Source organism: Phalangium opilio, unplaced genomic scaffold, assembly GCF_054372755.1.
Source record: "Phalangium opilio isolate 3A_F unplaced genomic scaffold, DU_Popi_V2 ptg001170l_1, whole genome shotgun sequence".
NCBI classification, from domain to species: domain Eukaryota; kingdom Metazoa; phylum Arthropoda; class Arachnida; order Opiliones; family Phalangiidae; genus Phalangium; species Phalangium opilio.
In genome coordinates this window covers 6,585,694-6,657,782 of record NW_028324255.1, presented here as the reverse complement: position 1 = coordinate 6,657,782, position 72,089 = coordinate 6,585,694, and the positions used below count along the sequence as shown (strand labels likewise).

Here is a 72,089-nt window from a genome sequence, read left to right as displayed (position 1 = left end):
GAACGCGCTAACCATTGCGCCACGGAAGCCCAAAAATTAAATGGTCGTCAGGTGTTTTGGAAAAAACCTTGACTTTTTACGTCACGTCTGAGACGTCACAACACCGCTCCCGGATGGGCTCGAACCACCAACCTATTGGTTAACAGCCGAACGCGCTAACCATAGAGCCACGGAAGCCCAAAAGTTAAATGCTCGTCAGGTATTGTGTAAAAACCTTGACTTTTTACGTCACATCTGAGACCTCACAACACCGCTCCCGGATGGGCTCGAACCACCAACCTATTGGTTAACAGCCGAACGCGCTAACCATTGAGCCAAGGAATTTCAGAAATTAAATGGTTGTCACGTATTGTGGAAAAGTTTTGACTTTTTACGCTACATCTGAGACCCCACAACACCTCTCCCGGGTGGGCTCGAACCTTCAACCTTTCGATTAACTGCTGAACGCGCTAATCATTGCGCCACGGAAGCTCAAAAATTAAATGTTCGTCAGGTATTGTGGAAAAACTCTGACATTTTACGTTACATCTGAGACCTCACAACACCGCTCCCGGATGGGCTCGAACCACCAACCTATTGGTTAACAGCCTAACGTGCTAACCATTGCGCCACGGAAGCCCAAAAATTAAATGGTCGTCAGGTGTTGTGGAAAAAACCTTGACTTTTTACGTCACATCTGAGACGTCACAACACCGCTCCCGGATGGGCTCGAACCACCAACCTATTGGTTAACAGCCGAACGCGCTAACCATTGAGCCACGGAAGCTCACAAATTAAATGGTTGTCACGTATTGTGGAAAAGTTTTGACTTTTTACGCTACATCTGAGACCCCACAACACCTCTCCCGGGTGGGCTCGAACCTTCAACCTTTCGATTAACTGCTGAACGCGCTAATCATTGCGCCACGGAAGCTCAAAAATTAAATGTTCGTCAGGTATTGTGGAAAAACTCTGACATTTTACGTTACATCTGAGACCTCACAACACCGCTCCCGGATGGGCTCGAACCACCAACCTATTGGTTAACAGCCTAACGCGCTAACCATTGCGCCACGGAAGCCCAAAAATTAAATGGTCGTCAGGTGTTGTGGAAAAAACCTTGACTTTTTACGTCACATCTGAGACGTCACAACACCGCTCCCGGATGGGCTCGAACCACCAACCTATTGGTTAACAGCCGAACGCGCTAACCATTGAGCCACGGAAGCTCAGAAATTAAATGGTTGTCACGTATTGTGGAAAAGTTTTGACTTTTTACGCTACATCTGAGACCCCACAACACCTCTCCCGGGTGGGCTCGAACCTTCAACCTTTCGATTAACTGCTGAACGCGCTAATCATTGCGCCACGGAAGCTCAAAAATTAAATGTTCGTCAGGTATTGTGGAAAAACTCTGACATTTTACGTTACATCTGAGACCTCACAACACCGCTCCCGGATGGGCTCGAACCACCAACCTATTGGTTAACAGCCTAACGCGCTAACCATTGCGCCACGGAAGCCCAAAAATTAAATGGTCGTCAGGTGTTGTGGAAAAAACCTTGACTTTTTACGTCACATCTGAGACGTCACAACACCGCTCCCGGATGGGCTCGAACCACCAACCTATTGGTTAACAGCCGAACGCGCTAACCATTGAGCCACGGAAGCCCAAAAGTTAAATGCTCGTCAGGTATTGTGTAAAAACCTTGACTTTTTACGTCACATCTGAGACCTCACAACACCGCTCCCGGATGGGCTCGAACCACCAACCTATTGGTTAACAGCCTAACGCGCTAACCATTGAGCCACGGAAGCTCAGAAATTAAATGGTTGTCACGTATTGTGGAAAAGTTTTGACTTTTTACGCTACATCTGAGACCCCACAACACCTCTCCCGGGTGGGCTCGAACCTTCAACCTTTCGATTAACAGCTGAACGCGCTAATCATTGCGCCACGGAAGCCCGAAAATTAAATGTTCGTCAGGTATTGTGGAAAAACTCTGACATTTTACGTTACATCTGAGACCCCACAACACCTCTTCCGGGTGGGCTCGAACCACCAGCCTTTCGATTAACAGTTGAACGCGCTAATAATTGCGCCACGGAAGCCCGAAAATTAAATGTTCGTCAGGTATTGTGGAAAAACTCTGACATTTTACGTTACATCTGAGACGTCACAACACCGCTCCCGGATGGGCTCGAACCACCAACCTTTCGGTTAACAGCTGAACGCGCTGACCATTGCGCCACGGAAGCCCAAAAGCTAAATGCTCGTCAGGTATTGTGGAAAAACCTTGACTTTTTACGTTACATCTGAGACCTCACAACACCGCTCCCGGATGAGCTCGAACCACCAACCTATTGGTTAACAGCCGAACGCTCTAACCATTGAGCCACGGAAGCTCAGAAATTAAATGGTTGTCACGTATTGTGGAAAAGTTTTGACTTTTGACGCTACATCTGAGACCCCACAACACCTCTCCCGGGTGGGCTCGAACCTTCAACCTTTCGATTAACAGCTGAACGCGCTAATCATTGCCCCACGGAAGCCCAAAAATTAAATGCTCGTCAGGTATTGTGTAAAAACCTTGACTTTTTACGTCACATCTGAGACCTCACAACACCGCTCCCGGATGGGCTCGAACCACCAACCTATTGGTTAACAGCCGAACGCGCTAACCATTGAGCCACGGAAGCTCAGAAATTAAATGGTTGTCACGTATTGTGGAAAAGTTTTGACTTTTTACGCTACATCTGTGACCCCACAACACCTCTCCCGGGTGTGCTCGAACCTTCAACCTTTCGATTAACAGCTGAACCCGCTAATCATTGCGCCTCGGAAGCCCAAAAATTAAATGTTCGTCAGGTATTGTGGAAAAAATCTGACATTTTACGTTACATCTGAGACCTCACAACACCGCTCCCGGATGGGCTTGAACCACCAACCTATTGGTTAACAGCCGAACGCGCTAACCATTAAGCCATGGAAGCTCAGAAATTAAATGGTTGTCAGGTATTGTGGATAAGTTATGACTTATTACGTTACATCTGAGACCCTACAACACCTCTCCCGGTTGGGCTCGAACCACCAACCTTTCGGTTAACAGCCGAACGCGCTAACCATTGCGCCAAGGAAGCCAGAAAAATAAATGGTCGTCAGGTATTGTGGAAAAACTTTGGCTTTCTACGTTACATTTGAAATCCCACATCACCGCTCCCGGGTGGGCTCGAACCACCAACCTATTGGTTTGCAGCCGAACGCGCTATCCATTGCGCCACGGAAGCCCAAAAGCTAAATGGTCGTCAGGTACTGTGGAAAAACTTTGGCTTTCTACGTTACATTTGAGATCCCACAACACCGCTCCCGGGTGGGATCGAACCACCAACCTATTGGTTAACAGCTAAACGCGCTAACCATTGCGCCACGGAAGCCCAAAACTTAAATGCTCGTCAGGTATTGTGTAAAAACCTTGACTTTTTACGTCACATCTGAGACCTCACAACACCGCTCCCGGATGGGCTCGAACCACCAACCTATTGGTTAACAGCCGAACGCGCTAACCATTGAGCCACGGAAGCCCAAAAATTAAATGTTCGTCAGGTATTGTGGAAAAACTCTGACATTTTACGTTACATCTGAGACGTCACAACACTTCTCCCGGATGGGCTCTTACCACCAACCTATTGGTTAACAGCCGAACGCTCTAACCATTGAGCCACGGAAGCCCAAAAATTAAATGTTCGTCAGGTATTGTGGAAAAACTCTGACATTTTACGTAACATCTGAGACGTCACAACACCGCTCCCGGATGGGCTCGAACCACCAAAATTTCGGTTAACAGCCGAACGCGCTAACCATTCGCAACGGACGCCCAAAAATTAAATGGTCGTCAGGTATTGTGGAAGAACTTTGGCTATTTACGTTACATTTGAGATCCAAAAACACCGCTCCCGGGTGGGCTCGAACCACCAACTTTTCGGTTAACAGCTGAACGCGCTGACCATTGCGCCACTGAAGCCCAAAAATTTAATTTTCGTCAGGTATTGAGGTAAAACTTTGAGTTTTTACTTCACATCTGAGACCTCTCAACACCGCTCCCGGATGGGCTCGAACCACCAACCTTTCGATTAACAGCTGAACGCGCTAACCATTGCGCCACGGAAGCCCAAAAATTAAATGCTCGTCAAGTATTGTGGAAAACTCTGACATTTTACGTTACATCTGAGACGTCACAACACCGCTCCCGGGAGGGCTCGAACTACCAACCTATTGGTTAACAGCCGAACGCTCTAACCATTGAGCCACGGAAGCCCAAAAATTAAATGTTCGGCAGGTATTGTGGAAAAACTCTGACATTTTACGTTACATCTGAGACGTCACAACACTTCTCCCGGATGGGCTCGAACCACCAACCTATTGGTTAACAGCCGAACGCGCTAACAATTGAGCCACGGAAGCTCAGAAATTAAATGGTTATCACGTATTATGGAAAAAGTTTGACTTTTCACGCTACATCTGAGACCTCACAACACCGCTCCCGGATCGGCTCGAACCACCAACCTTTCGATTAACAGCCGAACGCGCTAACCATTGAGCCACGGAAGCCCAGAAATTAAATGTTCGTCTGGTATTGTGGAAAAACTCTGACATTTTACGTTACATCTGAGACGTCACAACACTTCTCCCGGATGGGCTCGAACCACCAACCTATTGGTTAACAGCCGAACGCGCTAACCATTGAGCCACGAAACTCAGAAAATAAATGGTTATCACGTATTATGGAAAAACTTTGGCTATTTACGTTACATTTGAGATCCCAAAACACCGCTCCCGGGTGGGCTCGAACCACCAACCTTTCGATTAACAGCTGGACGCGCTAATTATTGCGCCACGGAAGCCCAAAAATGAAATGGTCGTCAAGTATTGTGGGAAAACTTTGGGTTTTTACGTTACATTAGAAATCCCACAACATCGCTCCCGGTTGGGCTCGAACCACCAACCTTTCGGTTAACAGCCGAACGCGCTAACCATAGCGCAACGGAAGCCCAAATATTAAATGGTCGTCAGGTATTGAGGTAAAACGTTTTCCACAATAACTGACGAACCGAAAGTTTGGTGGTTCGAGCCCATCCGGGAGGGTTTTGTGGTGTCTCAGATGTAACGTGAAAAGTCAGAGTTTTTCCACAATACCTGACGAACATTTAATTTTTGGGCTTCCGTGGCGCAATGGTTAGTGCGCTCAGCTGTTATTCAAAAGGTTGGTGGTTCGAGCCCCTCCGGGAGCGTTTTGTGGGGTCTCAGATGTAACGTAAAAAGTCAGAGTTTCTCCACAATACCAAACATCCATTTAATTACTGAGCTTCCGTGGCTCAATTGTTAGCGCGTTCGGCTGTTAACCAATAGGTTGGTGGTTCGAGCCCATCCGGGAGCGGTGTTGTGAGGTCTCAGATGTAACATAAATGTCATAGTTTTTCCACAGCACCTGACGACCATTTAAATTTTGGGCTTCCGTGGCGCAATGGTTATTGCGTTCAGCTGTTATTCAAAAGACTGGTGGTTTGAGCCCTCCCGGGAGCGGTGCTGTGAGGTCTCAGATGTAACGTAAAATGTCAGAGTTTTTCCACAATAACTGACGAACATTTAATTTCTGGGCTTCCGTGGCGCAATGGTTAGCGCGTTCGGTTGTTAACCGAAAGGTTGGTGGTTCGAGCCCATCCGGGAGCGGTGTTGTGACGTCTCAGATGTTACGTAAAATGTCAGAGTTTTTCTACAATACCTGACGAACATTTCATTTTTGGGCTTCCGTGGCGCAATAATTAGCGCGTCCAGCTGTTAATCGAAAGGTTGGTGGTTCGAGCCCACCCGTGAGCGGTGTTTTGGGATCTCAAATGTAACGTAAATAGCCAAAGTTTTTCCATAATACGTGATAACCATTTATTTTCTGAGCTTCCGTGGCTCAATGGTTAGCGCGTTCGGCTGTTAACCAATAGGTTGGTGGTTCGAGCCCATCCGGGAGAAGTGTTGTGACGTCTCAGATGTAACGTAAAATGTCAGAGTTTTTCCACAATACCTGACGAACATTTAATTTTTGGGCTTCCGTGGCTCAATGGTTAGCGCGTTCGGCTGTTAACCAATAGGTTGGTGGTTCGAGCCCTCCCGGGCTCATTTTCAAAATCGACGTAACTCGGCCTAAGAAAAACATTTTGAGTATTTGTTCACTATTTACAAATATATTCACTGAAACCATTATTTTTATACTTTTTGCTATAATTCAAGCAAATGTAACGATATTCATTCAAAAAACTGTTAAAATTCAATTTTTCAATAAGAAATCGTTGTCACGGATTTTGTATCTTGAAGAAGAAAAACAAGCGATTTTTTCGGTACTTTTTTGAATGCATTTTTTTCTGGAGAAATTTTTGACCGAATTCAGCTTAATTCCCTATAAAACACTCATTGAAAGTGATTTCATCTCGATTGAACAATAAATAAAAATGTACCTCGATTTTTAATAACATTTTCAAAATCGACGTAACTCGGCCTAAGAAAAACATTTTGAGTATTTGTTCACTGTTTTCAAATATAACCACTGAAACCATTATTTTTGTATTTTTTGCGTTAATTCAAGCAAATGTAACGATATTCATTCAACAAACTGTTAAAATTCAATTTTAAATAAGAAATCGTTGTCACGGATTTTGTATCTTGAAGAAAAAAAACATGCGATTTTTTCGGTACACTTTTAAATGCATTTTTTTCTGGAGAAATGTTTGACCGAATTCAGCTTAATTCCCTATAAAACACTCATTAAAAGTGATTTCATCTCGATTGAACAATAACTAAAAATGTACCTCGATTTTTAATAACATTTTAAAAATCGACGTTTCACCGCCAACGAAGCATATTTTGAGTATTTCTTCACTATTTACAAAAATATTCACTGAAACCATTATTTTTATACTTTTTGCTTTAATTCAAGCAAATGTAACGATATTCATTCAAAAAACTGTTAAAATTCAATTTTTCAATAAGAAATCGTTGTCACGGATTTTGTATCTTGAAGAAGAAAAACATGCGATTTTTTCGGTACTTTTTTGAATGCATTTTTTTCTGGAGAAATTTTTGACCGAATTCAGCTTAATTCCCTATAAAACACTCATTGAAAGTGATTTCATCTCGATTGAACAATAAATAAAAATGTACCTCGATTTTTAATAACATTTTCAAAATCGACGTAACTCGGCCTAAGAAAAACATTTTGAGTATTTCTTCACTATTTTCAAAAATAACCACTGAAACCATTATTTTTATACTTTTTGCTTTAATGCAAGCAAATGTAACGATATTCATTCAACAAACTGTTAAAATTCAATTTTAAATAAGAAATAGTTGTCACGGATTTTGTATCTTGAAGAAAAAAAACATGCGATTTTTTCGGTACTTTTTTGGATGCATTTTTTTCTGGAGAAATTTTTGACCGAATTCAGCTTAATTCCCTATAAAACACTCAATAAAAGTGATTTCATCTCGATTGAACAATAAATAAAAATATACCTCGATTTTTAATAACATTTTCAAAATCGACGTAACTCGGCCTAAGAAAAACATTTTGAGTATTTGTTCACTATTTACAAATATATTCACTGAAACCATTATTTTTATACTTTTTGCTATAATTCAAGCAAATGTAACGATATTCATTCAAAAAACTGTTAAAATTCAATTTTTCAATAAGAAATCGTTGTCACGGATTTTGTATCTTGATGAAGAAAAACATGCGATTTTTTCGGTACTTTTTTGAATGCATTTTTTTCTGGAGAAATTTTTGACCAAATTCAGCTTAATTCCCTATAAAACACTCATTGAAAGTGATTTCATCTCGATTGAACAATAAATAAAAATGTACCTCGATTTTTAATAACATTTTCAAAATCGACGTAACTCGGCCTAAGAAAAACATTTTGAGTATTTGTTCACTGTTTTCAAATATAACCACTGAAACCATTATTTTTGTATTTTTTGCGTTAATTCAAGCAAATGTAACGATATTCATTCAACAAACTGTTAAAATTCAATTTTAAAAAAGAAATCGTTGTCACGGATTTTGTATCTTGAAGAAAAAAAACATGCGATTTTTTCGGTACACTTTTAAATGCATTTTTTTCTGGAGAAATGTTTGACCGAATTCAGCTTAATTCCCTATAAAACACTCATTAAAAGTGATTTCATCTCGATTGAACAATAACTAAAAATGTACCTCGATTTTTAATAACATTTTAAAAATCGACGTTTCACCGCCAACGAAGCATATTTTGAGTATTTCTTCACTATTTACAAAAATATTCACTGAAACCATTATTTTTATACTTTTTGCTTTAATTCAAGCAAATGTAACGATATTCATTCAAAAAACTGTTAAAATTCAATTTTTCAATAAGAAATCGTTGTCACGGATTTTGTATCTTGAAGAAGAAAAACATGCGATTTTTTCGGTACTTTTTTGAATGCATTTTTTTCTGGAGAAATTTTTGACCGAATTCAGCTTAATTCCCTATAAAACACTCATTGAAAGTGATTTCATCTCGATTGAACAATAAATAAAAATGTACCTCGATTTTTAATAACATTTTCAAAATCGACGTAACTCGGCCTAAGAAAAACATTTTGAGTATTTGTTCACTGTTTTCAAATATAACCACTGAAACCATTATTTTTGAAATTTTTGCGTTAATTCAAGCAAATGTAACGATATTCATTCAACAAACTGTTAAAATTCAATTTTAAATAAGAAATCGTTGTCACGGATTTTGTATCTTGAAGAAAAAAAACATGCGATTTTTTCGGTACTTTTTTGAATGCATTTTTTTCTGGAGAAATTTTTGACCGAATTCAGCTTAATTCCCTATAAAACACTCAATTTAAGTGATTTCATCTCGATTGAACAATAAATAAAAATATACCTCGATTTTTAATAACATTTTCAAAATCGACGTAACTCGGCCTAAGAAAAACATTTTGAGTATTTGTTCACTATTTACAAATATATTCACTGAAACCATTATTTTTATACTTTTTGCTTTAATTCAAGCAAATGTAACGATATTCATTCAAAAAACTGTTTAAATTCAATTTTTCAATAAGAAATCGTTGTCACGGATTTTGTATCTTGAAGAAGAAAAACATGCAATTTTTTCGGTACTTTTTTGAATGCATTTTTTTCTGGAGAAATTTTTGACCGAATTCAGCTTAATTCCCTATAAAACACTCATTGAAAGTGATTTCATCTCGATTGAACAATAAATAAAAATGTACCTCGATTTTTAATAACATTTTCAAAATCGACGTAACTCGGCCTAAGAAAAACATTTTGAGTATTTGTTCACTGTTTTCAAATATAACCACTGAAACCATTATTTTTGAAATTTTTGCGTTAATTCAAGCAAATGTAACGATATTCATTCAACAAACTGTTAAAATTCAATTTTAAATAAGAAATCGTTGTCACGGATTTTGTATCTTGAAGAAAAAAAACATGCGATTTTTTCGGTACACTTTTGAATGCATTTTTTTCAGGAGAAATTTTTGACCGAATTCAGCTTAATTGCCTATAAAACACTCATTAAAAGTGATTTCATCTCGATTGAACAATAAATAAAAATGTACCTCGATTTTTAATAACATTTTCAAAATCGACGTTTCACGGCCAAAGAAGCATATTTTGAGTATTTCTTCACTATTTTCAAATATAACCACTGAAACCATTATTTTTATACTTTTTGCTTTAATTCAAGCAATGTAACGATATTCATTCAAAAAACTGTTAAAATTCAATTTTCAATAAGAAATCGTTGTCACGGATATTGTATCTTGAAGAAAAAAACATGCGATTTTTTCGGTACACTTTTGAATGCATTTTTTTTGGAGAAATGTTTGACCGAATTCAGCTTAATTCCCTATAAAACACTCTTTGAAAGTGATTTCATCTTGATTGAACAATAATTAAAATTTACCTCGATTTTTAATAACATTTTCAAAATCGACGTTTCACGGCCAAAGAAGCATACTTTGAGTATTTCTTCACTATTTTCAAATATGTTCACTGAAACCATTATTTTTATACATTTTGCTTTAATTCAAGCAATGTAACGATATTCATTCAATAAACTGTTAAAATTCAATTTTAAATAAGAAATCGTTGTCACGGATTTTGTATCTTGAAGAAAAAAAACATGCGATTTTTCGGTACACTTTTGAATGCATTTTTTTCTGGAGAAATTTTTGACCGAATTCAGCTTAATTCCCTATAAAACACTCAATAAAAGTGATTTCATCTCGATTGAACAATAAATTAAAATGTACCTCGATTTTAAATAACATTTTCAAAATCGACGTAACTCGGCCTAAGAAAAACATTTTGAGTATTTGTTCACTGTTTTCAAATATAACCACTGAAACCATTATTTTTGTAATTTTTGCGTTAATTCAAGCAAATGTAACGATATTCATTCAACAAACTGTTAAATTTCAATTTTAAATAAGAAATCGTTGTCACGGATTTTGTATCTTGAAGAAGAAAAACATGCGATTTTTTCGGTACTTTTTTGAATGCTTTTTTTTCTGGAGAAATGTTTGACCGAATTCAGCTTAATTCCCTATAAAACACTCATTGAAAGTGATTTCATCTCGATTGAACAATAATTAAAAATTTACCTCGATTTTTAATAACATTTTCAAAATCGACGTTTCACGGCCAAAGAAGCTTACTTTGAGTATTTCTTCACTATTTTCAAATATGTTCACTGAAACCATTATTTTTATACTTTTTGCTTTAATTCAAGCAAATGTAACGATATTCAATCAAAAAACTGTTAAAATTAAATTTTTCAATAAGAAATCGTTGTCACGGATTTTGTATCTTGAAGAAGAAAAACATGCGATTTTTTCGGTACTTTTTTGAATGCATTTTTTTCAGGAGAAATTTTTGACCGAATTCAGCTTAATTCCCTATAAAACACTCATTAAAAGTGATTTCATCTCGATTGAACAATAAATAAAAATGTACCTCGATTTTTAATAACATTTTCAAAATCGACGTTTCACGGCCAAAGAAGCATATTTTGAGTATTTCTTCACTATTTTCAAAAATAACCACTGAAACCATTATTTTTATACTTTTTGCTTTAATGCAAGCAAATGTAACGATATTCATTCAACAAACTGTTAAAATTCAATATTAAATAAGAAATCGTTGTCACGGATTTTGTATCTTGAAGAAAAAAAACATGCGATTTTTTCGGTACTTTTTTGAATGCATTTTTTTCTGGAGAAATTTTTGACCGAATTCAGCTTAATTCCCTATAAAACACTCATTGAAAGTGATTTCATCTCGATTGAACAATAAATAAAAATGTACCTCGATTTTTAATAACATTTTCAAAATCGACGTAACTCGGCCTAAGAAAAACATTTTGAGTATTTGTTCACTGTTTTCAAATATAACCACTGAAACCATTATTTTTGAAATTTTTGCGTTAATTCAAGCAAATGTAACGATATTCATTCAACAAACTGTTAAAATTCAATTTTAAATAAGAAATCGTTGTCACGGATTTTGTATCTTGAAGAAAAAAAACATGCGATTTTTTCGGTACACTTTTGAATGCATTTTTTTCAGGAGAAATTTTTGACCGAATTCAGCTTAATTGCCTATAAAACACTCATTAAAAGTGATTTCATCTCGATTAAACAATAAATAAAAATGTACCTCGATTTTTAATAACATTTTCAAAATCGACGTTTCACGGCCAAAGAAGCATATTTTGAGTATTTCTTCACTATTTTCAAATATAACCACTGAAACCATTATTTTTATACTTTTTGCTTTAATTCAAGCAATGTAACGATATTCATTCAAAAAACTGTTAAAATTCAATTTTCAATAAGAAATCGTTGTCACGGATATTGTATCTTGAAGAAAAAAACATGCGATTTTTTCGGTACACTTTTGAATGCATTTTTTTGGAGAAATGTTTGACCGAATTCAGCTTAATTCCCTATAAAACACTCTTTGAAAGTGATTTCATCTTGATTGAACAATAATTAAAAATTTACCTCGATTTTTAATAACATTTTCAAAATCGACGTTTCACGGCCAAAGAAGCATACTTTGAGTATTTCTTCACTATTTTCAAATATGTTCACTGAAACCATTATTTTTATACATTTTGCTTTAATTCAAGCAATGTAACGATATTCATTCAATAAACTGTTAAAATTCAATTTTAAATAAGAAATCGTTGTCACGGATTTTGTATCTTGAAGAAAAAAAACATGCGATTTTTCGGTACACTTTTGAATGCATTTTTTTCTGGAGACATTTTTGACCGAATTCAGCTTAATTCCCTATAAAACACTCAATAAAAGTGATTTCATCTCGATTGAACAATAAATTAAAATGTACCTCGATTTTAAATAACATTTTCAAAATCGACGTAACTCGGCCTAAGAAAAACATTTTGAGTATTTGTTCACTGTTTTCAAATATAACCACTGAAACCATTATTTTTGTAATTTTTGCGTTAATTCAAGCAAATGTAACGATATTCATTCAACAAACTGTTAAATTTCAATTTTAAATAAGAAATCGTTGTCACGGATTTTGTATCTTGAAGAAGAAAAACATGCGATTTTTTCGGTACTTTTTTGAATGCTTTTTTTTCTGGAGAAATGTTTGACCGAATTCAGCTTAATTCCCTATAAAACACTCATTGAAAGTGATTTCATCTCGATTGAACAATAATTAAAAATTTACCTCGATTTTTAATAACATTTTCAAAATCGACGTTTCACGGCCAAAGAAGCTTACTTTGAGTATTTCTTCACTATTTTCAAATATGTTCACTGAAACCATTATTTTTATACTTTTTGCTTTAATTCAAGCAAATGTAACGATATTCAATCAAAAACCTGTTAAAATTAAATTTTTCAATAAGAAATCGTTGTCACGGATTTTGTATCTTGAAGAAGAAAAACATGCAATTTTTTCGGTACTTTTTTGAATGCATTTTTTTCAGGAGAAATTTATGACCGAATTCAGCTTAATTCCCTATAAAACACTCATTAAAAGTGATTTCATCTCGATTGAACAATAAAAAAAATGTACCTCGATTTTTAATAACATTTTCAAAATCGACGTTTCACGGCCAAAGTAGCATATTTTGAGTATTTCTTCACTATTTTCAAAAATAACCACTGAAACCATTATTTTTATACTTTTTGCTTTAATGCAAGCAAATGTAACGATATTCATTCAACAAACTGTTAAAATTCAATTTTAAATAAGAAATCGTTGTCACGGATTTTGTATCTTGAAGAAAAAAAACATGCGATTTTTTCGGTACTTTTTTGAATGCATTTTTTTCTGGAGAAATTTTTGACCGAATTCAGCTTAATTCCCTATAAAACACTCAATTTAAGTGATTTCATCTCGATTGAACAATAAATAAAAATATACCTCGATTTTTAATAACATTTTCAAAATCGACGTAACTCGGCCTAAGAAAAACATTTTGAGTATTTGTTCACTATTTACAAATATATTCACTGAAACCATTATTTTTATACTTTTTGCTTTAATTCAAGCAAATGTAACGATATTCATTCAAAAAACTGTTAAAATTCAATTTTTCAATAAGAAATCGTTGTCACGGATTTTGTATCTTGAAGAAGAAAAACATGCAATTTTTTCGGTACTTTTTTGAATGCATTTTTTTCTGGAGAAATTTTTGACCGAATTCAGCTTAATTCCCTATAAAACACTCATTGAAAGTGATTTCATCTCGATTGAACAATAAATAAAAATGTACCTCGATTTTTAATAACATTTTCAAAATCGACGTAACTCGGCCTAGGAAAAACATTTTGAGTATTTGTTCACTGTTTTCAAATATAACCACTGAAACCATTATTTTTGAAATTTTTGCGTTAATTCAAGCAAATGTAACGATATTCATTCAACAAACTGTTAAAATTCAATTTTAAATAAGAAATCGTTGTCACGGATTTTGTATCTTGAAGAAAAAAAACATGCGATTTTTTCGGTACACTTTTGAATGCATTTTTTTCAGGAGAAATTTTTGACCGAATTCAGCTTAATTGCCTATAAAACACTCATTAAAAGTGATTTCATCTCGATTGAACAATAAATAAAAATGTACCTCGATTTTTAATAACATTTTCAAAATCGACGTTTCACGGCCAAAGAAGCATATTTTGAGTATTTCTTCACTATTTTCAAATATAACCACTGAAACCATTATTTTTATACTTTTTGCTTTAATTCAAGCAATGTAACGATATTCATTCAAAAAACTGTTAAAATTCAATTTTCAATAAGAAATCGTTGTCACGGATATTGTATCTTGAAGAAAAAAACATGCGATTTTTTCGGTACACTTTTGAATGCATTTTTTTTGGAGAAATGTTTGACCGAATTCAGCTTAATTCCCTATAAAACACTCTTTGAAAGTGATTTCATCTTGATTGAACAATAATTAAAAATTTACCTCGATTTTTAATAACATTTTCAAAATCGACGTTTCACGGCCAAAGAAGCATACTTTGAGTATTTCTTCACTATTTTCAAATATGTTCACTGAAACCATTATTTTTATACATTTTGCTTTAATTCAAACAATGTAACGATATTCATTCAATAAACTGTTAAAATTCAATTTTAAATAAGAAATCGTTGTCACGGATTTTGTATCTTGAAGAAAAAAAACATGCGATTTTTTCGGTACACTTTTGAATGCATTTTTTTCTGGAGAAATTTTTGACCGAATTCTGCTTAATTCCCTATAAAACACTCATTGAAAGTGATTTCATCTCGATTGAACAATAAATAAAAATGTACCTAGATTTTTAATAACATTTTCAAAATCGACGTAACTCGGCCTAAGAAAAACATTTTGAGTATTTCTTCACTACTTTCAAAAATAACCACTGAAACCATTATTTTTATACTTTTTGCTTTAATGCAAGCAAATGTAACGATATTCATTCAACAAACTGTTAAAATTCAATTTTAAATAAGAAATCGTTGTCACGGATTTTGTATCTTGAAGAAAAAAAACATGCGATTTTTTCGGTACTTTTTTGAATGCATTTTTTTCTGTAGAAATTTTTGACCGAATTCAGCTTAATTCCCTATAAAACACTCAATAAAAGTGATTTCATCTCGATTGAACAATAAATAAAAATATACCTCGATTTTTAATTACATTTTCAAAATCGACGTAACTCGGCCTAAGAAAAACATTTTGAGTATTTGTTCACTATTTACAAATATATTCACTGAAACCATTATTTTTATACTTTTTGCTTTAATTCAAGCAATGTAACGATATTCATTCAAAAAACTGTTAAAATTCAATTTTCAATAAGAAATCGTTGTCACGGATATTGTATCTTGAAGAAAAAAACGCGATTTTTTCGGTACACTTTTGAATGCATTTTTTTTGGAGAAATGTTTGACCGAATTCAGCTTAATTCCCTATAAAACACTCTTTGAAAGTGATTTCATCTTGATTGAACAATAATTAAAAATTTACCTCGATTTTTAATAACATTTTCAAAATCGACGTTTCACGGCCAAAGAAGCATACTTTGAGTATTTCTTCACTATTTTCAAATATGTTCACTGAAACCATTATTTTTATACATTTTGCTTTAATTCAAACAATGTAACGATATTCATTCAATAAACTGTTAAAATTCAATTTTAAATAAGAAATCGTTGTCACGGATTTTGTATCTTGAAGAAAAAAAACATGCGATTTTTTCGGTACACTTTTGAATGCATTTTTTTCTGGAGAAATTTTTGACCGAATTCAGCTTAATTCCCTATAAAACACTCATTGAAAGTGATTTCATCTCGATTGAACAATAAATAAAAATGTACCTAGATTTTTAATAACATTTTCAAAATCGACGTAACTCGGCCTAAGAAAAACATTTTGAGTATTTCTTCACTACTTTCAAAAATAACCACTGAAACCATTATTTTTATACTTTTTGCTTTAATGCAAGCAAATGTAACGATATTCATTCAACAAACTGTTAAAATTCAATTTTAAATAAGAAATCGTTGTCACGGATTTTGTATCTTGAAGAAAAAAAACATGCGATTTTTTCGGTACTTTTTTGAATGCATTTTTTTCTGTAGAAATTTTTGACCGAATTCAGCTTAATTCCCTATAAAACACTCAATAAAAGTGATTTCATCTCGATTGAACAATAAATAAAAATATACCTCGATTTTTAATTACATTTTCAAAATCGACGTAACTCGGCCTAAGAAAAACATTTTGAGTATTTGTTCACTATTTACAAATATATTCACTGAAACCATTATTTTTATACTTTTTGCTTTAATTCAAGCAATGTAACGATATTCATTCAAAAAACTGTTAAAATTCAATTTTCAATAAGAAATCGTTGTCACGGATATTGTATCTTGAAGAAAAAAACGCGATTTTTTCGGTACACTTTTGAATGCATTTTTTTTGGAGAAATGTTTGACCGAATTCAGCTTAATTCCCTATAAAACACTCTTTGAAAGTGATTTCATCTTGATTGAACAATAATTAAAAATTTACCTCGATTTTTAATAACATTTTCAAAATCGACGTTTCACGGCCAAAGAAGCATACTTTGAGTATTTCTTCACTATTTTCAAATATGTTCACTGAAACCATTATTTTTATACATTTTGCTTTAATTCAAACAATGTAACGATATTCATTCAATAAACTGTTAAAATTCAATTTTAAATAAGAAATCGTTGTCACGGATTTTGTATCTTGAAGAAAAAAAACATGCGATTTTTTCGGTACACTTTTGAATGCATTTTTTTCTGGAGAAATTTTTGACCGAATTCAGCTTAATTCCCTATAAAACACTCATTGAAAGTGATTTCATCTCGATTGAACAATAAATAAAAATGTACCTAGATTTTTAATAACATTTTCAAAATCGACGTAACTCGGCCTAAGAAAAACATTTTGAGTATTTCTTCACTACTTTCAAAAATAACCACTGAAACCATTATTTTTATACTTTTTGCTTTAATGCAAGCAAATGTAACGATATTCATTCAACAAACTGTTAAAATTCAATTTTAAATAAGAAATCGTTGTCACGGATTTTGTATCTTGAAGAAAAAAAACATGCGATTTTTTCGGTACTTTTTTGAATGCATTTTTTTCTGTAGAAATTTTTGACCGAATTCAGCTTAATTCCCTATAAAACACTCAATAAAAGTGATTTCATCTCGATTGAACAATAAATAAAAATATACCTCGATTTTTAATTACATTTTCAAAATCGACGTAACTCGGCCTAAGAAAAACATTTTGAGTATTTGTTCACTATTTACAAATATATTCACTGAAACCATTATTTTTATACTTTTTGCTTTAATTCAAGCAAATGTAACGATATTCATTCAAAAAACTTTTAAAATTCAATTTTAAATAAGAAATCGTTGTCACGGATTTTGTATCTTGAAGAAAAAAAACATGCGATTTTTCGGTACACTTTTGAATGCATTTTTTTCTGGAGAAATTTTTGACCGAATTCAGCTTAATTCCCTATAAAACACTCAATAAAAGTGATTTCATCTCGATTGAACAATAAATTAAAATGTACCTCGATTTTAAATAACATTTTCAAAATCGACGTAACTCGGCCTAAGAAAAACATTTTGAGTATTTGTTCACTGTTTTCAAATATAACCACTGAAACCATTATTTTTGTAATTTTTGCGTTAATTCAAGCAAATGTAACGATATTCATTCAACAAACTGTTAAATTTCAATTTTAAATAAGAAATCGTTGTCACGGATTTTGTATCTTGAAGAAGAAAAACATGCGATTTTTTCGGTACTTTTTTGAATGCTTTTTTTTCTGGAGAAATGTTTGACCGAATTCAGCTTAATTCCCTATAAAACACTCATTGAAAGTGATTTCATCTCGATTGAACAATAATTAAAAATTTACCTCGATTTTTAATAACATTTTCAAAATCGACGTTTCACGGCCAAAGAAGCTTACTTTGAGTATTTCTTCACTATTTTCAAATATGTTCACTGAAACCATTATTTTTATACTTTTTGCTTTAATTCAAGCAAATGTAACGATATTCAATCAAAAAACTGTTAAAATTAAATTTTTCAATAAGAAATCGTTGTCACGGATTTTGTATCTTGAAGAAGAAAAACATGCGATTTTTTCGGTACTTTTTTGAATGCATTTTTTTCAGGAGAAATTTTTGACCGAATTCAGCTTAATTCCCTATAAAACACTCATTAAAAGTGATTTCATCTCGATTGAACAATAAAAAAAATGTACCTCGATTTTTAATAACATTTTCAAAATCGACGTTTCACGGCCAAAGAAGCATATTTTGAGTATTTCTTCACTATTTTCAAAAATAACCACTGAAACCATTATTTTTATACTTTTTGCTTTAATGCAAGCAAATGTAACGATATTCATTCAACAAACTGTTAAAATTCAATTTTAAATAAGAAATCGTTGTCACGGATTTTGTATCTTGAAGAAAAAAAACATGCGATTTTTTCGGTACTTTTTTGAATGCATTTTTTTCTGGAGAAATTTTTGACCGAATTCAGCTTAATTCCCTATAAAACACTCAATTTAAGTGATTTCATCTCGATTGAACAATAAATAAAAATATACCTCGATTTTTAATAACATTTTCAAAATCGACGTAACTCGGCCTAAGAAAAACATTTTGAGTATTTGTTCACTATTTACAAATATATTCACTGAAACCATTATTTTTATACTTTTTGCTTTAATTCAAGCAAATGTAACGATATTCATTCAAAAAACTGTTAAAATTCAATTTTTCAATAAGAAATCGTTGTCACGGATTTTGTATCTTGAAGAAGAAAAACATGCAATTTTTTCGGTACTTTTTTGAATGCATTTTTTTCTGGAGAAATTTTTGACCGAATTCAGCTTAATTCTCTATAAAACACTCATTGAAAGTGATTTCATCTCGATTGAACAATAAATAAAAATGTACCTCGATTTTTAATAACATTTTCAAAATCGACGTAACTCGGCCTAAGAAAAACATTTTGAGTATTTGTTCACTGTTTTCAAATATAACCACTGAAACCATTATTTTTGAAATTTTTGCGTTAATTCAAGCAAATGTAACGATATTCATTCAACAAACTGTTAAAATTCAATTTTAAATAAGAAATCGTTGTCACGGATTTTGTATCTTGAAGAAAAAAAACATGCGATTTTTTCGGTACACTTTTGAATGCATTTTTTTCAGGAGAAATTTTTGACCGAATTCAGCTTAATTGCCTATAAAACACTCATTAAAAGTGATTTCATCTCGATTGAACAATAAATAAAAATGTACCTCGATTTTTAATAACATTTTCAAAATCGACGTTTCACGGCCAAAGAAGCATATTTTGAGTATTTCTTCACTATTTTCAAATATAACCACTGAAACCATTATTTTTATACTTTTTGCTTTAATTCAAGCAATGTAACGATATTCATTCAAAAAACTGTTAAAATTCAATTTTCAATAAGAAATCGTTGTCACGGATATTGTATCTTGAAGAAAAAAACATGCGATTTTTTCGGTACACTTTTGAATGCATTTTTTTTGGAGAAATGTTTGACCGAATTCAGCTTAATTCCCTATAAAACACTCTTTGAAAGTGATTTCATCTTGATTGAACAATAATTAAAAATTTACCTCGATTTTTAATAACATTTTCAAAATCGACGTTTCACGGCCAAAGAAGCATACTTTGAGTATTTCTTCACTATTTTCAAATATGTTCACTGAAACCATTATTTTTATACATTTTGCTTTAATTCAAACAATGTAACGATATTCATTCAATAAACTGTTAAAATTCAATTTTAAATAAGAAATCGTTGTCACGGATTTTGTATCTTGAAGAAAAAAAACATGCGATTTTTTCGGTACACTTTTGAATGCATTTTTTTCTGGAGAAATTTTTGACCGAATTCAGCTTAATTCCCTATAAAACACTCATTGAAAGTGATTTCATCTCGATTGAACAATAAATAAAAATGTACCTAGATTTTTAATAACATTTTCAAAATCGACGTAACTCGGCCTAAGAAAAACATTTTGAGTATTTCTTCACTACTTTCAAAAATAACCACTGAAACCATTATTTTTATACTTTTTGCTTTAATGCAAGCAAATGTAACGATATTCATTCAACAAACTGTTAAAATTCAATTTTAAATAAGAAATCGTTGTCACGGATTTTGTATCTTGAAGAAAAAAAACATGCGATTTTTTCGGTACTTTTTTGAATGCATTTTTTTCTGTAGAAATTTTTGACCGAATTCAGCTTAATTCCCTATAAAACACTCAATAAAAGTGATTTCATCTCGATTGAACAATAAATAAAAATATACCTCGATTTTTAATTACATTTTCAAAATCGACGTAACTCGGCCTAAGAAAAACATTTTGAGTATTTGTTCACTATTTACAAATATATTCACTGAAACCATTATTTTTATACTTTTTGCTTTAATTCAAGCAAATGTAACGATATTCATTCAAAAAACTTTTAAAATTCAATTTTAAATAAGAAATCGTTGTCACGGATTTTGTATCTTGAAGAAAAAAAACATGCGATTTTTCGGTACACTTTTGAATGCATTTTTTTCTGGAGAAATTTTTGACCGAATTCAGCTTAATTCCCTATAAAACACTCAATAAAAGTGATTTCATCTCGATTGAACAATAAATTAAAATGTACCTCGATTTTAAATAACATTTTCAAAATCGACGTAACTCGGCCTAAGAAAAACATTTTGAGTATTTGTTCACTGTTTTCAAATATAACCACTGAAACCATTATTTTTGTAATTTTTGCGTTAATTCAAGCAAATGTAACGATATTCATTCAACAAACTGTTAAATTTCAATTTTAAATAAGAAATCGTTGTCACGGATTTTGTATCTTGAAGAAGAAAAACATGCGATTTTTTCGGTACTTTTTTGAATGCTTTTTTTTCTGGAGAAATGTTTGACCGAATTCAGCTTAATTCCCTATAAAACACTCATTGAAAGTGATTTCATCTCGATTGAACAATAATTAAAAATTTACCTCGATTTTTAATAACATTTTCAAAATCGACGTTTCACGGCCAAAGAAGCTTACTTTGAGTATTTCTTCACTATTTTCAAATATGTTCACTGAAACCATTATTTTTATACTTTTTGCTTTAATTCAAGCAAATGTAACGATATTCAATCAAAAAACTGTTAAAATTAAATTTTTCAATAAGAAATCGTTGTCACGGATTTTGTATCTTGAAGAAGAAAAACATGCGATTTTTTCGGTACTTTTTTGAATGCATTTTTTTCAGGAGAAATTTTTGACCGAATTCAGCTTAATTCCCTATAAAACACTCATTAAAAGTGATTTCATCTCGATTGAACAATAAAAAAAATGTACCTCGATTTTTAATAACATTTTCAAAATCGACGTTTCACGGCCAAAGAAGCATATTTTGAGTATTTCTTCACTATTTTCAAAAATAACCACTGAAACCATTATTTTTATACTTTTTGCTTTAATGCAAGCAAATGTAACGATATTCATTCAACAAACTGTTAAAATTCAATTTTAAATAAGAAATCGTTGTCACGGATTTTGTATCTTGAAGAAAAAAAACATGCGATTTTTTCGGTACTTTTTTGAATGCATTTTTTTCTGGAGAAATTTTTGACCGAATTCAGCTTAATTCCCTATAAAACACTCAATTTAAGTGATTTCATCTCGATTGAACAATAAATAAAAATATACCTCGATTTTTAATAACATTTTCAAAATCGACGTAACTCGGCCTAAGAAAAACATTTTGAGTATTTGTTCACTATTTACAAATATATTCACTGAAACCATTATTTTTATACTTTTTGCTTTAATTCAAGCAAATGTAACGATATTCATTCAAAAAACTGTTAAAATTCAATTTTTCAATAAGAAATCGTTGTCACGGATTTTGTATCTTGAAGAAGAAAAACATGCAATTTTTTCGGTACTTTTTTGAATGCATTTTTTTCTGGAGAAATTTTTGACCGAATTCAGCTTAATTCTCTATAAAACACTCATTGAAAGTGATTTCATCTCGATTGAACAATAAATAAAAATGTACCTCGATTTTTAATAACATTTTCAAAATCGACGTAACTCGGCCTAAGAAAAACATTTTGAGTATTTGTTCACTGTTTTCAAATATAACCACTGAAACCATTATTTTTGAAATTTTTGCGTTAATTCAAGCAAATGTAACGATATTCATTCAACAAACTGTTAAAATTCAATTTTAAATAAGAAATCGTTGTCACGGATTTTGTATCTTGAAGAAAAAAAACATGCGATTTTTTCGGTACACTTTTGAATGCATTTTTTTCAGGAGAAATTTTTGACCGAATTCAGCTTAATTGCCTATAAAACACTCATTAAAAGTGATTTCATCTCGATTGAACAATAAATAAAAATGTACCTCGATTTTTAATAACATTTTCAAAATCGACGTTTCACGGCCAAAGAAGCATATTTTGAGTATTTCTTCACTATTTTCAAATATAACCACTGAAACCATTATTTTTATACTTTTTGCTTTAATTCAAGCAATGTAACGATATTCATTCAAAAAACTGTTAAAATTCAATTTTCAATAAGAAATCGTTGTCACGGATATTGTATCTTGAAGAAAAAAACATGCGATTTTTTCGGTACACTTTTGAATGCATTTTTTTTGGAGAAATGTTTGACCGAATTCAGCTTAATTCCCTATAAAACACTCTTTGAAAGTGATTTCATCTTGATTGAACAATAATTAAAAATTTACCTCGATTTTTAATAACATTTTCAAAATCGACGTTTCACGGCCAAAGAAGCATACTTTGAGTATTTCTTCACTATTTTCAAATATGTTCACTGAAACCATTATTTTTATACATTTTGCTTTAATTCAAACAATGTAACGATATTCATTCAATAAACTGTTAAAATTCAATTTTAAATAAGAAATCGTTGTCACGGATTTTGTATCTTGAAGAAAAAAAACATGCGATTTTTTTCGGTACACTTTTGAATGCATTTTTTTCTGGAGAAATTTTTGACCGAATTCAGCTTAATTCCCTATAAAACACTCATTGAAAGTGATTTCATCTCGATTGAACAATAAATAAAAATGTACCTAGATTTTTAATAACATTTTCAAAATCGACGTAACTCGGCCTAAGAAAAACATTTTGAGTATTTCTTCACTACTTTCAAAAATAACCACTGAAACCATTATTTTTATACTTTTTGCTTTAATGCAAGCAAATGTAACGATATTCATTCAACAAACTGTTAAAATTCAATTTTAAATAAGAAATCGTTGTCACGGATTTTGTATCTTGAAGAAAAAAAACATGCGATTTTTTCGGTACTTTTTTGAATGCATTTTTTTCTGTAGAAATTTTTGACCGAATTCAGCTTAATTCCCTATAAAACACTCAATAAAAGTGATTTCATCTCGATTGAACAATAAATAAAAATATACCTCGATTTTTAATTACATTTTCAAAATCGACGTAACTCGGCCTAAGAAAAACATTTTGAGTATTTGTTCACTATTTACAAATATATTCACTGAAACCATTATTTTTATACTTTTTGCTTTAATTCAAGCAAATGTAACGATATTCATTCAAAAAACTTTTAAAATTCAATTTTAAATAAGAAATCGTTGTCACGGATTTTGTATCTTGAAGAAAAAAAACATGCGATTTTTCGGTACACTTTTGAATGCATTTTTTTCTGGAGAAATTTTTGACCGAATTCAGCTTAATTCCCTATAAAACACTCAATAAAAGTGATTTCATCTCGATTGAACAATAAATTAAAATGTACCTCGATTTTAAATAACATTTTCAAAATCGACGTAACTCGGCCTAAGAAAAACATTTTGAGTATTTGTTCACTGTTTTCAAATATAACCACTGAAACCATTATTTTTGTAATTTTTGCGTTAATTCAAGCAAATGTAACGATATTCATTCAACAAACTGTTAAATTTCAATTTTAAATAAGAAATCGTTGTCACGGATTTTGTATCTTGAAGAAGAAAAACATGCGATTTTTTCGGTACTTTTTTGAATGCTTTTTTTTCTGGAGAAATGTTTGACCGAATTCAGCTTAATTCCCTATAATACACTCATTGAAAGTGATTTCATCTCGATTGAACAATAATTAAAAATTTACCTCGATTTTTAATAACATTTTCAAAATCGACGTTTCACGGCCAAAGAAGCTTACTTTGAGTATTTCTTCACTATTTTCAAATATGTTCACTGAAACCATTATTTTTATACTTTTTGCTTTAATTCAAGCAAATGTAACGATATTCAATCAAAAAACTGTTAAAATTAAATTTTTCAATAAGAAATCGTTGTCACGGATTTTGTATCTTGAAGAAGAAAAACATGCGATTTTTTCGGTACTTTTTTGAATGCATTTTTTTCAGGAGAAATTTTTGACCGAATTCAGCTTAATTCCCTATAAAACACTCATTAAAAGTGATTTCATCTCGATTGAACAATAAAAAAAATGTACCTCGATTTTTAATAACATTTTCAAAATCGACGTTTCACGGCCAAAGAAGCATATTTTGAGTATTTCTTCACTATTTTCAAAAATAACCACTGAAACCATTATTTTTATACTTTTTGCTTTAATGCAAGCAAATGTAACGATATTCATTCAACAAACTGTTAAAATTCAATTTTAAATAAGAAATCGTTGTCACGGATTTTGTATCTTGAAGAAAAAAAACATGCGATTTTTTCGGTACTTTTTTGAATGCATTTTTTTCTGGAGAAATTTTTGACCGAATTCAGCTTAATTCCCTATAAAACACTCAATTTAAGTGATTTCATCTCGATTGAACAATAAATAAAAATATACCTCGATTTTTAATAACATTTTCAAAATCGACGTAACTCGGCCTAAGAAAAACATTTTGAGTATTTGTTCACTATTTACAAATATATTCACTGAAACCATTATTTTTATACTTTTTGCTTTAATTCAAGCAAATGTAACGATATTCATTCAAAAAACTGTTAAAATTCAATTTTTCAATAAGAAATCGTTGTCACGGATTTTGTATCTTGAAGAAGAAAAACATGCAATTTTTTCGGTACTTTTTTGAATGCATTTTTTTCTGGAGAAATTTTTGACCGAATTCAGCTTAATTCCCTATAAAACACTCATTGAAAGTGATTTCATCTCGATTGAACAATAAATAAAAATGTACCTCGATTTTTAATAACATTTTCAAAATCGACGTAACTCGGCCTAAGAAAAACATTTTGAGTATTTGTTCACTGTTTTCAAATATAACCACTGAAACCATTATTTTTGAAATTTTTGCGTTAATTCAAGCAAATGTAACGATATTCATTCAACAAACTGTTAAAATTCAATTTTAAATAAGAAATCGTTGTCACGGATTTTGTATCTTGAAGAAAAAAAACATGCGATTTTTTCGGTACACTTTTGAATGCATTTTTTTCAGGAGAAATTTTTGACCGAATTCAGCTTAATTGCCTATAAAACACTCATTAAAAGTGATTTCATCTCGATTGAACAATAAATAAAAATGTACCTCGATTTTTAATAACATTTTCAAAATCGACGTTTCACGGCCAAAGAAGCATATTTTGAGTATTTCTTCACTATTTTCAAATATAACCACTGAAACCATTATTTTTATACTTTTTGCTTTAATTCAAGCAATGTAACGATATTCATTCAAAAAACTGTTAAAATTCAATTTTCAATAAGAAATCGTTGTCACGGATATTGTATCTTGAAGAAAAAAACATGCGATTTTTTCGGTACACTTTTGAATGCATTTTTTTTGGAGAAATGTTTGACCGAATTCAGCTTAATTCCCTATAAAACACTCTTTGAAAGTGATTTCATCTTGATTGAACAATAATTAAAAATTTACCTCGATTTTTAATAACATTTTCAAAATCGACGTTTCACGGCCAAAGAAGCATACTTTGAGTATTTCTTCACTATTTTCAAATATGTTCACTGAAACCATTATTTTTATACATTTTGCTTTAATTCAAACAATGTAACGATATTCATTCAATAAACTGTTAAAATTCAATTTTAAATAAGAAATCGTTGTCACGGATTTTGTATCTTGAAGAAAAAAAACATGCGATTTTTTCGGTACACTTTTGAATGCATTTTTTTCTGGAGAAATTTTTGACCGAATTCAGCTTAATTCCCTATAAAACACTCATTGAAAGTGATTTCATCTCGATTGAACAATAAATAAAAATGTACCTAGATTTTTAATAACATTTTCAAAATCGACGTAACTCGGCCTAAGAAAAACATTTTGAGTATTTCTTCACTACTTTCAAAAATAACCACTGAAACCATTATTTTTATACTTTTTGCTTTAATGCAAGCAAATGTAACGATATTCATTCAACAAACTGTTAAAATTCAATTTTAAATAAGAAATCGTTGTCACGGATTTTGTATCTTGAAGAAAAAAAACATGCGATTTTTTCGGTACTTTTTTGAATGCATTTTTTTCTGTAGAAATTTTTGACCGAATTCAGCTTAATTCCCTATAAAACACTCAATAAAAGTGATTTCATCTCGATTGAACAATAAATAAAAATATACCTCGATTTTTAATTACATTTTCAAAATCGACGTAACTCGGCCTAAGAAAAACATTTTGAGTATTTGTTCACTATTTACAAATATATTCACTGAAACCATTATTTTTATACTTTTTGCTTTAATTCAAGCAATGTAACGATATTCATTCAAAAAACTGTTAAAATTCAATTTTCAATAAGAAATCGTTGTCACGGATATTGTATCTTGAAGAAAAAAACGCGATTTTTTCGGTACACTTTTGAATGCATTTTTTTTGGAGAAATGTTTGACCGAATTCAGCTTAATTCCCTATAAAACACTCTTTGAAAGTGATTTCATCTTGATTGAACAATAATTAAAAATTTACCTCGATTTTTAATAACATTTTCAAAATCGACGTTTCACGGCCAAAGAAGCATACTTTGAGTATTTCTTCACTATTTTAAAATATGTTCACTGAAACCATTATTTTTATACTTTTTGCTTTAATTCAAGCAAATGTAACGATATTCAATCAAAAAACTGTTAAAATTAAATTTTTCAATAAGAAATCGTTGTCACGGATTTTGTATCTTGAAGAAGAAAAACATGCGATTTTTTCGGTACTTTTTTGAATGCATTTTTTTCAGGAGAAATTTTTGACCGAATTCAGCTTAATTCCCTATAAAACACTCATTAAAAGTGATTTCATCTCGATTGAACAATAAAAAAAATGTACCTCGATTTTTAATAACATTTTCAAAATCGACGTTTCACGGCCAAAGAAGCATATTTTGAGTATTTCTTCACTATTTTCAAAAATAACCACTGAAACCATTATTTTTATACTTTTTGCTTTAATGCAAGCAAATGTAACGATATTCATTCAACAAACTGTTAAAATTCAATTTTAAATAAGAAATCGTTGTCACGGATTTTGTATCTTGAAGAAAAAAAACATGCGATTTTTTCGGTACTTTTTTGAATGCATTTTTTTCTGGAGAAATTTTTGACCGAATTCAGCTTAATTCCCTATAAAACACTCAATTTAAGTGATTTCATCTCGATTGAACAATAAATAAAAATATACCTCGATTTTTAATAACATTTTCAAAATCGACGTAACTCGGCCTAAGAAAAACATTTTGAGTATTTGTTCACTATTTACAAATATATTCACTGAAACCATTATTTTTATACTTTTTGCTTTAATTCAAGCAAATGTAACGATATTCATTCAAAAAACTGTTAAAATTCAATTTTTCAATAAGAAATCGTTGTCACGGATTTTGTATCTTGAAGAAGAAAAACATGCAATTTTTTCGGTACTTTTTTGAATGCATTTTTTTCTGGAGAAATTTTTGACCGAATTCAGCTTAATTCCCTATAAAACACTCATTGAAAGTGATTTCATCTCGATTGAACAATAAATAAAAATGTACCTCGATTTTTAATAACATTTTCAAAATCGACGTAACTCGGCCTAAGAAAAACATTTTGAGTATTTGTTCACTGTTTTCAAATATAACCACTGAAACCATTATTTTTGAAATTTTTGCGTTAATTCAAGCAAATGTAACGATATTCATTCAACAAACTGTTAAAATTCAATTTTAAATAAGAAATCGTTGTCACGGATTTTGTATCTTGAAGAAAAAAACATGCGATTTTTTCGGTACACTTTTGAATGCATTTTTTTTGGAGAAATGTTTGACCGAATTCAGCTTAATTCCCTATAAAACACTCTTTGAAAGTGATTTCATCTCGATTGAACAATAAATAAAAATGTACCTCGATTTTTAATAACATTTTCAAAATCGACGTTTCACGGCCAAAGAAGCATATTTTGAGTATTTCTTCACTATTTTCAAATATAACCACTGAAACCATTATTTTTATACTTTTTGCTTTAATTCAAGCAATGTAACGATATTCATTCAAAAAACTGTTAAAATTCAATTTTCAATAAGAAATCGTTGTCACGGATATTGTATCTTGAAGAAAAAAACATGCGATTTTTTCGGTACACTTTTGAATGCATTTTTTTTGGAGAAATGTTTGACCGAATTCAGCTTAATTCCCTATAAAACACTCTTTGAAAGTGATTTCATCTTGATTGAACAATAATTAAAAATTTACCTCGATTTTTAATAACATTTTCAAAATCGACGTTTCACGGCCAAAGAAGCATACTTTGAGTATTTCTTCACTATTTTCAAATATGTTCACTGAAACCATTATTTTTATACATTTTGCTTTAATTCAAACAATGTAACGATATTCACTCAATAAACTGTTAAAATTCAATTTTAAATAAGAAATCGTTGTCACGGATTTTGTATCTTGAAGAAAAAAAACATGCGATTTTTTCGGTACACTTTTGAATGCATTTTTTTCTGGAGAAATTTTTGACCGAATTCAGCTTAATTCCCTATAAAACACTCATTGAAAGTGATTTCATCTCGATTGAACAATAAATAAAAATGTACCTAGATTTTTAATAACATTTTCAAAATCGACGTAACTCGGCCTAAGAAAAACATTTTGAGTATTTCTTCACTACTTTCAAAAATAACCACTGAAACCATTATTTTTATACTTTTTGCTTTAATGCAAGCAAATGTAACGATATTCATTCAAAAAACTGTTAAAATTCAATTTTCAATAAGAAATCGTTGTCACGGATATTGTATCTTGAAGAAAAAAACGCGATTTTTTCGGTACACTTTTGAATGCATTTTTTTTGGAGAAATGTTTGACCGAATTCAGCTTAATTCCCTATAAAACACTCTTTGAAAGTGATTTCATCTTGATTGAACAATAATTAAAAATTTACCTCGATTTTTAATAACATTTTCAAAATCGACGTTTCACGGCCAAAGAAGCATACTTTGAGTATTTCTTCACTATTTTAAAATATGTTCACTGAAACCATTATTTTTATACATTTTGCTTTAATTCAAACAATGTAACGATATTCATTCAATAAACTGTTAAAATTCAATTTTAAATAAGAAATCGTTGTCACGGATTTTGTATCTTGAAGAAAAAAAACATGCGATTTTTTCGGTACACTTTTGAATGCATTTTTTTCTGGAGAAATTTTTGACCGAATTCAGCTCAATTCCCTATAAAACACTCATTGAAAGTGATTTCATCTCGATTGAACAATAAATAAAAATGTACCTAGATTTTTAATAACATTTTCAAAATCGACGTAACTCGGCCTAAGAAAAACATTTTGAGTATTTCTTCACTACTTTCAAAAATAACCACTGAAACCATTATTTTTATACTTTTTGCTTTAATGCAAGCAAATGTAACGATATTCATTCAACAAACTGTTAAAATTCAATTTTAAATAAGAAATCGTTGTCACGGATTTTGTATCTTGAAGAAAAAAAACATGCGATTTTTTCGGTACTTTTTTGAATGCATTTTTTTCTGTAGAAATTTTTGAACGAATTCAGCTTAATTCCCTATAAAACACTCAATAAAAGTGATTTCATCTCGATTGAACAATAAATAAAAATATACCTCGATTTTTAATTACATTTTCAAAATCGACGTAACTCGGCCTAAGAAAAACATTTTGAGTATTTGTTCACTATTTACAAATATATTCACTGAAACCATTATTTTTATACTTTTTGCTTTAATTCAAGCAATGTAACGATATTCATTCAAAAAACTGTTAAAATTCAATTTTCAATAAGAAATCGTTGTCACGGATATTGTATCTTGAAGAAAAAAACGCGATTTTTTCGGTACACTTTTGAATGCATTTTTTTTGGAGAAATGTTTGACCGAATTCAGCTTAATTCCCTATAAAACACTCTTTGAAAGTGATTTCATCTTGATTGAACAATAATTAAAAATTTACCTCGATTTTTAATAACATTTTCAAAATCGACGTTTCACGGCCAAAGAAGCATACTTTGAGTATTTCTTCACTATTTTAAAATATGTTCACTGAAACCATTATTTTTATACATTTTGCTTTAATTCAAACAATGTAACGATATTCATTCAATAAACTGTTAAAATTCAATTTTAAATAAGAAATCGTTGTCACGGATTTTGTATCTTGAAGAAAAAAAACATGCGATTTTTTCGGTACACTTTTGAATGCATTTTTTTCTGGAGAAATTTTTGACCGAATTCAGCTTAATTCCCTATAAAACACTCATTGAAAGTGATTTCATCTCGATTGAACAATAAATAAAAATGTACCTAGATTTTTAATAACATTTTCAAAATCGACGTAACTCGGCCTAAGAAAAACATTTTGAGTATTTCTTCACTACTTTCAAAAATAACCACTGAAACCATTATTTTTATACTTTTTGCTTTAATGCAAGCAAATGTAACGATATTCATTCAACAAACTGTTAAAATTCAATTTTAAATAAGAAATCGTTGTCACGGATTTTGTATCTTGAAGAAAAAAAACATGCGATTTTTTCGGTACACTTTTGAATGCATTTTTTTCTGTAGAAATTTTTGACCGAATTCAGCTTAATTCCCTATAAAACACTCAATAAAAGTGATTTCATCTCGATTGAACAATAAATAAAAATATACCTCGATTTTTAATTACATTTTCAAAATCGACGTAACTCGGCCTAAGAAAAACATTTTGAGTATTTGTTCACTATTTACAAATATATTCACTGAAACCATTATTTTTATACTTTTTGCTTTAATTCAAGCAATGTAACGATATTCATTCAAAAAACTGTTAAAATTCAATTTTCAATAAGAAATCGTTGTCACGGATATTGTATCTTGAAGAAAAAAACGCGATTTTTTCGGTACACTTTTGAATGCATTTTTTTTGGAGAAATGTTTGACCGAATTCAGCTTAATTCCCTATAAAACACTCTTTGAAAGTGATTTCATCTTGATTGAACAATAATTAAAAATTTACCTCGATTTTTAATAACATTTTCAAAATCGACGTTTCACGGCCAAAGAAGCATACTTTGAGTATTTCTTCACTATTTTAAAATATGTTCACTGAAACCATTATTTTTATACATTTTGCTTTAATTCAAACAATGTAACGATATTCATTCAATAAACTGTTAAAATTCAATTTTAAATAAGAAATCGTTGTCACGGATTTTGTATCTTGAGGAAAAAAAACATGCGATTTTTTCGGTACACTTTTGAATGCATTTTTTTCTGGAGAAATTTTTGACCGAATTCAGCTCAATTCCCTATAAAACACTCATTGAAAGTGATTTCATCTCGATTGAACAATAAATAAAAATGTACCTAGATTTTTAATAACATTTTCAAAATCGACGTAACTCGGCCTAAGAAAAACATTTTGAGTATTTCTTCACTACTTTCAAAAATAACCACTGAAACCATTATTTTTATACTTTTTGCTTTAATGCAAGCAAATGTAACGATATTCATTCAACAAACTGTTAAAATTCAATTTTAAATAAGAAATCGTTGTCACGGATTTTGTATCTTGAAGAAAAAAAACATGCGATTTTTTCGGTACTTTTTTGAATGCATTTTTTTCTGTAGAAATTTTTGAACGAATTCAGCTTAATTCCCTATAAAACACTCAATAAAAGTGATTTCATCTCGATTGAACAATAAATAAAAATATACCTCGATTTTTAATTACATTTTCAAAATCGACGTAACTCGGCCTAAGAAAAACATTTTGAGTATTTGTTCACTATTTACAAATATATTCACTGAAACCATTATTTTTATACTTTTTGCTTTAATTCAAGCAATGTAACGATATTCATTCAAAAAACTGTTAAAATTCAATTTTCAATAAGAAATCGTTGTCACGGATATTGTATCTTGAAGAAAAAAACGCGATTTTTTCGGTACACTTTTGAATGCATTTTTTTTGGAGAAATGTTTGACCGAATTCAGCTTAATTCCCTATAAAACACTCTTTGAAAGTGATTTCATCTTGATTGAACAATAATTAAAAATTTACCTCGATTTTTAATAACATTTTCAAAATCGACGTTTCACGGCCAAAGAAGCATACTTTGAGTATTTCTTCACTATTTTAAAATATGTTCACTGAAACCATTATTTTTATACATTTTGCTTTAATTCAAACAATGTAACGATATTCATTCAATAAACTGTTAAAATTCAATTTTAAATAAGAAATCGTTGTCACGGATTTTGTATCTTGAAGAAAAAAAACATGCGATTTTTTCGGTACACTTTTGAATGCATTTTTTTCTGGAGAAATTTTTGACCGAATTCAGCTTCATTCCCTATAAAACACTCATTGAAAGTGATTTCATCTCGATTGAACAATAAATAAAAATGTACCTAGATTTTTAATAACATTTTCAAAATCGACGTAACTCGGCCTAAGAAAAACATTTTGAGTATTTCTTCACTACTTTCAAAAATAACCACTGAAACCATTATTTTTATACTTTTTGCTTTAATGCAAGCAAATGTAACGATATTCATTCAACAAACTGTTAAAATTCAATTTTAAATAAGAAATCGTTGTCACGGATTTTGTATCTTGAAGAAAAAAAACATGCGATTTTTTCGGTACACTTTTGAATGCATTTTTTTCTGTAGAAATTTTTGACCGAATTCAGCTTAATTCCCTATAAAACACTCAATAAAAGTGATTTCATCTCGATTGAACAATAAATAAAAATATACCTCGATTTTTAATTACATTTTCAAAATCGACGTAACTCGGCCTAAGAAAAACATTTTGAGTATTTGTTCACTATTTACAAATATATTCACTGAAACCATTATTTTTATACTTTTTGCTTTAATTCAAGCAATGTAACGATATTCATTCAAAAAACTGTTAAAATTCAATTTTCAATAAGAAATCGTTGTCACGGATATTGTATCTTGAAGAAAAAAACGCGATTTTTTCGGTACACTTTTGAATGCATTTTTTTTGGAGAAATGTTTGACCGAATTCAGCTTAATTCCCTATAAAACACTCTTTGAAAGTGATTTCATCTTGATTGAACAATAATTAAAAATTTACCTCGATTTTTAATAACATTTTCAAAATCGACGTTTCACGGCCAAAGAAGCATACTTTGAGTATTTCTTCACTATTTTAAAATATGTTCACTGAAACCATTATTTTTATACATTTTGCTTTAATTCAAACAATGTAACGATATTCATTCAATAAACTGTTAAAATTCAATTTTAAATAAGAAATCGTTGTCACGGATTTTGTATCTTGAAGAAAAAAAACATGCGATTTTTTCGGTACACTTTTGAATGCATTTTTTTCTGGAGAAATTTTTGACCGAATTCAGCTTAATTCCCTATAAAACACTCATTGAAAGTGATTTCATCTCGATTGAACAATAAATAAAAATGTACCTAGATTTTTAATAACATTTTCAAAATCGACGTAACTCGGCCTAAGAAAAACATTTTGAGTATTTCTTCACTACTTTCAAAAATAACCACTGAAACCATTATTTTTATACTTTTTGCTTTAATGCAAGCAAATGTAACGATATTCATTCAACAAACTGTTAAAATTCAATTTTAAATAAGAAATCGTTGTCACGGATTTTGTATCTTGAAGAAAAAAAACATGCGATTTTTTCGGTACACTTTTGAATGCATTTTTTTCTGGAGAAATTTTTGACCGAATTCAGCTTAATTCCCTATAAAACACTCATTGAAAGTGATTTCATCTCGATTGAACAATAAATAAAAATGTACCTAGATTTTTAATAACATTTTCAAAATCGACGTAACTCGGCCTAAGAAAAACATTTTGAGTATTTCTTCACTACTTTCAAAAATAACCACTGAAACCATTATTTTTATACTTTTTGCTTTAATGCAAGCAAATGTAACGATATTCATTCAACAAACTGTTAAAATTCAATTTTAAATAAGAAATCGTTGTCACGGATTTTGTATCTTGAAGAAAAAAAACATGCGATTTTTTCGGTACACTTTTGAATGCATTTTTTTCTGTAGAAATTTTTGACCGAATTCAGCTTAATTCCCTATAAAACACTCAATAAAAGTGATTTCATCTCGATTGAACAATAAATAAAAATATACCTCGATTTTTAATTACATTTTCAAAATCGACGTAACTCGGCCTAAGAAAAACATTTTGAGTATTTGTTCACTATTTACAAATATATTCACTGAAACCATTATTTTTATACTTTTTGCTTTAATTCAAGCAATGTAACGATATTCATTCAAAAAACTGTTAAAATTCAATTTTCAATAAGAAATCGTTGTCACGGATATTGTATCTTGAAGAAAAAAACGCGATTTTTTCGGTACACTTTTGAATGCATTTTTTTTGGAGAAATGTTTGACCGAATTCAGCTTAATTCCCTATAAAACACTCTTTGAAAGTGATTTCATCTTGATTGAACAATAATTAAAAATTTACCTCGATTTTTAATAACATTTTCAAAATCGACGTTTCACGGCCAAAGAAGCATACTTTGAGTATTTCTTCACTATTTTAAAATATGTTCACTGAAACCATTATTTTTATACATTTTGCTTTAATTCAAACAATGTAACGATATTCATTCAATAAACTGTTAAAATTCAATTTTAAATAAGAAATCGTTGTCACGGATTTTGTATCTTGAAGAAAAAAAACATGCGATTTTTTCGGTACACTTTTGAATGCATTTTTTTCTGGAGAAATTTTTGACCGAATTCAGCTTAATTCCCTATAAAACACTCATTGAAAGTGATTTCATCTCGATTGAACAATAAATAAAAATGTACCTAGATTTTTAATAACATTTTCAAAATCGACGTAACTCGGCCTAAGAAAAACATTTTGAGTATTTCTTCACTACTTTCAAAAATAACCACTGAAACCATTATTTTTATACTTTTTGCTTTAATGCAAGCAAATGTAACGATATTCATTCAACAAACTGTTAAAATTCAATTTTAAATAAGAAATCGTTGTCACGGATTTTGTATCTTGAAGAAAAAAAACATGCGATTTTTTCGGTACTTTTTTGAATGCATTTTTTTCTGTAGAAATTTTTGACCGAATTCAGCTTAATTCCCTATAAAACACTCAATAAAAGTGATTTCATCTCGAATGAACAATAAATAAAAATATACCTCGATTTTTAATTACATTTTCAAAATCGACGTAACTCGGCCTAAGAAAAACATTTTGAGTATTTGTTCACTATTTACAAATATATTCACTGAAACCATTATTTTTATACTTTTTGCTTTAATTCAAGCAAATGTAACGATATTCATTCAAAAAACTTTTAAAATTCAATTTTTCAATAAGAAATCGTTGTCACGGATTTTGTATCTTGAAGAAGAAAAACATGCGATTTTTTCGGTACTTTTTTGAATGCATTTTTTTCAGGAGAAATTTTTGACCGAATTGAGCTTAATTCCCTATAAAACACTCATTAAAAGTGATTTCATCTCGATTGAACAATAAATAAAAATGTACCTCGATTTTTAATAACATTTTCAAAATCGACGTTTCACGGCCAAAGAAGCATATTTTGAGTATTTCTTCACTATTTTCAAAAATAACCACTGAAACCATTATTTTTATACTTTTTGCTTTAATGCAAGCAAATGTAACGATATTCATTCAACAAACTGTTAAAATTCAATTTTAAATAAGAAATCGTTGTCACGGATTTTGTATCTTGAAGAAAAAAAAACATGCGATTTTTTCGGTACTTTTTTGAATGCATTTTTTTCTGGAGAAATTTTTGACCGAATTCAGCTTAATTCCCTATTAAACACTCAATAAAAGTGATTTCATCTCGATTGAACAATAAATAAAAATATACCTCGATTTTTAATAACATTTTCAAAATCGACGTAACTCGGCCTAAGAAAAACATTTTGAGTATTTGTTCACTATTTACAAATATATTCACTGAAACCATTATTTTTATACTTTTTGCTTTAATTCAAGCAAATGTAACGATATTCATTCAAAAAACTGTTAAAATTCAATTTTTCAATAAGAAATCGTTGTCACGGATTTTGTATCTTGAAGAAGAAAAACATGCGATTTTTTCGGTACTTTTTTGAATGCATTTTTTTCTGGAGAAATTTTTGACCGAATTCAGCTTAATTCCCTATAAAACACTCATTGAAAGTGATTTCATCTCGATTGAACAATAAATAAAAATGTACCTCGATTTTTAATAACATTTTCAAAATCGACGTAACTCGGCCTAAGAAAAACATTTTGAGTATTTGTTCACTGTTTTCAAATATAACCACTGAAACCATTATTTTTGTATTTTTTGCGTTAATTCAAGCAAATGTAACGATATTCATTCAACAAACTGTTAAAATTCAATTTTAAATAAGAAATCGTTGTCACGGATTTTGTATCTTGAAGAAAAAAAACCATGCGATTTTTTCGGTACACTTTTAAATGCATTTTTTTCTGGAGAAATGTTTGACCGAATTCAGCTTAATTCCCTATAAAACACTCATTAAAAGTGATTTCGTCTCGATTGAACAATAATTAAAAATGTACCTCGATTTTTAATAACATTTTAAAAATCGACGTTTCACCGCCAACGAAGCATATTTTGAGTATTTCTTCACTATTTACAAATATATTCACTGAAACCATTTTTTTTATACTTTTTGCTTTAATTCAAGCAAATGTAACGATATTCATTCAAAAAACTGTTAAAATTCAATTTTTCAATAAGAAATCGTTGTCACGGATTTTGTATCTTGAAGAAGACAAACATGCGATTTTTTCGGTACTTTTTTGAATGCATTTTTTTCTGGAGAAATTTTTGACCGAATTCAGCTTAATTCCCTATAAAACACTCATTGAAAGTGATTTCATCTCGATTGAACAATAAATAAAAATGTACCTCGATTTTTAATAACATTTTCAAAATCGACGTAACTCGGCCTAAGAAAAACATTTTGAGTATTTCTTCACTATTTTCAAAAATAACCACTGAAACCATTATTTTTATACTTTTTGCTTTAATGCAAGCAAATGTAACGATATTCATTCAACAAACTGTTAAAATTCAATTTTAAATAAGAAATCGTTGTCACGGATTTTGTATCTTGAAGAAAAAAAACATGCGATTTTTTCGGTACTTTTTTGAATGCATTTTTTTCTGGAGAAATTTTTGACCGAATTCAGCTTAATTCCCTATAAAACACTCAATAAAAGTGATTTCATCTCGATTGAACAATAAATAAAAATATACCTCGATTTTTAATAACATTTTCAAAATCGACGTAACTCGGCCTAAGAAAAACATTTTGAGTATTTGTTCACTATTTACAAATATATTCACTGAAACCATTATTTTTATACTTTTTGCTATAATTCAAGCAAATGTAACGATATTCATTCAAAAAACTGTTAAAATTCAATTTTTCAATAAGAAATCGTTGTCACGGATTTTGTATCTTGAAAAAGAAAAACATGCGATTTTTTCGGTACTTTTTTGAATGCATTTTTTTCAGGAGAAAGTTTTGACCGAATTCAGCTTAATTCCCTATAAAACACTCATTAAAAGTGATTTCATCTCGATTGAACAATAAATAAAAATGTACCTCGATTTTTAATAACATTTTCAAAATCGACGTAACTCGGCCTAAGAAAAACATTTTGAGTATTTGTTCACTATTTACAAATATATTCACTGAAACCATTATTTTTATACTTTTTGCTATAATTCAAGCAAATGTAACGATATTCATTCAAAAAACTGTTAAAATTCAATTTTTCAATAAGAAATCGTTGTCACGGATTTTGTATCTTGAAAAAGAAAAACATGCGATTTTTTCGGTACTTTTTTGAATGCATTTTTTTCTGGAGAAATTTTTGACCGAATTCAGCTTAATTCCCTATAAAACACTCTTTGAAAGTGATTTCATCTCGATTGAACAATAAATAAAAATGTACCTCGATTTTTAATAACATTTTCAAAATCGACGTAACTCGGCCTAAGAAAAACATTTTGAGTATTTGTTCACTGTTTTCAAAAATAACCACTGAAACCATTATTTTTGTAATTTTTGCGTTAATTCAAGCAAATGTAACGATATTCATTCAACAAACTGTTAAATTTCAATTTTAAATAAGAAATCGTTGTCACGGATTTTGTATCTTGAAGAATAAAAACATGCGATTTTTTCGGTACTTTTTTGAATGCATTTTTTTCTGGAGAAATGTTTGACCGAATTCAGCTTAATTCCCTATAAAACACTCATTGAAAGTGATTTCATCTCGATTGAACAATAATTAAAAATTTACATCGATTTTTAATAACATTTTCAAAATCGACGTTTCACGGCCAAAGAAGCTTACTTTGAGTATTTCTTCACTATTTTCAAATATGTTCACTGAAACCATTATTTTTATACTTTTTGCTTTAATTCAAGCAAATGTAACGATATTCAATCAAAAAACTGTTAAAATTAAATTTTTCAATAAGAAATCGTTGTCACGGATTTTGTATCTTGAAGAAGAAAAACATGCGATTTTTTCGGTACTTTTTTGAATGCATTTTTTTCAGGAGAAAGTTTTGACCGAATTCAGCTTAATTCCCTATAAAACACTCATTAAAAGTGATTTCATCTCGATTGAACAATAAATAAAAATGTACCTCGATTTTTAATAACATTTTCAAAATCGACGTAACTCGGCCTAAGAAAAACATTTTGAGTATTTGTTCACTGTTTTCAAAAATAACCACTGAAACCATTATTTTTGTAATTTTTGCGTTAATTCAAGCAAATGTAACGATATTCATTCAACAAACTGTTAAATTTCAATTTTAAATAAGAAATCGTTGTCACGGATTTTGTATCTTGAAGAAGAAAAACATGCGATTTTTTCGGTACTTTTTTGAATGCATTTTTTTCTGGAGAAATGTTTGACCGAATTCAGCTTAATTCCCTATAAAACACTCATTGAAAGTGATTTCATCTCGATTGAACAATAATTAAAAATTTACCTCGATTTTTAATAACATTTTCAAAATCGACGTTTCACGGCCAAAGAAGCTTACTTTGAGTATTTCTTCACTATTTTCAAATATGTTCACTGAAACCATTATTTTTATACTTTTTGCTTTAATTCAAGCAAATGTAACGATATTCAATCAAAAAACTGTTAAAATTAAATTTTTCAATAAGAAATCGTTGTCACGGATTTTGTATCTTGAAGAAGAAAAACATGCGATTTTTTCGGTACTTTTTTGAATGCATTTTTTTCAGGAGAAAGTTTTGACCGAATTCAGCTTAATTCCCTATAAAACACTCATTAAAAGTGATTTCATCTCGATTGAACAATAAATAAAAATGTACCTCGATTTTTAATAACATTTTCAAAATCGACGTAACTCGGCCTAAGAAAAACATTTTGAGTATTTGTTCACTGTTTTCAAAAATAACCACTGAAACCATTATTTTTGTAATTTTTGCGTTAATTCAAGCAAATGTAACGATATTCATTCAACAAACTGTTAAATTTCAATTTTAAATAAGAAATCGTTGTCACGGATTTTGTATCTTGAAGAAGAAAAACATGCGATTTTTTCGGTACTTTTTTGAATGCATTTTTTTCTGGAGAAATGTTTGACCGAATTCAGCTTAATTCCCTATAAAACACTCATTGAAAGTGATTTCATCTCGATTGAACAATAATTAAAAATTTACCTCGATTTTTAATAACATTTTCAAAATCGACGTTTCACGGCCAAAGAAGCTTACTTTGAGTATTTCTTCACTATTTTCAAATATGTTCACTGAAACCATTATTTTTATACTTTTTGCTTTAATTCAAGCAAATGTAACGATATTCAATCAAAAAACTGTTAAAATTAAATTTTTCAATAAGAAATCGTTGTCACGGATTTTGTATCTTGAAGAAGAAAAACATGCGATTTTTTCGGTACTTTTTTGAATGCATTTTTTTCAGGAGAAAGTTTTGACCGAATTCAGCTTAATTCCCTATAAAACACTCATTAAAAGTGATTTCATCTCGATTGAACAATAAATAAAAATGTACCTCGATTTTTAATAACATTTTCAAAATCGACGTTTCACGGCCAAAGAAGCATATTTTGAGTATTTATTCACTATTTTCAAAAATAACCACTGAAACCATTATTTTTATACTTTTTGCTTTAACGCAAGCAAATGTAACGATATTCATTCAACAAACTGTTAAAATTCAATTTTAAATAAGAAATCGTTGTCACGGATTTTGTATCTTGAAGAAAAAAAACATGCGATTTTTTCATTACTTTTTTGAATGCATTTTTTTCTGTAGAAATTTTTGACCGAATTCAGCTTAATTCCCTATAAAACACTCAATAAAAGTGATTTCATCTCGATTGAACAATATATAAAAATATACCTCGATTTTTAATTACATTTTCAAAATCGACGTAACTCGGCCTAAGAACAACATTTTGAGTATTTGTTCACTATTTACAAATATATTCACTGAAACCATTATTTTTATTCTTTTTGCTTTAATTCAAGCAAATGTAACGATATTCAATCAAAAAACTGTTAAAATTCAATTTTAAATAAGAAATCGTTGTCACGGATTTTGTATCTTGAAGAAAAAAAACATGCGATTTTTTCGGTACTTTTTTGAATGCATTTTTTTCTGTAGAAATTTTTGACCGAATTCAGCTTAATTCCCTATAAAACACTCAATAAAAGTGATTTCATCTCGATTGAACAATATATAGAAATATACCTCGATTTTTAATTACATTTTCAAAATCGACGTAACTCGGCCTTAGAAAAACATTTTGAGTATTTGTTCACTATTTACAAATATATTCACTGAAACCATTATTTTTATACTTTTTGCTTTAATTCAAGCAAATGTAACGATATTCATTCAAAAAACTGTTAAAATTCAATTTTTCAATAAGAAATCGTTGTCACGGATTTTGTATCTTGAAGAAGAAAAACATGCGATTTTTTCGGTACTTTTTTGAATGCATTTTTTTCTGGAGAAATTTTTGACCGAATTCAGCTTAATTCCCTATAAAACACTCAATAAAAGTGATTTCATCTCGATTGAACAATAAATAAAAATATACCTCGATTTTTAATAACATTTTCAAAATCGACGTAACTCGGCCTAAGAAAAACATTTTGAGTATTTGTTCACTATTTACAAATATATTCACTGAAACCATTATTTTTATACTTTTTGCTATAATTCAAGCAAATGTAACGATATTCATTCAAAAAACTGTTAAAATTCAATTTTTCAATAAGAAATCGTTGTCACGGATTTTGTATCTTGAAGAAGAAAAACATGCGATTTTTTCGGTACTTTTTTGAATGCATTTTTTTCTGGAGAAATTTTTGACCGAATTCAGCTTAATTCCCTATAAAACACTCTTTGAAAGTGATTTCATCTCGATTGAACAATAATTAAAAATTTACCTCGATTTTTAATAACATTTTCAAAATCGACGTTTCACGGCCAAAGAAGCTTACTTTGAGTATTTCTTCACTATTTTCAAATATGTTCACTGAAACCATTATTTTCATACTTTTTGCTTTAATTCAAGCAAATGTAACGATATTCAATCAAAAAACTGTTAAAATTAAATTTTTCAATAAGAAATCGTTGTCACGGATTTTGTATCTTGAAGAAGAAAAACATGCGATTTTTTCGGTACTTTTTTGAATGCATTTTTTTCTGGAGAAATGTTTGACCGAATTCAGCTTAATTCCCTATAAAACACTCATTGAAAGTGATTTCATCTCGATTGAACAATAATTAAAAATTTACCTCGATTTTTAATAACATTTTCAAAATCGACGTTTCACGGCCAAAGAAGCTTACTTTGAGTATTTCTTCACTATTTTCAAATATGTTCACTGAAACCATTATTTTTATACTTTTTGCTTTAATTCAAGCAAATGTAACGATATTTATTCAAAAAACTGTTAAAATTCAATTTTTCAATAAGAAATCGTTGTCACGGATTTTGTATCTTGAAGAAGAAAAACATGCGATTTTTTCGGTACTTTTTTGAATGCATTTTTTTCTGGAGAAATTTTTGACCGAATTCAGCTTAATTCCCTATAAAACACTCATTGAAAGTGATTTCATCTCGATTGAACAATAAATAAAAATGTACCTCGATTTTTAATAACATTTTCAAAATCGACGTAACTCGGCCTAAGAAAAACATTTTGAGTATTTGTTCACTGTTTTCAAATATAACCACTGAAACCATTATTTTTGTAATTTTTGCGTTAATTCAAGCAAATGTAACGATATTCATTCAACAAACTGTTAAAATTCAATTTTAAATAAGAAATCGTTGTCACGGATTTTGTATCTTGAAGAAGAAAAACATGCGATTTTTTCGGTACTTTTTTGAATGCATTTTTTTCTGGAGAAATTTTTGACCGAATTCAGCTTAGTTCCCTATAAAACACTCATTGAAAGTGATTTCATCTCGATTGAACAATAAATAAAAATGTACCTCGATTTTTAATAACATTTTCAAAATCGACGTAACTCGGCCTAAGAAAAACATTTTGAGTATTTGTTCACTGTTTTCAAATATAACCACTGAAACCATTATTTTTGTAATTTTTGCGTTAATTCAAGCAAATGTAACGATATTCATTCAACAAACTGTTAAAATTCAATTTTAAATAAGAAATCGTTGTCACGGATTTTGTATCTTGAAGAAAAAAAACATGCGATTTTTTCGGTACACTTTTGAATGCATTTTTTTCTGGAGAAATGTTTGACCGAATTCAGCTTAATTGCCTATAAAACACTCATTGAAAGTGATTTCATCTCGTTTGAACAATAATTAAAAATTTACCTCGATTTTTAATAACATTTTCAAAATCGACGTTTCACGGCCAAAGAAGCATACTTTGAGTATTTCTTCACTATTTTCAAATATATTCATTGAAACCATTATTTTTATACTTTTTGCTTTAATTCAAGAAATGTAACGATATTCATTCAAAAAACTGTTAAAATTCAATTTTCAATAAGAAATCGTATTCACGGATTTTGTGTCTTGAAGAAGAAAAACCTGCGATTTTTTCGGTACTTTTTTGAATGAATTTTTTTCTGGAGAAATGTTTGACCGAATTCAGCTTAATTCCCTATAAAACACTCATTGAGAGTGATTTCATCTCGATTGAACAATAATTAAAAATTTACCTCGATTTTTGATAACATTTTCAAAATCGACGTTTCACGGCCAAAGAAGCATACTTTGAGTATTTCTTCACTATTTTCAAACATGTTCACTGAAACCATTATTTTTATACTTTTTGCTTTAATTCAAGCAATGTAACGATATTCATTCAAAAAACTGTTAAAATTCAATTTTCAATAAGAAATCGTATTCACGGATTTTGTGTCTTGAAGAAGAAAAACCTGCGATTTTTTCGGTACTTTTTTGAATGAATTTTTTTCTGGAGAAATTTTTGACCGAATTCAGCTCAATTCCCTATAAAACACTCATTGAAAGTGATTTCATCTCGATTGAACAATAAATAAAAATGTACCTCGATTTTTAATTACATTTTCAAAATCGACGTAACTCGGCCTTAGAAAAACATTTTGAGTATTTGTTCACTATTTACAAATATATTCACTGAAACCATTATTTTTATACTTTTTGCTTTAATTCAAGCAAATGTAACGACATTCATTCAAAAAACTGTTAAAATTCAATTTTTCAATAAGAAATCGTTGTCACGGATTTTGTATCTTGAAGAAGAAAAACATGCGATTTTTTCGGTACTTTTTTGAATGCATTTTTTTCTGGAGAAATTTTTGACCGAATTCAGCTTAATTCCCTATAAAACACTCAATAAAAGTGATTTCATCTCGATTGAACAATAAATAAAAATATACCTCGATTTTTAATAACATTTTCAAAATCGACGTAACTCGGCCTAAGAAAAACATTTTGAGTATTTGTTCACTATTTACAAATATATTCACTGAAACCATTATTTTTATACTTTTTGCTATAATTCAAGCAAATGTAACGATATTCATTCAAAAAACTGTTAAAATTCAATTTTTCAATAAGAAATCGTTGTCACGGATTTTGTATCTTGAAGAAGAAAAACATGCGATTTTTTCGGTATTTTTTTGAATGCATTTTTTTCTGGAGAAATTTTTGACCGAATTCAGCTTAATTCCCTATAAAACACTCTTTGAAAGTGATTTCATCTCGATTGAACAATAATTAAAAATTTACCTCGATTTTTAATAACATTTTCAAAATCGACGTTTCACGGCCAAAGAAGCTTACTTTGAGTATTTCTTCACTATTTTCAAATATGTTCACTGAAACCATTATTTTCATACTTTTTGCTTTAATTCAAGCAAATGTAACGATATTCAATCAAAAAACTGTTAAAATTAAATTTTTCAATAAGAAATCGTTGTCACGGATTTTGTATCTTGAAGAAGAAAAACATGCGATTTTTTCGGTACTTTTTTGAATGCATTTTTTTCTGGAGAAATGTTTGACCGAATTCAGCTTAATTCCCTATAAAACACTCATTGAAAGTGATTTCATCTCGATTGAACTATAATTAAAAATTTACCTCGATTTTTAATAACATTTTCAAAATCGACGTTTCACGGCCAAAGAAGCTTACTTTGAGTATTTCTTCACTATTTTCAAATATGTTCACTGAAACCATTATTTTTATACTTTTTGCTTTAATTCAAGCAAATGTAACGATATTTATTCAAAAAACTGTTAAAATTCAATTTTTCAATAAGAAATCGTTGTCACGGATTTTGTATCTTGAAGAAGAAAAACATGCGATTTTTTCGGTACTTTTTTGAATGCATTTTTTTCTGGAGAAATTTTTGACCGAATTCAGCTTAATTCCCTATAAAACACTCATTGAAAGTGATTTCATCTCGATTGAACAATAAATAAAAATGTACCTCGATTTTTAATAACATTTTCAAAATCGACGTAACTCGGCCTAAGAAAAACATTTTGAGTATTTGTTCACTGTTTTCAAATATAACCACTGAAACCATTATTTTTGTAATTTTTGCGTTAATTCAAGCAAATGTAACGATATTCATTCAACAAACTGTTAAAATTCAATTTTAAATAAGAAATCGTTGTCACGGATTTTGTATCTTGAAGAAGAAAAACATGCGATTTTTTCGGTACTTTTTTGAATGCATTTTTTTCTGGAGAAATTTTTGACCGAATTCAGCTTAGTTCCCTATAAAACACTCATTGAAAGTGATTTCATCTCGATTGAACAATAAATAAAAATGTACCTCGATTTTTAATAACATTTTCAAAATCGACGTAACTCGGCCTAAGAAAAACATTTTGAGTATTTGTTCACTGTTTTCAAATATAACCACTGAAACCATTATTTTTGTAATTTTTGCGTTAATTCAAGCAAATGTAACGATATTCATTCAACAAACTGTTAAAATTCAATTTTAAATAAGAAATCGTTGTCACGGATTTTGTATCTTGAAGAAAAAAAACATGCGATTTTTTCGGTACACTTTTGAATGCATTTTTTTCTGGAGAAATGTTTGACCGAATTCAGCTTAATTGCCTATAAAACACTCATTGAAAGTGATTTCATCTCGTTTGAACAATAATTAAAAATTTACCTCGATTTTTAATAACATTTTCAAAATCGACGTTTCACGGCCAAAGAAGCATACTTTGAGTATTTCTTCACTATTTTCAAATATATTCATTGAAACCATTATTTTTATACTTTTTGCTTTAATTCAAGAAATGTAACGATATTCATTCAAAAAACTGTTAAAATTCAATTTTCAATAAGAAATCGTATTCACGGATTTTGTGTCTTGAAGAAGAAAAACCTGCGATTTTTTCGGTACTTTTTTGAATGAATTTTTTTCTGGAGAAATTTTTGACCGAATTCAGCTTAATTCCCTATAAAACACTCATTGAGAGTGATTTCATCTCGATTGAACAATAATTAAAAATTTACCTCGATTTTTGATAACATTTTCAAAATCGACGTTTCACGGCCAAAGAAGCATACTTTGAGTATTTCTTCACTATTTTCAAACATGTTCACTGAAACCATTATTTTTATACTTTTTGCTTTAATTCAAGCAATGTAACGATATTCATTCAAAAAACTGTTAAAATTCAATTTTCAATAAGAAATCGTATTCACGGATTTTGTGTCTTGAAGAAGAAAAACCTGCGATTTTTTCGGTACTTTTTTGAATGAATTTTTTTCTGGAGAAATTTTTGACCGAATTCAGCTCAATTCCCTATAAAACACTCATTGAAAGTGATTTCATCTCGATTGAACAATAAATAAAAATGTACCTCGATTTTTAATAACATTTTCAAAATCGACGTAACTCGGCCTAAGAAAAACATTTTGAGTATTTCTTCACTATTTTCAAAAATAACCACTGAAACCATTATTTTTAAACTTTTTGCTTTAATGCAAGCAAATGTAACGATATTCATTCAACAAACTGTTAAAATTCAATTTTTCAATAAGAAATCGTTGTCACGGATTTTGTATCTTGAAGAAGAAAAACATGCGATTTTTTCGGTACTTTTTTGAATGCATTTTTTTCAGGAGAAATTTTTGACCGAATTCAGCTTAATTCCCTATAAAACACTCATTAAAAGTGATTTCATCTCGATTGAACAATAAATAAAAATGTACCTCGATTTTTAATAACATTTTCAAAATCGACGTTTCACGGCCAAAGAAGCATATTTTGAGTATTTCTTCACAATTTTCAAATATAACCACTGAAACCATTATTTTTATACTTTTTGCTTTAATTCAAGCAATGTAACGATATTCATTAAAAAAACTGTTAAAATTCAATTTTCAATAAGAAATCGTTGTCACGGATATTGTATCTTGAAGAAAAAAAACATGCGATTTTTTCGGTACACTTTTGAATGCATTTTTTTTTGGAGAAATGTTTGACCGAATTCAGCTTAATTCCCTATAAAACACTCTTTGAAAGTGATTTCATCTTGATTGAACAATAATTAAAAATTTACCTCGATTTTTAATAACATTTTCAAAATCGACGTTTCACGGCCAAAGAAGCATACTTTGAACATTTCTTCACTATTTTCAAATATGTTCACTGAAACCATTATTTTTATACTTTTTGCTTTAATTCAAGCAATGTAACGATATTCATTCAAAAAACTGTTAAAATTCAATTTTCAGTAAGAAATCGTATTCACGGATTTTGTGTCTTGAAGAAGAAAAACCTGCGATTTTTTCGGTACTTTTTTGAATGAATTTTTTTCTGGAGAAATTTTTGACCGAATTCAGCTTAATTCCCTATAACACACTCATTGAAAGTGATTTCATCTCGATTGAACAATAAATAAAAATGTACCTCGATTTTTAATAACATTTTCAAAATCGACGTTTCACGGCCAAAGAAGCATATTTTGAGTATTTCTTCACTATTTTCAAATATAACCACTGAAACCATTATTTTTATACATTTTGCTTTAATTCAAGCAAATGTAACGATATTCATTTAAAAAACTGTTAAAATTAAATTTTTCAATAAGAAATCGTTGTCACGGATTTTGTATCTTGAAGAAGAAAAACATGCGATTTTTTCGGTACACTTTTGAATGCATTTTTTTCTGGAGAAATGTTTGACCGAATTCAGCTAAATTCCCTATAAAACACTCATTGAAAGTGATTTCATCTCGATTGAACAATAATTAAAAATGTACCTCGATTTTTAATAACATTTTCAAAATCGTTGAGCCCTCCCGGGAGCGGTGTTGTGACGTCTCAGATGTAACGTAAAATATCAGAGTTTTTCCACAATACCTGACGAACATTTAATTTTTGGGCTTCCGTGGCGCAATGTTTAGCGCGTTCAGCTGTTAATCGAAAGATTGGTGGTTCGAGCACACCCGGGAGAGGTGTTGTGTGGTCTCAGATGTAGCGTAAAAAGTCAAAACTTTTCCACAATACGTGACAACCATTTAATTTCAGAGCTTCCGTGGCTCAATGGTTAGCGCGTTCGGCTGTTAACAAATAGGTTGGTGGTTCGAGCCCATCCGGGAGCGGTGTTGTGACGTGTCAGATGTGACGAAAAAGTCAAGGTTTTTCCAAAATACCTGACGACCATTTAATTTTTGGGCTTCCGTGGCGCAATGGTTAGCGCGTTCAGCTGCTATTCAAAAGACTGGTGGTTTGAGCCCTCCCGGGAGCGTTGTTGTGACGTCTCAGATGTAACGTAAAATGTCAGAGTTTTTCCACAATCCCTGACGAACATTTAATTTTTTGGCTTCCGTGGCGCAATGGTTAGCGCGTTCAGCTGTTAATCGAAAGGTTGGTGGTTCGAGCCCACCCGGGAGAGGTGTTGTACGGTCTCAGATGTAGCGGAAAAAGTCAAAACATTTCCACAATACGTGACAACCATTTAATTTCAGAGCTTCCGTGGCTCAATGGTTAGCGCGTTCGGCTGTTAACAAATAGGTTGGTGGTTCGAGCCCATCCGGGAGCGGTGTTGTGACGTCTCAAGATGACGTCAAAAGTCAAGGTTTTTCCACAATACCTGACGACCAATTAATTTTTGGGCTTCCGTGGCGCAATGGTTAGCGCGTTCAGCTGCTATTAGAAAGACTGGTGGTTTGAGCCCACCCGGGAGCGGTGTTGTGACGTCTCAGATGTAACGTAAAATGTTAGAGTTTTTCCAAAATACCTGACGAACATTTAATTTTTGGGCGTCCGTGGTGCAATTGGTTAGCGCGTTCAGCTGTTAATCGAAAGGTTGGTGGTTCGAGCCCATCCGGGAGAGGTGTTGTGTGGTCTCAGATGTAGCTTAAAAAGTCAAAACTTTTCCACAATACTTGACAACCATTTAATTTCAGAGCTTCCGTGGCTCAATGGTTAGCGCGTTCGGCTGTTAACAAATAGGTTGGTGGTTCGAGCCCATCCGGGAGCGGTGTTGTGACGTCTCAAGACGACGTCAAAAGTCAAGGTTTTTCCACAATACCTGACGACCATTTAATTTTTGGGCTTCCGTGGCGCAATGGTTAGCAAGTTCAGCTGCTATTCAAAAGACTGGTGGTTTGAGCCCACCCGGGAGCGGTGTTGTGACGTCTCAGATGTAACGTAAAATGTTAGTTTTTCCAAAATACCTGACGAACATTTAATTTTTGGGCGTCCGTGGCGCAATTGGTTAGCGCTTTCAGCTGTTAATCGAAAATTTGGTGGTTCGAGCCCACCCGGGAGAGGTGTTGTGGGGTCTCAGATGTAGCGTAAAAAGTCAAAACATTTCCACAATACGTGACAACCATTTAATTTCTGAGCTTCTGTGGCTCAATGGTTAGCGCGTTCGGCCCACCCAGGAGCGGTGTTGTGGGGTCTCAAATGTAACGTAGAAAGTAAAAGTTTTTCCACAATACCTGACGACCATTTCATTTTTGGGCTTCCGTGGCGCAATGGTTAGCGCGTTCAGCTGTTAATCGAAAGATTGTTGGTTCGAGCCCAACCGGGAGAGGTGTTGTGTGGTCTCAGATGTAGCGCAAAAAGTCAAAACTTTTACACATTACGTGACAACCATTTAATTTCTGAGCTTCCGTGGCTTAATGGTTAGCGCGTTCGGCTGTTAACCGAAAGGTTGGTGGTTCGAGCCCACCCGGGAGAGGTGTTGTAGGGTCTCAGATGTAACGTAAAAAGTCATAACTTTTCCACAATACCTGACAAACATTTAATTTCTGAGCTTCCGTGGCTCAATGGTTAGCGCGTTTGGCTGTTAACAAATAGGTTGGTGGTTCGAGCCAATCCAGGAGCGGTGTTGTGACGTCTCAGATGTGACGTAAAAAATCAAGGTTTTTCCACAATACCTGACAACGATTTAATTTCTGAGCTTCCGTGGCTCAATGGTTAGCGCGTTCGGCTGTTAACCAATAGGTTGGTGGTTCGAGCCCATCCGGGAGCGGTGTTGTGACGTCTCAGATGTGAAGTAAAATCAAGGTTTTTCCACAATACCTGACGAACATTTTATTTTTGGGCTTCCGTGGCGCAATGGTTAGCGCGCTCAACTGTTATACAAAAGGTTGAAGGTTCGAGTCCACCCGGGAGCGGTGTTGTGAGGTCTCAGATGTGACGTAAGAAGTCAAGGTTTTTCCACAATACCTGACGACCATTTAATATTTGGGCTTCCGTGGCGCAATGGTTAGCGCGTTCGGCTGTTAACCGACTGAAAGGTTGGTGGTTCGAGCCCATCTGGGAGCGGTGTTGTGACGTCTCAGATGTAACGTAAAATATCAGAGTTTTTCCACAATACCTGACGAACATTTAATTTTTGGGCTTCCGTGGCGCAATGTTTAGCGCGTTCAGCTGTTAATCGAAAGATTGGTGGTTCGAGCACACCCGGGAGAGGTGTTGTGTGGTCTCAGATGTAGCGTAAAAAGTCAAAACTTTTCCACAATACGTGACAACCATTTAATTTCAGAGCTTCCGTGGCTCAATGGTTAGCGCGTTCGGCTGTTAACAAATAGGTTGGTGGTTCGAGCCCATCCGGGAGCGGTGTTGTGACGTGTCAGATGTGACGAAAAAGTCAAGGTTTTTCCAAAATACCTGACGACCATTTAATTTTTGGGCTTCCGTGGCGCAATGGTTAGCGCGTTCAGCTGCTATTCAAAAGACTGGTGGTTTGAGCCCTCCCGGGAGCGTTGTTGTGACGTCTCAGATGTAACGTAAAATGTCAGAGTTTTTCCACAATCCCTGACGAACATTTAATTTTTTGGCTTCCGTGGCGCAATGGTTAGCGCGTTCAGCTGTTAATCGAAAGGTTGGTGGTTCGAGCCCACCCGGGAGAGGTGTTGTACGGTCTCAGATGTAGCGGAAAAAGTCAAAACATTTCCACAATACGTGACAACCATTTAATTTCAGAGCTTCCGTGGCTCAATGGTTAGCGCGTTCGGCTGTTAACAAATAGGTTGGTGGTTCGAGCCCATCCGGGAGCGGTGTTGTGACGTCTCAAGATGACGTCAAAAGTCAAGGTTTTTCCACAATACCTGACGACCAATTAATTTTTGGGCTTCCGTGGCGCAATGGTTAGCGCGTTCAGCTGCTATTAGAAAGACTGGTGGTTTGAGCCCACCCGGGAGCGGTGTTGTGACGTCTCAGATGTAACGTAAAATGTTAGAGTTTTTCCAAAATACCTGACGAACATTTAATTTTTGGGCGTCCGTGGTGCAATTGGTTAGCGCGTTCAGCTGTTAATCGAAAGGTTGGTGGTTCGAGCCCATCCGGGAGAGGTGTTGTGTGGTCTCAGATGTAGCTTAAAAAGTCAAAACTTTTCCACAATACTTGACAACCATTTAATTTCAGAGCTTCCGTGGCTCAATGGTTAGCGCGTTCGGCTGTTAACAAATAGGTTGGTGGTTCGAGCCCATCCGGGAGCGGTGTTGTGACGTCTCAAGACGACGTCAAAAGTCAAGGTTTTTCCACAATACCTGACGACCATTTAATTTTTGGGCTTCCGTGGCGCAATGGTTAGCAAGTTCAGCTGCTATTCAAAAGACTGGTGGTTTGAGCCCACCCGGGAGCGGTGTTGTGACGTCTCAGATGTAACGTAAAATGTTAGTTTTTCCAAAATACCTGACGAACATTTAATTTTTGGGCGTCCGTGGCGCAATTGGTTAGCGCTTTCAGCTGTTAATCGAAAATTTGGTGGTTCGAGCCCACCCGGGAGAGGTGTTGTGGGGTCTCAGATGTAGCGTAAAAAGTCAAAACATTTCCACAATACGTGACAACCATTTAATTTCTGAGCTTCTGTGGCTCAATGGTTAGCGCGTTCGGCCCACCCAGGAGCGGTGTTGTGGGGTCTCAAATGTAACGTAGAAAGTAAAAGTTTTTCCACAATACCTGACGACCATTTCATTTTTGGGCTTCCGTGGCGCAATGGTTAGCGCGTTCAGCTGTTAATCGAAAGATTGTTGGTTCGAGCCCAACCGGGAGAGGTGTTGTGTGGTCTCAGATGTAGCGCAAAAAGTCAAAACTTTTACACATTACGTGACAACCATTTAATTTCTGAGCTTCCGTGGCTTAATGGTTAGCGCGTTCGGCTGTTAACCGAAAGGTTGGTGGTTCGAGCCCACCCGGGAGAGGTGTTGTAGGGTCTCAGATGTAACGTAAAAAGTCATAACTTTTCCACAATACCTGACAAACATTTAATTTCTGAGCTTCCGTGGCTCAATGGTTAGCGCGTTTGGCTGTTAACAAATAGGTTGGTGGTTCGAGCCAATCCAGGAGCGGTGTTGTGACGTCTCAGATGTGACGTAAAAAATCAAGGTTTTTCCACAATACCTGACAACGATTTAATTTCTGAGCTTCCGTGGCTCAATGGTTAGCGCGTTCGGCTGTTAACCAATAGGTTGGTGGTTCGAGCCCATCCGGGAGCGGTGTTGTGACGTCTCAGATGTGAAGTAAAATCAAGGTTTTTCCACAATACCTGACGAACATTTTATTTTTGGGCTTCCGTGGCGCAATGGTTAGCGCGCTCAACTGTTATACAAAAGGTTGAAGGTTCGAGCCCACCCGGGAGCGGTGTTCTGAGGTCTCAGATGTGACGTAAGAAGTCAAGGTTTTTCCACAATACCTGACGACCATTTAATATTTGGGCTTCCGTGGCGCAATGGTTAGCGCGTTCGGCTGTTAACCGACTGAAAGGTTGGTGGTTCGAGCCCATCTGGGAGCGGTGTTGTGAGGTCTCAGATGTAACGTAAAAAGTCAAGGTTTTTCCACAATACCTGACGACCATTTAATTTATGGGCTTCCGTGGCGCAATGGTTAGCGCGTTCAGCTGCAATTCAGAAGACTGGTTGTTTGAGCCCTCCCTGGAGCGGTGTTGTGACGTCTCAGATGTAACGTAAAATGTCAGAGTTTTTCCACAATACCTGACGAACATTTAATTTTTGGGCTTCCGTGGCGCAATGGTTAGCGCGCTCAGCTGTTATTCAAAAGGTTGGTGGTTCGAGCCCACCCGGGAGCGGTGTTGTGTGATCTCAAATGTAACGTAGAAAGCCAAAGTTTTTCCACAATACCTGACGACCATTTAATTTTTGGGCTTCCGTGGCGCAATGGTTAGCACGTTCGGCTGTTAACCAATAGGTTGGTGGTTCGAGCCCATCCGGGAGCGGTGATGTGGGATCTCAAATGTAACGTAGAAAGCCAAAGTTTTTGCACAATAAATGACGACCATTTAATTTTTGGGCTTCCGTGGTGCAATGGTTAGCGCGTTCGGCTGTGAACCAATAGGTTGGTGGTTCGACCCCATCCGGGAGCGGTGTTGTGAGGTCTCAGATTTGACGTAAAAAGTCAAGGTTTTTACACAATACCTGACGAGCATTTAACTTTTGGGCTTCCGTGGCGCAATGGTTAGCGCGTTCGGCTGTTAACCAATAGGTTGGTGGTTCGAGCCCATCCGGGAGCGGTGTTGTGAGGTCTCAGATGTGACGTAAAAAGTCAAGGTTTTTACACAATACCTGACGAGCATTTAATTTTTGGGCTTCCGTGGCATAATGGTTAGCGCGTTCAGCTGTTAATCGAAAGGTTGGTGGTTCGAGCCCACCCGGGAAAGGTGTTGTGGGGTCTCAAATGTAACGTAGAAAGCCAAAGTTTTTCCACAATACCTGACAACCATTTAATTTCTGAGCTTCCGTGGATCAATGGTTAGCGCGTTCGGCTGTTAACCAATAGGTTGGTGGTTCGAGCCCATCCGGGAGCGGTGTTGTGTGATCTCAAATGTAACGTAGAAAGCCAAAGTTTTTCCACAATACCTGACGACCATTTAATTTTTGGGCTTCCGTGGCGCAATAGTTAGCGCGTTCGGCTGTTAACCAATAGGTTGGTGGTTCGACCCCATCCGGGAGCGGTGTTGTGAGGTCTCAGATGTGACGTAAAAAGTCAAGGTTTTTACATAATACCTGACGAGCATTTAACTTTTGGGCTTCCGTGGCGCAATGGTTAGCGCGTTCGGCTGTTAACCAATAGGTTGGTGGTTCGAGCCCATCCGGGAGCGGTGTTGTGAGGTCTCAGATGTGACGTAAAAAGTCAAGGTTTTTACACAATACCTAACGAGCATTTAACTTTTGGGCTTCCGTGGCGCAATGGTTAGCGCGTTCGGCTGTTAACCAATAGGTTGGTGGTTCTAGCCCATCCGGGAGCGGTGTTGTGAGGTCTCAGATGTGACGTAAAAAGTCAAGGTTTTTACACAATACCTGACGAGCATTTAACTTTTGTGCTTCCGTGGCGCAATGGTTAGCGCGTTCGGCTGTTAACCAATAGGTTGGTGGTTCGAGCCCATCCGGGAGCGGTGTTGTGAGGTCTCAGATGTGACGTAAGAAGTCAAGGTTTTTACACAATACCTGACGAGTATTTAACTTTTGGGCTTCCGTGGCGCAATGGTTAGCGCGTTCGGCTGTTAACCGAAAGGTTGGTGGTTCGAGCCCACCCGGGAGAGGTGTTGTAGGGTCTCAGATGTAACGTAAAAAGTCATAACTTTTCCACAATACCTGACAAACATTTAATTTCTGAGCTTCCGTGGCTCAATGGTTAGCGCGTTTGGCTGTTAACAAATAGGTTGGTGGTTCGAGCCAATCCAGGAGCGGTGTTGTGACGTCTCAGATGTGACGTAAAAAATCAAGGTTTTTCCACAATACCTGACAACGATTTAATTTCTGAGCTTCCGTGGCTCAATGGTTAGCGCGTTCGGCTGTTAAACAATAGGTTGGTGGTTCGAGCCCATCCGGGAGCGGTGTTGTGACGTCTCAGATGTGAAGTAAAATCAAGGTTTTTCCACAATACCTGACGAACATTTTATTTTTGGGCTTCCGTGGCGCAATGGTTAGCGCGCTCAACTGTTATACAAAAGGTTGAAGGTTCGAGCCCACCCGGGAGCGGTGTTGTGAGGTCTCAGATGTGACGTAAGAAGTCAAGGTTTTTCCACAATACCTGACGACCATTTAATATTTGGGCTTCCGTGGCGCAATGGTTAGCGCGTTCGGCTGTTAACCGACTGAAAGGTTGGTGGTTCGAGCCCATCTGGGAGCGGTGTTGTGAGGTCTCAGATGTAACGTAAAAAGTCAAGGTTTTTCCACAATACCTGACGACCATTTAAATTATGGGCTTCCGTGGCGATATGGTTAGCGCGTTCAGCTGCAATTCAGAAGACTGGTTGTTTGAGCCCTCCCTGGAGCGGTGTTGTGACGTCTCAGATGTAACGTAAAATGTCAGAGTTTTTCCACAATACCTGACGAACATTTAATTTTTGGGCTTCCGTGGCGCAATGGTTAGCGCGCTCAGCTGTTATTCAAAATGTTGGTGGTTCGAGCCCACCCGAGAGAGGTGTTGTGGGGTCTCAGACGTAGCGTGAAAAGTCAAAACTTTTCCACAATACCTGACAACCTTTTAATTTCTTGGCTTCCGTGGCGCAATGGTTAGCGCGTTCGGCTGTTAACCAATAGGTTGGTGGTTCGAGCCCACCCGGGAGCGGTGTTGTGTGATCTCAAATGTAACGTAGAAAGCCAAAGTTTTTCCACAATACCTGACGACCATTTAATTTTTGGGCTTCCGTGGCGCAATGGTTAGCACGTTCGGCTGTTAACCAATAGGTTGGTGGTTCGAGCCCATCCGGGAGCGGTGTTGTGGGATCTCAAATGTAACGTAGAAAGCCAAAGTTTTTGCACAATAAATGACGACCATTTAATTTTTGGGCTTCCGTGGTGCAATGGTTAGCGCGTTCGGCTGTGAACCAATAGGTTGGTGGTTCGACCCCATCCGGGAGCGGTGTTGTGAGGTCTCAGATTTGACGTAAAAAGTCAAGGTTTTTACACAATACCTGACGAGCATTTAACTTTTGGGCTTCCGTGGCGCAATGGTTAGCGCGTTCGGCTGTTAACCAATAGGTTGGTGGTTCGAGCCCATCCGGGAGCGGTGTTGTGAGGTCTCAGATGTGACGTAAAAAGTCAAGGTTTTTACACAATACCTGACGAGCATTTAATTTTTGGGCTTCCGTGGCATAATGGTTAGCGCGTTCAGCTGTTAATCGAAAGGTTGGTGGTTCGAGCCCACCCGGGAAAGGTGTTGTGGGGTCTCAAATGTAACGTAGAAAGCCAAAGTTTTTCCACAATACCTGACAACCATTTAATTTCTGAGCTTCCGTGGATCAATGGTTAGCGCGTTCGGCTGTTAACCAATAGATTGGTGGTTCGAGCCCATCCGGGAGCGGTGTTGTGTGATCTCAAATGTAACGTAGAAAGCCAAAGTTTTTCCACAATACCTGACGACCATTTAATTTTTGGGCTTCCGTGGCGCAATAGTTAGCGCGTTCGGCTGTTAACCAATAGGTTGGTGGTTCGACCCCATCCGGGAGCGGTGTTGTGAGGTCTCAGATGTGACGTAAAAAGTCAAGGTTTTTACATAATACCTGACGAGCATTTAACTTTTGGGCTTCCGTGGCGCAATGGTTAGCGCGTTCGGCTGTTAACCAATAGGTTGGTGGTTCGAGCCCATCCGGGAGCGGTGTTGTGAGGTCTCAGATGTGACGTAAAAAGTCAAGGTTTTTACACAATACCTGACGAGCATTTAACTTTTGTGCTTCCGTGGCGCAATGGTTAGCGCGTTCGGCTGTTAACCAATAGGTTGGTGGTTCGAGCCCATCCGGGAGCGGTGTTGTGAGGTCTCAGATGTGACGTAAGAAGTCAAGGTTTTTACACAATACCTGACGAGTATTTAACTTTTGGGCTTCCGTGGCGCAATGGTTAGCGCGTTCGGCTGTTAACCGAAAGGTTGGTGGTTCGAGCCCATCCGGGAGCGGTGTTGTGAGGTCTCAGATGTGACGTAAAAAGTCAAGGTTTTTACACAATACCTAACGAGCATTTAACTTTTGGGCTTCCGTGGCGCAATGGTTAGCGCGTTCGGCTGTTAACCAATAGGTTGGTGGTTCGAGCCCATCCGGGAGCGGTGTTGTGAGGTCTCAGATGTGACGTAAAAGTCAAGGTTTTTACACAATACCTGACGAGCATTTAACTTTTGTGCTTCCGTGGCGCAATGGTTAGCGCGTTCGGCTGTGAACCAATAGGTTGGTGGTTCGACCCCATCCGGGAGCGGTGTTGTGAGGTCTCAGATTTGACGTAAAAAGTCAAGGTTTTTACACAATACCTGACGAGCATTTAACTTTTGGCCTTCCGTGGCGCAATGGTTAGCGCGTTCGGCTGTTAACCAATAGGTTTATGGTTCGAGCCCATCCGGGAGCGGTGTTGTGAGGTCTCAGATGTGACGTAAAAAGTCAAGGTTTTTACACAATACCTAACGAGCATTTAACTTTTGGGCTTCCGTGGCGCAATGGTTAGCGCGTTCGGCTGTTAACCAATAGGTTGGTGGTTCGAGCCCATCCGGGAGCGGTGTTGTGAGGTCTCAGATGTGACGTAAAAAGTCAAGGTTTTTACACAATACCTAACGAGCATCTAACTTTTGGGCTTCCGTGGCGCAATGGTTAGCGCGTTCGGCTGTTAACCAATAGGTTGGTGGTTCGAGCCCATCCGGGAGCGGTGTTGTGAGGTCTCAGATGTGACGTAAAAAGTCAAGGTTTTTACACAATACCTAACGAGCATTTAACTTTTGGGCTTCCGTGGCGCAATGATTAGCGCGTTCGGCTGTTAACCAATAGGTTGGTGGTTCGAGCCCATCCGGGAGCGGTGTTGTGAGGTCTCAGATGTGACGTAAAAAGTCAAGGTTTTTACACAATACCTAACGAGCATTTAACTTTTGGGCTTCCGTGGCGCAATGGTTAGCGCGTTCGGCTGTGAACCAATAGGTTGGTGGTTCGATCCCATCCGGGAGCGGTGTTGTGAGGTCTCAGATTTGACGTAAAAAGTCAAGGTTTTTACACAATACCTGACGAGCATTTAACTTTTGGGCTTCCGTGGCGCAATGGTTAGCGCGTTCGGCTGTTAACCAATAGGTTGGTGGTTCGAGCCCATCCGGGAGCGGTGTTGTGAGGTCTCAGATGTGACGTAAAAAGTCAAGGTTTTTACATAATACCTGACGAGCATTTAACTTTTGGGCTTCCGTGGCGCAATGGTTAGCGCGTTCGGCTGTTAACCAATAGGTTGGTGGTTCGAGCCCATCCGGGAGCGGTGTTGTGAGGTCTCAGATGTGACGTAAAAAGTCAAGGTTTTTACACAATACCTAACGAGCATTTAACTTTTGGGCTTCCGTGGCGCAATGGTTAGCGCGTTCGGCTGTTAACCAATAGGTTGGTGGTTCGAGCCAATCCGGGAGCGGTGTTGTGAGGTCTCAGATGTGACGTAAAAAGTCAAGGTTTTTACATAATATCTGACGAGCATTTAACTTTTGGGCTTCCGTGGCGCAATGGTTAGCGCGTTCGGCTGTTAACCAATAGGTTGGTGGTTCGAGCCCATCCGGGAGCGGTGTTGTGAGGTCTCAGATGTGACGTAAAAAGTCAAGGTTTTTACACAATACCTAACGAGCATTTAACTTTTGGGCTTCCGTGGCGCAATGGTTAGCGCGTTCGGCTGTTAACCAATAGGTTGGTGGTTCGAGCCAATCCGGGAGCGGTGTTGTGAGGTCTCAGATGTGACGTAAAAAGTCAAGGTTTTTACACAATACCTGACGAGCATTTAACTTTTGTGCTTCCGTGGCGCAATGGTTAGCGCGTTCGGCTGTTAACCAATAGGTTGGTGGTTCGAGCCCATCCGGGAGCGGTGTTGTGAGGTCTCAGATGTGACGTAAGAAGTCAAGGTTTTTACACAATACCTGACGAGTATTTAACTTTTGGGCTTCCGTGGCGCAATGGTTAGCGCGTTCGGCTGTGAACCAATAGGTTGGTGGTTCGACCCCATCCGGGAGCGGTGTTGTGAGGTCTCAGATTTGACGTAAAAAGTCAAGGTTTTTACACAATACCTGACGAGCATTTAACTTTTGGGCTTCCGTGGCGCAATGGTTAGCGCGTTCGGCTGTTAACCAATAGGTTGGTGGTTCGAGCCCATCCGGGAGCGGTGTTGTTAGGTCTCAGATGTGACGTAAAAAGTCAAGGTTTTTACACAATACCTGACGAGCATTTCATTTTTGGGCTTCCGTGGCGCAATGGTTAGCGCGTTCAGCTGTTAATCGAAAGGTTGGTGGTTCGAGCCCACCCGGGAAAGGTGTTGTGGGGTCTCAAATGTAACGTAGAAAGCCAAAGTTTTTCCACAATACCTGACAACCATTTAATTATTGAGCTTCCGTGGATCAATGGTTAGCGCGTTCGGCTGTTAACCAATAGGTTGGTGGTTCGAGCCCATCCGGGAGCGGTGTTGTGTGATCTCAAATGTAACGTAGAAAGCCAAAGTTTTTCCACAATACCTGACGACCATTTAATTTTTGGGCTTCCGTGGCGCAATAGTTAGCGCGTTCGGCTGTTAACCAATAGGTTGGTGGTTCGACCCCATCCGGGAGCGGTGTTGTGAGGTCTCAGATGTGACGTAAAAAGTCAAGGTTTTTACATAATACCTGACGAGCATTTAACTTTTGGGCTTCCGTGGCGCAATGGTTAGCGCGTTCGGCTGTTAACCAATAGGTTGGTGGTTCGAGCCCATCCGGGAGCGGTGTTGTGAGGTCTCAGATGTGACGTAAAAAGTCAAGGTTTTTACACAATACCTGACGAGCATTTAACTTTTGTGCTTCCGTGGCGCAATGGTTAGCGCGTTCGGCTGTTAACCAATAGGTTGGTGGTTCGAGCCCATCCGGGAGCGGTGTTGTGAGGTCTCAGATGTGACGTAAGAAGTCAAGGTTTTTACACAATACCTGACGAGTATTTAACTTTTGGGCTTCCGTGGCGCAATGGTTAGCGCGTTCGGCTGTTAACCGAAAGGTTGGTGGTTCGAGCCCATCCGGGAGCGGTGTTGTGAGGTCTCAGATGTGACGTAAAAAGTCAAGGTTTTTACACAATACCTAACGAGCATTTAACTTTTGGGCTTCCGTGGCGCAATGGTTAGCGCGTTCGGCTGTTAACCAATAGGTTGGTGGTTCGAGCCCATCCGGGAGCGGTGTTGTGAGGTCTCAGATGTGACGTAAAAGTCAAGGTTTTTACACAATACCTGACGAGCATTTAACTTTTGTGCTTCCGTGGCGCAATGGTTAGCGCGTTCGGCTGTGAACCAATAGGTTGGTGGTTCGACCCCATCCGGGAGCGGTGTTGTGAGGTCTCAGATTTGACGTAAAAAGTCAAGGTTTTTACACAATACCTGACGAGCATTTAACTTTTGGCCTTCCGTGGCGCAATGGTTAGCGCGTTCGGCTGTTAACCAATAGGTTGGTGGTTCGAGCCCATCCGGGAGCGGTGTTGTGAGGTCTCAGATGTGACGTAAAAAGTCAAGGTTTTTACACAATACCTAACGAGCATTTAACTTTTGGGCTTCCGTGGCGCAATGGTTAGCGCGTTCGGCTGTTAACCAATAGGTTGGTGGTTCGAGCCCATCCGGGAGCGGTGTTGTGAGGTCTCAGATGTGACGTAAAAAGTCAAGGTTTTTACACAATACCTAACGAGCATCTAACTTTTGGGCTTCCGTGGCGCAATGGTTAGCGCGTTCGGCTGTTAACCAATAGGTTGGTGGTTCGAGCCCATCCGGGAGCGGTGTTGTGAGGTCTCAGATGTGACGTAAAAAGTCAAGGTTTTTACACAATACCTAACGAGCATTTAACTTTTGGGCTTCCGTGGCGCAATGGTTAGCGCGTTCGGCTGTTAACCAATAGGTTGGTGGTTCGAGCCCATCCGGGAGCGGTGTTGTGAGGTCTCAGATGTGACGTAAAAAGTCAAGGTTTTTACACAATACCTGACGAGCATTTAACTTTTGTGCTTCCGTGGCGCAATGGTTAGCGCGTTCGGCTGTGAACCAATAGGTTGGTGGTTCGATCCCATCCGGGAGCGGTGTTGTGAGGTCTCAGATTTGACGTAAAAAGTCAAGGTTTTTACACAATACCTGACGAGCATTTAACTTTTGGGCTTCCGTGGCGCAATGGTTAGCGCGTTCGGCTGTTAACCAATAGGTTGGTGGTTCGAGCCCATCCGGGAGCGGTGTTGTGAGGTCTCAGATGTGACGTAAAAAGTCAAGGTTTTTACATAATACCTGACGAGCATTTAACTTTTGGGCTTCCGTGGCGCAATGGTTAGCGCGTTCGGCTGTTAACCAATAGGTTGGTGGTTCGAGCCCATCCGGGAGCGGTGTTGTGAGGTCTCAGATGTGACGTAAAAAGTCAAGGTTTTTACACAATACCTAACGAGCATTTAACTTTTGGGCTTCCGTGGCGCAATGGTTAGCGCGTTCGGCTGTTAACCAATAGGTTGGTGGTTCGAGCCCATCCGGGAGCGGTGTTGTGAGGTCTCAGATGTGACGTAAAAAGTCAAGGTTTTTACACTATACCTGACGAGCATTTAACTTTTGGGCTTCCGTGGCGCAATGGTTAGCGCGTTCGGCTGTTAACCAATAGGTTGGTGGTTCGAGCCCATCCGGGAGCGGTGTTGTGAGGTCTCAGATGTGACGTAAAAAGTCAAGGTTTTTACATAATACCTGACGAGCATTTAACTTTTGGGCTTCCGTGGCGCAATGGTTAGCGCGTTCGGCTGTTAACCAATAGGTTGGTGGTTCGAGCCCATCCGGGAGCGGTGTTGTGAGGTCTCAGATGTGACGTAAGAAGTCAAGGTTTTTACACAATACCTGACGAGTATTTAACTTTTGGGCTTCCGTGGCGCAATGGTTAGCGCGTTCGGCTGTTAACCGAAAGGTTGGTGGTTCGAGCCCATCCGGGAGCGGTGTTGTGAGGTCTCAGATGTGACGTAAAAAGTCAAGGTTTTTACACAATACCTAACGAGCATTTAACTTTTGGGCTTCCGTGGCGCAATGGTTAGCGCGTTCGGCTGTTAACCAATAGGTTGGTGGTTCGAGCCCATCCGGGAGCGGTGTTGTGAGGTCTCAGATGTGACGTAAAAGTCAAGGTTTTTACACAATACCTGACGAGCATTTAACTTTTGTGCTTCCGTGGCGCAATGGTTAGCGCGTTCGGCTGTGAACCAATAGGTTGGTGGTTCGACCCCATCCGGGAGCGGTGTTGTGAGGTCTCAGATTTGACGTAAAAAGTCAAGGTTTTTACACAATACCTGACGAGCATTTAACTTTTGGCCTTCCGTGGCGCAATGGTTAGCGCGTTCGGCTGTTAACCAATAGGTTGGTGGTTCGAGCCCATCCGGGAGCGGTGTTGTGAGGTCTCAGATGTGACGTAAAAAGTCAAGGTTTTTACACAATACCTAACGAGCATTTAACTTTTGGGCTTCCGTGGCGCAATGGTTAGCGCGTTCGGCTGTTAACCAATAGGTTGGTGGTTCGAGCCCATCCGGGAGCGGTGTTGTGAGGTCTCAGATGTGACGTAAAAAGTCAAGGTTTTTACACAATACCTAACGAGCATCTAACTTTTGGGCTTCCGTGGCGCAATGGTTAGCGCGTTCGGCTGTTAACCAATAGGTTGGTGGTTCGAGCCCATCCGGGAGCGGTGTTGTGAGGTCTCAGATGTGACGTAAAAAGTCAAGGTTTTTACACAATACCTAACGAGCATTTAACTTTTGGGCTTCCGTGGCGCAATGGTTAGCGCGTTCGGCTGTTAACCAATAGGTTGGTGGTTCGAGCCCATCCGGGAGCGGTGTTGTGAGGTCTCAGATGTGACGTAAAAAGTCAAGGTTTTTACACAATACCTGACGAGCATTTAACTTTTGTGCTTCCGTGGCGCAATGGTTAGCGCGTTCGGCTGTGAACCAATAGGTTGGTGGTTCGATCCCATCCGGGAGCGGTGTTGTGAGGTCTCAGATTTGACGTAAAAAGTCAAGGTTTTTACACAATACCTGACGAGCATTTAACTTTTGGGCTTCCGTGGCGCAATGGTTAGCGCGTTCGGCTGTTAACCAATAGGTTGGTGGTTCGAGCCCATCCGGGAGCGGTGTTGTGAGGTCTCAGATGTGACGTAAAAAGTCAAGGTTTTTACATAATACCTGACGAGCATTTAACTTTTGGGCTTCCGTGGCGCAATGGTTAGCGCGTTCGGCTGTTAACCAATAGGTTGGTGGTTCGAGCCCATCCGGGAGCGGTGTTGTGAGGTCTCAGATGTGACGTAAAAAGTCAAGGTTTTTACACAATACCTAACGAGCATTTAACTTTTGGGCTTCCGTGGCGCAATGGTTAGCGCGTTCGGCTGTTAACCAATAGGTTGGTGGTTCGAGCCCATCCGGGAGCGGTGTTGTGAGGTCTCAGATGTGACGTAAAAAGTCAAGGTTTTTACACTATACCTGACGAGCATTTAACTTTTGGGCTTCCGTGGCGCAATGGTTAGCGCGTTCGGCTGTTAACCAATAGGTTGGTGGTTCGAGCCCATCCGGGAGCGGTGTTGTGAGGTCTCAGATGTGACGTAAAAAGTCAAGGTTTTTACATAATACCTGACGAGCATTTAACTTTTGGGCTTCCGTGGCGCAATGGTTAGCGCGTTCGGCTGTTAACCAATAGGTTGGTGGTTCGAGCCAATCCGGGAGCGGTGTTGTGAGGTCTCAGATGTGACGTAAAAAGTCAAGGTTTTTACACAATACCTGACGAGCATTTAACTTTTGTGCTTCCGTGGCGCAATGGTTAGCGCGTTCGGCTGTTAACCAATAGGTTGGTGGTTCGAGCCCATCCGGGAGCGGTGTTGTGAGGTCTCAGATGTGACGTAAGAAGTCAAGGTTTTTACACAATACCTGACGAGTATTTAACTTTTGGGCTTCCGTGGCGCAATGGTTAGCGCGTTCGGCTGTGAACAAATAGGTTGGTGGTTCGACCCCATCCGGGAGCGGTGTTGTGAGGTCTCAGATTTGACGTAAAAAGTCAAGGTTTTTACACAATACCTGACGAGCATTTAACTTTTGGGCTTCCGTGGCGCAATGGTTAGCGCGTTCGGCTGTTAACCAATAGGTTGGTGGTTCGAGCCCATCCGGGAGCGGTGTTGTGAGGTCTCAGATGTGACGTAAAAAGTCAAGGTTTTTACACAATACCTGACGAGCATTTAATTTTTGGGCTTCCATGGCGCAATGGTTAGCGCGTTCAGCTGTTAATCGAAAGGTTGGTGGTTCGAGCCCACCCGGGAAAGGTGTTGTGGGGTCTCAAATGTAACGTAGAAAGCCAAAGTTTTTCCACAATACCTGACAACCATTTAATTATTGAGCTTCCGTGGATCAATGGTTAGCGCGTTCGGCTGTTAACCAATAGGTTGGTGGTTCGAGCCCATCCGGGAGCGGTGTTGTGTGATCTCAAATGTAACGTAGAAAGCCAAAGTTTTTCCACAATACCTGACGACCATTTAATTTTTGGGCTTCCGTGGCGCAATAGTTAGCGCGTTCGGCTGTTAACCAATAGGTTGGTGGTTCGACCCCATCCGGGAGCGGTGTTGTGAGGTCTCAGATGTGACGTAAAAAGTCAAGGTTTTTACATAATACCTGACGAGCATTTAACTTTTGGGCTTCCGTGGCGCAATGGTTAGCGCGTTCGGCTGTTAACCAATAGGTTGGTGGTTCGAGCCCATCCGGGAGCGGTGTTGTGAGGTCTCAGATGTGACGTAAAAAGTCAAGGTTTTTACACAATACCTAACGAGCATTTAACTTTTGGGCTTCCGTGGCGCAATGGTTAGCGCGTTCGGCTGTTAACCAATAGGTTGGTGGTTCGAGCCCATCCGGGAGCGGTGTTGTGAGGTCTCAGATGTGACGTAAAAAGTCAAGGTTTTTACACAATACCTGACGAGCATTTAATTTTTGGGCTTCCGTGGCGCAATGGTTAGCGCGTTCAGCTGTTAATCGAAAGGTTGGTGGTTCGAGCCCACCCGGGAAAGGTGTTGTGGGGTCTCAAATGTAACGTAGAAAGCCAAAGTTTTTCCACAATACCTGACAACCATTTAATTATTGAGCTTCCGTGGATCAATGGTTAGCGCGTTCGGCTGTTAACCAATAGGTTGGTGGTTCGAGCCCATCCGGGAGCGGTGTTGTGTGATCTCAAATGTAACGTAGAAAGCCAAAGTTTTTCCACAATACCTGACGACCATTTAATTTTTGGGCTTCCGTGGCGCAATAGTTAGCGCGTTCGGCTGTTAACCAATAGGTTGGTGGTTCGACCCCATCCGGGAGCGGTGTTGTGAGGTCTCAGATGTGACGTAAAAAGTCAAGGTTTTTACATAATACCTGACGAGCATTTAACTTTTGGGCTTCCGTGGCGCAATGGTTAGCGCGTTCGGCTGTTAACCAATAGGTTGGTGGTTCGAGCCCATCCGGGAGCGGTGTTGTGAGGTCTCAGATGTGACGTAAAAAGTCAAGGTTTTTACACAATACCTAACGAGCATTTAACTTTTGGGCTTCCGTGGCGCAATGGTTAGCGCGTTCGGCTGTTAACCAATAGGTTGGTGGTTCGAGCCCATCCGGGAGCGGTGTTGTGAGGTCTCAGATGTGACGTAAAAAGTCAAGGTTTTTACATAATACCTGACGAGCATTTAACTTTTGTGCTTCCGTGGCGCAATGGTTAGCGCGTTCGGCTGTTAACCAATAGGTTGGTGGTTCGAGCCCATCCGGGAGCGGTGTTGTGAGGTCTCAGATGTGACGTAAGAAGTCAAGGTTTTTACACAATACCTGACGAGTATTTAACTTTTGGGCTTCCGTGGCGCAATGGTTAGCGCGTTCGGCTGTTAACCAATAGGTTGGTGGTTCGAGCCCATCCGGGAGCGGTGTTGTGAGGTCTCAGATGTGACGTAAAAAGTCAAGGTTTTTACACAATACCTGACGAGCATTTAATTTTTGGGATTCCGTGGCAAAATGGTTAGCGCGTTCAGCTGTTAATCGAAAGGTTGGTGGTTCGAGCCCACCCGGGAAAGGTGTTGTGGGGTCTCAAATGTAACGTAGAAAGCCAAAGTTTTTCCACAACACCTGACAACCATTTAATTTCTGAGCTTCCGTGGCTCAATGGTTAGCGCGTTCGGCTGTTAACCAATAGGTTGGTGGTTCGAGCCCATCCGGGAGCGGTGTTGTGAGGTCTCAGATGTGACGTAAAAAGTCAAGAATTTTACACAATACCTGACGAGCATTTAACTTTTGGGCTTCCGTGGCGCAATGGTTAGCGCGTTCGGCTGTTAACCAATAGGTTGGTGGTTCGAGCCCATCCGGGACCGGTGTTGTGAGGTCTCAGATGTGACGTAAGAAGTCAAGGTTTTTACACAATACCTGACGAGTATTTAACTTTTGGGCTTCCGTGGCGCAATGGTTAGCGCGTTCGGCTGTTAACCAATAGGTTGGTGGTTCGAGCCCATCCGGGACCGGTGTTGTGAGGTCTCAGATGTGACGTAAGAAGTCAAGGTTTTTACACAATACCTGACGAGTATTTAACTTTTGGGCTTCCGTGGCGCAATGGTTAGCGCGTTCGGCTGTTAACCAATAGGTTGGTGGTTCGAGCCCATCCGGGAGCGGTGTTGTGAGGTCTCAGATGTGACGTAAAAAGTCAAGGTTTTTACACAATACCTGACGAGCATTTAATTTTTGGGCTTCCGTGGCGCAATGGTTAGCGCGTTCAGCTGTTAATCGAAAGGTTGGTGGTTCGAGCCCACCCGGGAAAGGTGTTGTGGGGTCTCAAATGTAACGTAGAAAGCCAAAGTTTTTCCACAATACCTGACAACCATTTAATTATTGAGCTTCCGTGGATCAATGGTTAGCGCGTTCGGCTGTTAACCAATAGGTTGGTGGTTCGAGCCCATCCGGGAGCGGTGTTGTGTGATCTCAAATGTAACGTAGAAAGCCAAAGTTTTTCCACAATACCTGACGACCATTTAATTTTTGGGCTTCCGTGGCGCAATAGTTAGCGCGTTCGGCTGTTAACCAATAGGTTGGTGGTTCGACCCCATCCGGGAGCGGTGTTGTGAGGTCTCAGATGTGACGTAAAAAGTCAAGGTTTTTACATAATACCTGACGAGCATTTAACTTTTGGGCTTCCGTGGCGCAATGGTTAGCGCGTTCGGCTGTTAACCAATAGGTTGGTGGTTCGAGCCCATCCGGGAGCGGTGTTGTGAGGTCTCAGATGTGACGTAAAAAGTCAAGGTTTTTACACAATACCTAACGAGCATTTAACTTTTGGGCTTCCGTGGCGCAATGGTTAGCGCGTTCGGCTGTTAACCAATAGGTTGGTGGTTCGAGCCCATCCGGGAGCGGTGTTGTGAGGTCTCAGATGTGACGTAAAAAGTCAAGGTTTTTACATAATACCTGACGAGCATTTAACTTTTGTGCTTCCGTGGCGCAATGGTTAGCGCGTTCGGCTGTTAACCAATAGGTTGGTGGTTCGAGCCCATCCGGGAGCGGTGTTGTGAGGTCTCAGATGTGACGTAAGAAGTCAAGGTTTTTACACAATACCTGACGAGTATTTAACTTTTGGGCTTCCGTGGCGCAATGGTTAGCGCGTTCGGCTGTTAACCAATAGGTTGGTGGTTCGAGCCCATCCGGGAGCGGTGTTGTGAGGTCTCAGATGTGACGTAAAAAGTCAAGGTTTTTACACAATACCTGACGAGCATTTAATTTTTGGGATTCCGTGGCAAAATGGTTAGCGCGTTCAGCTGTTAATCGAAAGGTTGGTGGTTCGAGCCCACCCGGGAAAGGTGTTGTGGGGTCTCAAATGTAACGTAGAAAGCCAAAGTTTTTCCACAACACCTGACAACCATTTAATTTCTGAGCTTCCGTGGCTCAATGGTTAGCGCGTTCGGCTGTTAACCAATAGGTTGGTGGTTCGAGCCCATCCGGGAGCGGTGTTGTGAGGTCTCAGATGTGACGTAAAAAGTCAAGAATTTTACACAATACCTGACGAGCATTTAACTTTTGGGCTTCCGTGGCGCAATGGTTAGCGCGTTCAGCTGTTAACCAATAGGTTGGTGGTTCGAGCCCATCCGGGAGCGGTGTTGTGAGGTCTCAGATGTGACGTAAAAAGTCAAGTTTTTTGCACAATACCTGACGAGCATTTAGGTTTTGGGCTTCCGTGGCGCAATGGTTAGCGCGTTCGGCTGTTAAGCAATAGGTTGGTGGTTCGAGCCCATCCGGGAGCGGTGTTGTGAGGTCTCAGATGTGACGTAAAAAGTCAAGGTTTTTACACAATACCTGACGAGTATTTAACTTTTGGGCTTCCGTGGCGCAATGGTTAGCGCGTTCGGCTGTTAACCAATAGGTTGGTGGTTCAAGCCCATCCGGGACCGGTGTTGTGAGGTCTCAGATGTGACGTAAGAAGTCAAGGTTTTTACACAATACCTGACGAGTATTTAACTTTTGGGCTTCCGTGGCGCAATGGTTAGCGCGTTCGGCTGTTAACCAATAGGTTGGTGGTTCGAGCCCATCCGGGAGCGGTGTTGTGAGGTCTCAGATGTGACGTAAAAAGTCAAGTTTTTTGCACAATACCTGACGAGCATTTAGGTTTTGGGCTTCCGTGGCGCAATGGTTAGCGCGTTCGGCTGTTAAGCAATAGGTTGGTGGTTCGAGCCCATCCGGGAGCGGTGTTGTGAGGTCTCAGATGTGACGTAAAAAGTCAAGGTTTTTACACAATACCTGACGAGCATTTAAATTTTGGGCTTCCTTGGCGCAATGGTTAGCGCGTTCGGCTGTTAACCAATAGGTTGGTGGTTCGAGCCCACCCGGGAGCGGTGTTGTGTGATCTCAAATGTAACGTAGAAAGCCAAAGTTTTTCCACAATACCTGACGACCATTTAATTTTTGGGCTTCCGTGGCGCAATGGTTAGCACGTTCGGCTGTTAACCAATAGGTTGGTGGTTCGAGCCCATCCGGGAGCGGTGTTGTGAGGTCTCAGATGTGACGTAAGAAGTCAAGGTTTTTACACAATACCTGACGAGTATTTAACTTTTGGGCTTCCGTGGCGCAATGGTTAGCGCGTTCGGCTGTTAACCAATAGGTTGGTGGTTCGAGCCCATCCGGGAGCGGTGTTGTTAGGTCTCAGATGTGACGTAAAAAGTCAAGGTTTTTACACAATACCTGACGAGCATTTAATTTTTGGGATTCCGTGGCGCAATGGTTAGCGCGTTCAGCTGTTAATCGAAAGGTTGGTGGTTCGAGCCCATCCGGGAGAGGTGTTGTGGGGTCTCAAATGTAACGTAGAAAGCCAAAGTTTTTCCACAACACCTGACAACCATTTAATTTCTGAGCTTCCGTGGCTCAATGGTTAGCGCGTTCGGATGTTAACCAATAGGTTGGTGGTTCGAGCCCATCCGGGAGCGGTGTTGTGAGGTCTCAGATGTGACGTAAAAAGTCAAGGCTTTGACACAATACCTGACGAGCATTTAACATTTGGGCTTCCGTGGCGCAATGGTTAGCGCGTTCGGCTGTTAACCAATAGGTTGGTGGTTCGAGCCCATCCGGGAGCGGTGTTGTGAGGTCTCAGATGTGACGTAAAAAGTCAAGTTTTTTGCACAATACCTGACGAGCATTTAGGTTTTGGGCTTCCGTGGCGCAATGGTTAGCGCGTTCGGCTGTTAAGCAATAGGTTGGTGGTTCGAGCCCATCCGGGAAAGGTGTTGTGGGGTCTCAAATGTAACGTACAAAGCCAAAGTTTTTCCACAATACCTGACAACCGTTTAATTTCTGAGCTTCCGTGGATCAATGGTTAGCGCGTTCGGCTGTTAACCAATAGGTTGGTGGTTCGAGCCCACCCGTGAGCGGTGTTGTGTGATCTCAAATGTAACGTAGAAAGCCAAAGTTTTTCCACAATACCTGACGACCATTTAATTTTTGGGCTTCCGTGGCGCAATGGTTAGCACGTTCGGCTTTTAACCAATAGATTGGTGGTTCGAGCCCATCCGGGAGCGGTGTTGTGAGGTCTCAGATGTGACGTAAAAAGTCAAGGTTTTCCACAATACCTGACAACCATTTAATTTCTGAGCTTCCGTGGCTCAATGGTTAGCGCGTTCGGCTGTTAACCAATAGGTTGGTGGTTCGACCCCATCCGGGAGCGGTGTTGTGAGGTCTCAGATGTGACGTAAAAAGTCAAGGTTTTTACATAATACCTGACGAGCACTTAACTTTTGGGCTTCCGTGGCGCAATGGTTAGCGCGTTCGGCTGTTAACCAATAGGTTGGTGGTTCGAGCCCATCCGGGAGCGGTGTTGTGAGGTCTCAGATGTGACGTAAAAAGTCAAGGTTTTTACACAATACCTGACGAGCATTTAATTTTTGGGATTCCGTGGCGCAATGGTTAGCGCGTTCAGCTGTTAATGGAAAGGTTGGTGGTTCGAGCCCACCCGGGAGAGGTGTTGTGGGGTCTCAAATGTAACGTAGAAAGCCAAAGTTTTTCCACAACACCTGACAACCATTTAATTTCTGAGCTTCCGTGGCTCAATGGTTAGCGCGTTCGGCTGTTAACCAATAGGTTGGTGGTTCGACCCCATCCGGGAGCGGTGTTGTGAGGTCTCAGATGTGACGTAAAAAGTCAAGGTTTTTACATAATACCTGACGAGCATTTAACTTTTGGGCTTCCGTGGCGCAATGGTTAGCGCGTTCGGCTGTTAACCAATAGGTTGGTGGTTCGAGCCCATCAGGGAGCGGTGTTGTGAGGTCTCAGATGTGACGTAAAAAGTCAAGGTTTTTACATAATACCTGACGAGCATTTAACTTTTGGGCTTCCGTGGCGCAATGGTTTGCGCGTTCGGCTGTTAACCAATAGGTTGGTGGTTCGAGCCCATCCGGGAGCGGTGTTGTGAGGTCTCAGATGTGACGTAAAAAGTCAAGATTTTTGCACAATACCTAACGAGCATTTAACTTTTGGGCTTCCGTGGCGCAATGGTTAGCGCGTTCGGCTGTTAACCAATAGGTTGGTGGTTCGAGCCCATCCGGGAGCGGTGTTGTGAGGTCTCAGATGTGACGTAAAAAGTCAAGGTTTTTACACAATACCTGACGAGCATTTAATTTTTGGGATTCCGTGGCGCAATGGTTAGCGCGTTCAGCTGTTAATCGAAAGGTTGGTGGTTCGAGCCCACCCGGGAGAGGTGTTGTGGGGTCTCAAATGTAACGTAGAAAGCCAAAGTTTTTCCACAACACCTGACAACCATTAAATTTCTGAGCTTCCGTGGCTCAATGGTTAGCGCGTTCGGCTGTTAACCAATAGGTTGGTGGTTCGAGCCCATCCGGGAGCGGTGTTGTGAGGTCTCAGATGTGACGTAAAAAGTCAAGGTTTT

At 35.8% G+C, this 72,089-nt stretch overlaps 9 non-coding genes across 9 annotated transcripts; all 9 read left to right on the top strand.

The window, feature by feature from the left end:
* Nucleotides 1-54,042: 54,042 nt before the first annotated feature.
* Nucleotides 54,043-54,115, top strand: TRNAH-GUG (transfer RNA histidin (anticodon GUG)). Its single transcript has one exon. It is a non-coding gene; the product is annotated as a tRNA-His (tRNA).
* Nucleotides 54,116-56,543: 2,428 nt separating this feature from the next.
* On the top strand, nucleotides 56,544-56,616 carry TRNAH-GUG (transfer RNA histidin (anticodon GUG)). The gene has a single exon. It is a non-coding gene; the product is annotated as a tRNA-His (tRNA).
* Nucleotides 56,617-57,865: 1,249 nt separating this feature from the next.
* TRNAH-GUG (transfer RNA histidin (anticodon GUG)) lies at nucleotides 57,866-57,938 on the top strand. Its single transcript has one exon. It is a non-coding gene; the product is annotated as a tRNA-His (tRNA).
* Nucleotides 57,939-58,600: 662 nt separating this feature from the next.
* Nucleotides 58,601-58,673, top strand: TRNAH-GUG (transfer RNA histidin (anticodon GUG)). The gene has a single exon. It is a non-coding gene; the product is annotated as a tRNA-His (tRNA).
* Nucleotides 58,674-59,629: 956 nt separating this feature from the next.
* Nucleotides 59,630-59,702, top strand: TRNAH-GUG (transfer RNA histidin (anticodon GUG)). The gene has a single exon. It is a non-coding gene; the product is annotated as a tRNA-His (tRNA).
* A 1,249-nt stretch (nucleotides 59,703-60,951) lies between these two features.
* TRNAH-GUG (transfer RNA histidin (anticodon GUG)) lies at nucleotides 60,952-61,024 on the top strand. Its single transcript has one exon. It is a non-coding gene; the product is annotated as a tRNA-His (tRNA).
* A 662-nt stretch (nucleotides 61,025-61,686) lies between these two features.
* Nucleotides 61,687-61,759, top strand: TRNAH-GUG (transfer RNA histidin (anticodon GUG)). The gene has a single exon. It is a non-coding gene; the product is annotated as a tRNA-His (tRNA).
* Nucleotides 61,760-62,861: 1,102 nt separating this feature from the next.
* Nucleotides 62,862-62,934, top strand: TRNAH-GUG (transfer RNA histidin (anticodon GUG)). Its single transcript has one exon. It is a non-coding gene; the product is annotated as a tRNA-His (tRNA).
* Nucleotides 62,935-63,596: 662 nt separating this feature from the next.
* Nucleotides 63,597-63,669, top strand: TRNAH-GUG (transfer RNA histidin (anticodon GUG)). The gene has a single exon. It is a non-coding gene; the product is annotated as a tRNA-His (tRNA).
* The last annotated feature ends 8,420 nt before the right edge of the window (nucleotides 63,670-72,089 follow it).